The 72,089-nt window shown below is 41.1% G+C and overlaps 3 protein-coding genes and 2 pseudogenes across 3 annotated transcripts; 1 reads left to right on the plus strand and 4 right to left on the minus strand.

Annotated features, from left to right (window-relative positions):
• Positions 1–3,897: 3,897 nt before the first annotated feature.
• On the minus strand, positions 3,898–4,932 carry LOC128116628 (melanoma-associated antigen B4-like). The gene has a single exon (XM_052748059.1). It carries the CDS (start codon positions 4,930–4,932, stop codon positions 3,898–3,900), a length of 1,035 nt encoding a protein of 344 aa, XP_052604019.1.
• Positions 4,933–10,921: 5,989 nt separating this feature from the next.
• Positions 10,922–23,803, plus strand: LOC128116635 (60 kDa heat shock protein, mitochondrial-like; annotated as a pseudogene).
• Positions 23,804–43,964: 20,161 nt separating this feature from the next.
• Positions 43,965–44,543, minus strand: LOC128114855 (GTPase HRas-like; annotated as a pseudogene).
• A 6,723-nt stretch (positions 44,544–51,266) lies between these two features.
• Positions 51,267–52,319, minus strand: LOC128116639 (melanoma-associated antigen B3-like). Its single transcript, XM_052748084.1, has one exon. It carries the CDS (start codon positions 52,317–52,319, stop codon positions 51,267–51,269), a length of 1,053 nt encoding a protein of 350 aa, XP_052604044.1.
• A 16,163-nt stretch (positions 52,320–68,482) lies between these two features.
• Positions 68,483–69,687, minus strand: LOC128116646 (melanoma-associated antigen B3-like). Its single transcript, XM_052748097.1, has 3 exons — positions 69,658–69,687; positions 69,276–69,467; positions 68,483–69,103 (listed from the first exon to the last, which is right to left on the minus strand). Exons 1-3 carry the CDS (start codon positions 69,685–69,687, stop codon positions 68,483–68,485), a joined length of 843 nt encoding a protein of 280 aa, XP_052604057.1.
• Positions 69,688–72,089: the final 2,402 nt, after the last annotated feature.

Consider the following 72,089-nt stretch of genomic DNA (forward strand, 5'->3'; position numbering starts at 1 on the left):
TTTGAGCTCCTTTACAGAAGGCCCTTCCTCCTCAATCACCACCTCCTAGCCCAAACCCCCCCACTGGCCAGGTACCTCCCCTACCTCTCCCTTCTGAGGTCCCTTCTCCATTCACATGCTGACAGCTATCTCCCTGCCCCCACACCAACAAAACCAACAGACCCAACTGAGCCTGCCTCACTCTCCCCAGGGGACAGAGTACTCCTCAAACAGCTAGCTCCTAAGTCTCTTGAGCCCTGATGGACAGGACCTTATACTGTGATCCTCACCAACCCCTCGGCTGCCAAGCTCCTGGGATATCCATGCTGGTACCATCTCTCCAGGCTCAAATGGGCACCTATTCAGGATACATGGTCTGTCCAACAGCTGGACCCCTCCACCCTCTGGTTGTCCAATATGTCCCACTAAAGGGCCTATCTGCTCTTCTGATCTATACATTCATCTTTACAGTACAACTAGGGCAGATGTTAATGATCTATTTTTTTTCCTACAAACTTGCCTTCTTTGCTTCCTCAGGTCTCCAGGATGACTATTAACCAGATGCTCCTCCACTCACACCTCCTGCTGAATGTGAGCTCACCAATTCCGGACTCCTCTTCCCCACATCACCCCATGCCCACAGGAAGTATTCAGACTTGAATGGGTGTTCCTATACCCAAAGAGTCTGGAATGTTTGGATGGGAGCTCCACCTCAACCCCTGGCACCCTGGCACCCTGGCATCCCCATACCCAAAGAGTCTAGAGTAGGAGCTCCACCTCACACAGCTCCTCCCCAAACCCGCCCCTTCAAAGCCACCCAAACACAGCTCCTACCCCAGAGAGGCTCAGGACGACTCCCACAGGGGATATATAAGCTGCATCCCCCAAAACAGACTCGTGGTTCTTCTGGTCTTGTCCCCTTCTCCTGTCTGCGGGGCCAGGGAATCACCTGGGAGCGCTTTAACCCTTAAACCTGGACTTTCCAATTTGGTCTGATCTGTTTTGTTGCAAAGGTGGAGAGGCCTTCAGCAGGCCTAAAACTTATCAAAATAGAGAAAGATAAAAGCCCAGAGGCAAAAGATAGACAGGATAATTTAAGTTAAGAAAAGCTGGCTAGAAATAAGTCAAGCCAAGGCCAGACATTTCCAAGAATGAATAAACCTCTGTGTGTATTTATTTGGGAGCTGGGTGGTGGACCCCCAAAAGAGTCAAAAGAGTAAAAAGAGAAAAAAAACAACAACAGCATACCTTTCTTCACTACCCAAATATGAACCCATCTCTTAGAGTATGACAAGCTATACTCTAAATAACCTAATTAAGATATTCTCTTGGGACCCACACTGAAATATTAGGACAAGCTCAGGGAATCTTGGGGAAGAGAGAGAAGAAGGATTGCAGGAGCCAGAGGGGTCAAGGACATCACATGAATACCCACAGAAAAAGACTAACCTGGCTCATAGAAACTCACAGAAACTGAACCAATGACCAGGGAGCCTTCATGGGACGGAAGCACTCTGCATATATGTGACAGTTGTGTAGCTTGGTACTCTTGTGGGACTCCTAAGAATGGGAGCAGAGACTGTCCCCAATGCTTTTGCTGGCTCTTAGGAAGGAACCTATTTCAATCATACTGGGTTACCTTGCCTAGCCTAAACATAAGAGGAGGTGCTGAGTCTTACTGCAACTTGATATGACATGCTTTGTTGATACCTGTGGGTGGTCTGCCCTTTTCTGAACAGAAACAGAGGAGGAATATATTAGGGGTGGGTTGGGGAAGAGAATGGGAGAATAGGGGGACTGTAAAATAAATAATAAATTAAATAATAAAAAATGATGTCCTCTTGGAGGATGGGAATATGGCCTAGTCAGAAGAACACTTGCTGTACAACTGTGAGAGCCTGAGTTCAAGTATCCACACCCATGTAAAAACTTGGTGCATAGGAAATAGGAGGATCCAAAGTTCCAAACAGCCAGCTCATGCACTAAGGACAGGTCCTGACTCAGCCTGGGCGAAGGGAGGAGGGGACTGGCCCTGCCTCAGTTGAATCTACCAGGCTGAGCTGAATCCCCAGGGGAGTCCTTGCCCTGGAGGAGATGGGAATGGGGGGGGTGAGCTGAGAGGAGGGCAGGGGGGAGGCTGGAGGAGGGAGGACAGGGGAATCCGTGGCTGATATGTAAAATTAAATTCAATTATAAAATAATTTTTTTTTAAAAAGAAAGAAATAGGAGGATCCATTGAAGTCACTGTCTACTAGCCTAGCTCCAGGTTCAGTGAGGGAGCCTGTCTCACGAAATAAAGAGTATGATGGAACAGGACATTCAGTGTTCTTCATTGGTCTCAATGCAAGAATGCACATGTAGCTTGAGTTTTCCTGCCTGGCCCACAGTCAGGGCAAATCTCTCTCACCTGCTAGTCCCACAGCCGCTCAGACCCGACCAAGTAAACACAGAGACTTATATTGGTTTCAAACTGTATGGCCGTGGCAGACTTCTTGCTAACTGTTCTTACAGCTTAAATTAATCCATTTCTATAAATCTATACCTTGCCACGTGGCTCGTGGCTTACCGGCATCTTCACATGCTGTTTCTCATCATGGCGGCTGGCAGTGTCTCTCTCTGACTCAGCCTTCCACTTCCCAGCTTTATTCTCCTCCTTGTCCCACCTATACTTCCTGCCTAGCCAATGGCCAATCAGTGTTTTATTTATTGACTAATCCGCAACACATTTGTCATACAGAACATCCCACAGCATGCACACGTGTGTGTGCATGTACCACATGCTTGCACATTCATATGTGCATACATACAGACACAAAATATGTCCTTTTATTAAAATAGAATATGGGTCTACCAGCCCATACCAAGAAAGACAACTCAGTGGTTTCTTGTTCCTCTTATCAGAATAGTATTACTAATACTTGTTAGAGAATCCTAGGACATCATGTGTGTAGTTTTTGCATGGTATTTACATGCACTAGTGCAATCACTTAGACTGCTTCCATTCTTATCAGAGGTGGCCACTTACTTCTGGTACTTTTAAAGTTCCAAATAAATGCTCAAGAGTTGGTCTCTCTGCTGAAAGATAATGCTACCTGAGGTTTTGGTCTTTGATTACCATCCCCACATTTTTACCTAACCCACTATGCATCACTGGGAGTTTTGTGCACTGAAAATGGAAATTCCTAATGTTCCAAACTAACTTCATCAAATAATTTACATTTGTCTGGTGTTTGAAATCTTTAGTTCTTTATATTATCTTTTTACTTGTCTTCATATCATATCTCACCCTCTTCCTTATTTGTAGCTATGACTAGGCTCTAAATTCCTCTTGAATGCTGACTGAATTGGGTTTTGGGGTCCAAAGAACAGATGCTCTAATAAGCATTGGAGATAATAATGACACAATGAAAGAGTGAATAAGAAGTTTATTATAATTTATTAGTTCATACATTGAGTAAAGTAATCAAATCCAGGTTTGTGTCAATTGATATTACAAACAACAGACAAAACCATACATCCAATTAGGAATTTATCATGGTATCTGTTTCACCAATGTGTGACACTACATTTCCATGGGACTCACTTTTACAATTTCATGTTACCTTATCCAATACAAAAAGAAATTTGTGGAAAATTTTCAGTTGGTTTTTAAAGTAACAAAACTCTTTGGTTGTAAAATTGAAATGCAATAATAAATGTGTCAAGCATAACATCAAGAAACAAAGGCTGTGAAACAAATTAATTTTCCATTAATGGAACATTTGCAACTCACCAAAGCAATTATATATATCATTTACTCATTGTATAACAGAAAAAAAAAGAAAATATATGCTTTATTCCTGTGACCCATAAATCCCCCACTACATAGAAGGCTGACTCCTTTTCAAACAGAAAGTGAAAGCTCAACCTTGGTTGCAGCTATTTGTGAGAGGAGTTACAGGACATGCACCTGGGATGAGCACTGGCCATGACAGCTGTGCAAGCCAAGACTGGAGATCCTGGCTGTGCTCTCTCCATTTGATCTTTAAGAGCTTCTTCATATGGAGTAGGGAAGAAGCTAGGAATGGTGTCATTGATCTTAGCCCAAACTTCCAGGACTTTCATTTTGCTGGTTTCTACATGGGCCCGGGAACCCCACAGGAAATAATATCTAGGGGATTTACCCTCAGACATCTTGCGGATCTCAAGGTAATTTTGCTCAACCAGATCTTTGGTTATGAGCCTTCGGGGCTCCCCAAAGATCAAATGCTTCCTCCCTGCATACACTCCTAACACACTCAGGAATTTCCAGACCTCTTCCTCAGTGGCACGATTGCCTTTTGTGAATATCAGACCCAAGATGGTCATCAGGAGACCCATCTTTGGCAACCCCCTCTTGCCACTTAGAATTTCATCAGTGGAGAGACCTAGCTTGCTGACAATAGCATAGGACTGACTATTGGGATTGATTTTCTTCAACTGCATTGCAAAGATCATTTCCATGCGGGAGGAAGATTTCCTGAGGATGTCAGAAAACTGTGTTTTGTATTTCTTGTTGACAACCTTCAGCATATCAGCATCTGTAAACTGCTCACTCTTCTTAAACTTCTCAAGCAGGAACTCTACCAACATGCTAGCCTTCTTGGTAAGAGCATCTCGGCATATTGGCTGAGTGAAGGCTTCTGCCTGGAATGCACGTGGACTTCCCCCAACAGCACGGACATCATGACCCCCAGCACCTAGATCAGAGCCTGTGCAGGACATAACTGCATCAGGAGAGGCAGAAAATGCAGCTCCCTGAGGAGCACAAGCATTAGAAGAGCTTGGGGAATTAGCTTGGCCAACAGGAGGACATGCTGATTCTCTCCGAACAGCAGGTTGAGCACCCTGGAGACCTTGGCTCTCCTCAGGTGCCTGATTACCATGACGATGTTTGGAACGGGAGTGGCCCTTATTCTTGTGGCTCCTAGGCATGACTGCAGGGGTCAAAGGCAAAGGTCAGGACTGTAGTTGGAGAACTGGCAAGGCAGGAACCTGGAGGGATACAATGACAACATGTGAGCACCATATCATCACAAAATAAAGAATACTTTGCTTTTAGGAAGGTCTCCTTCTCTGTTTTCCTGGAGGGCAACATACTGTGTTCCTGCTCTCTTGTTCAGCTTGGTCAGGACTCCTGTTCTGTAGGTCAGCTTGATTCCCAAGAACCTTGCAAAAGAAATTAGAGTTTGTTAGACTGTTGTATGATAGCCCAGTTGGGGATTCCTAGAGTGAGAAAACAGAGTGTCCCCCCTAAATAAGAGTCAAAATGCTCATGGTTTACATTCCCAACCATATATCCATGGTTGGTAAAGTCTGAATACCCACTTGTCACTGTTACTCTGAAGTTCGTGCTACAAACTTCTATAGTTGCACGCAGGAAAACTCAAAGAGCATTTTACTGCTACCACTTTGTTCAAGAGACCTCAGGACTCCTAGTGCTGGCATGAGAGGAGATATTCTAGAGCCCTTGCTGTTACCAAGAATCTGATGCCCACAATGAACAAAGTCCTTACCAGGCAAGGCCCCTAGCAACAAAGTACCATCTCCCTATCCTATCAGAAACAAATGGAGGTAATATATCATTTTGGGGGGTGAGGGTGGGGCTTCCCTGATCCACTCATGATATCACACAGAGTTCTGGTGTGTGCCCCCTTCCCTACCAGTTATGGAACATGAAATCTCCCTAATCTTAACAATGAACTTGTTTGTAACACAGCAAGTTCCAAGAATTCTCCTTCTGCTGCCTGAATCAACCAGCCTCGCACCTGAGACGTCATTCCCTGAGAGATGCCTTGGTAAAGTTAATGGCCGCTTGTCCTAACTACCGTGTTCCAGAACTCTGGAGACAAGAGTAGGGTAGGACCTGCATGACCTCTTTTCCAGGAAGATGAATTATAGTTTGAGGGGAATCACTGAGGTTTAGGGTTGTCATCATTTTAATTCAGATTATCCCCCAAGGCACATAACAATACTTAGATGACTCTCTTACTTGATCAGAGGCCACACTTCTCAGACGAAAGCCTTGTCCCCGCAGGCTGGGGAAGCGGAAGTCAGAGTCATCTTCTTCCTGCCAACCCCCACATTCTTTTCTAGTTCTTGGAATAGAACCCCGAGGGTGGTCAGTTCCATTGTTCCAAAGAGGAGGGGGAGAGTTCATAGAGGGGAAAAACAGACTTTTTTCCTATTGATTTTTCAAGGGGCTAGGATACCTTTTGAATGAGCTGAGTTGGGAACTAAAGACCTCATTTCCATTAGAGTCCTGAAATGGGAAGGAAGATGAAGGAATTTTGAGCTTAAGATTCATGTCCACCACCTTACCATAAATTATGGATAGGGCCCTAGGAGGTCAATTTTCTTTTGGGGATAGAGCCCTGAGTCATCAAAAAAGTTTTCTCTCCTTTCTTTCTGGGAATGCCTGTATAGCCCAGGCTGGCCTGGAACTCCTGTTCATCCTTCCTGAGCTTCTAGAACCCTGAGTTAACACTAATAATAAAAAAATTATATTTTTATTTTCATTTTGAGGCAGCTTCTAGCTATGTAGTCCAATATAGCGTCAGACTTGCTGTATAACTCAGGACATCTTTTAATATTAGGAATTTATTTTGAAATAGTGTTTCATGGTATATTTTTTAATTTAATTATTTTAGTTTTTTTATAATTTCATATATGTTTTACGTCATTTTCTCCCTTCTTCAGCTCCCTCTAAAATTCACAGCTTCTTTTTCAATTACACATACACATGTACACACATTTTGATAGTATTTTGGGTTAGGACCACAGTTTGAGACTCTTAGTAAAAGTTTTTACTTCTCTGTAGACTCATTTATATTGGTCGTTTAAATTTAATTCATGTACTTAGAGTAATATAATAAATATTTCAATGAAAATATCCTCAAAATTTAAACAATAGTACAGAGGATAGAATAATAAATCCAATTATCTGACCTTTCTCGTCTTGAAGCTATATTCTTATGAGAAGCACTGTGTTCATTTAAAAGTTTCTTATCAGTAGTTGCACTTTATAGGCAATGTTTTATAAATACATTAGGTGTGTTGTCTTTTATGTTGCTATGTTGTCAGACACTACTTTTATTCATTTATATCTTAAGAAATACAGGATATTAATTTTTTTAATTCTAAAATTCCTATCAGTTTAACTGAGACAGTCGATTAGCTTCAACTGTTTGGGAGGCCCCCAGTCTGTGGGACCGGGACATGTCCTTAGTGCATGAGCTGGCTTTTTGGAACCTAGGGCCTACGCTGGGACACTTTGCTCAGCCTGAAAGTGAAAGGAGGAGGGGACTGGACCTGCCTCAACTGAATCTACCAGGCTGAGCTGAATCCCCAGGGGAGTCCTTGCCCTGGAGGAGATGGGAATGGGGGGTGGATTGGGGTGCAGGGGGGACGCGGGAGGAGGGAGGACAGGGGAATCCATGGATGATATGTAAAATTAAATTAAATTATAAAAGAAAAAAATTTCCTATCAATTTATTACTAGAAATTCTTTGGGAAGACTCTTTATTTTCCTTCATTTATCATGTTGTCATATTGATAATATGTAGTTATAACATTCCATTATTGATAGTAAATCCTTTATACAAACAAGATTCTTGTCTTTTTAGTTTACTGATATCATTTTTCTGATTATTTCATTTTTAGTTGGAATATGTATACATTTATTTATATAAATTATTATTTAACAATATTTTTATTCTTTGCAAGTTTAATACATGTATAGAATGCATATTAGTCATATCTAGCCAGCCAGCCTCCCTTCAACTTTCTGTACTGTTCCCCAAACTAACTCCCTCCCAAATTCATGTCCTCTTTTATGTATTGTTATTAATAATACATTTAATTCAGTTAGTGCTGCCCACAGGCATGTGACTATGTGGACATATACTGGGGCATAAGTGACCAACAAGCCACATCCAGAAAGGAGAGTAACTTTCTCTCAACACTCATCAATTGCAAATAGCTCCTTCAATAAGGATGGATCTTCATGGGCCCCTCCCCATCTATGTGGAAATTTTGGCTGGCTTCATCTTGTGCAGGCACTGTGCAGGTATCCAGAAATGGGATGAGTTGATAAGTGCAACATCCATGTCATGTCCAGAACTCATCTCTCCTTCCTGTCTGCCAACTCTTACACTCTTTCTGCCCCTTCTTTCATAAATTTCTCTAGGCCTTAGGTAGAGGAAACTTAATATAGATAAATGGCCCATTCACAACTGAACACTCAGAGTTATTTGTACTCAATAATTTGACCAATTAGGAGTCTCTGTAATAACAACTACCCACTGCAAAATATCGCTAGTGCTATTTTGTAGGCATTCAATTTTGCATGTATCTTCATTATTTTTATCAGCAGTTTCTCTATTAGTGTGATATTGATTCTCTAGTTTCCTGAATTTGAGGATATGTAATTTTTTTTCTTATAAACATATTTTATAGTTTTGTTTCAGTTTGGGTTTTTTTTCTTTTAGATAAAGTCTCTCTACATGGCCTTAGCCACCCAGGGACTTGCTTTTTGTCTCACATTGACTTTCAACTCCAGTCTTTTTGCCTCAGCCTCCTAAGTGCTGGTTGTACATGCGTGATGCAGAGCTATAAATATTTAATGAAACAAATGCTCCTATAGCCACCATAATTGCCATTTATAAAAAGTAATATTAATGAAGTTACTGAGTGGAGCTTAAATATTTGAAAAATTGAATATATTATTAATGTTCTATACTAGAGTTTATAATAGTATTAATATGGAGATATATATTAATATATTTTGAGACTATAATTATGTATACAAACACTAGGAAATGCAGCGGAATTATACAAAAGTTTCATAATAATCCATGTGTTTGTCTACTGTGTTATATTTTGCTTATTAATGATAAGAGAGAAACTTGATGAAATTGAACCACTAGTGACATATGTCTTTTTATTTTGTAGAACTGAAAGTTTCACAAAAACAAATTAAAAAATTATCCTACTGAATGTGTTCATGTATGATCCAGTAAAACAAATTCCACTCTAAATAGATAATTCAGAAGAGATTTATTTTATGCATAGGCTATTTTAGAGAAGTTTCATATTTTAAGAAAATTGGACAAAATGTTCTTTCACCAGAAATTGCCACATCTAATCTGCTTTTGTATCTCTTGATGTTAACATCTTGCATTAGTGAGCTATATGTGTTACTATAAATGACTTAATATTGATGTATATTTATTAAGCAGCATTTACATTATGATTCACTTTAAGTAGTCTATGATCTTATAAAATATTTGTACATCTGCCATTATGGAATCATGTGAATCATATTACTACAGTAAGTCTTTTGTGTTGGACTTAATCATTTATATTTCCTTCTTCTTGAACACCTTAGCTTTTTGTGAAATGATTTATCTTTTAAAAATTATTTATTCTTTGACATTTTCACACACACACACACACACACACACATATATATATATATATAATAAGTTTTTTATCATATTCACACATAATTCCTTCTCTTATCTCCTTTATCTACACCTCTGGTACCCTTGTCCCTAACTTATTGCTCTCTTTTGTCTGTTTTTATAACCCACTTATCTTTTTCTTTTTTTTTTTTTTTTTTGTTTTTCAAGACAGGGTTTCTCTGTGTAGCTTTGCGCCTTTCCTGGATCTCGCTCTCTAGACCAGGCTGGCCTCAGACTCACAAAGATCCACCTGCCTCTGCCTCCCGAGTGCTGGGATTAAAAGTGTGTGCCACCACCGCCCAGCCGTACCCACTTATCTTAATTAGGATTATTTGCATAGACAAAGTTGTGTAATTATTTCTAGTGTCATGGTCAACTTAATAGTGGCTATATTACTGAAGGAAAAATATCTTTCTATACCCCAGCAGCCATTAACTGCCAAAAGCTTCCTGATAGAGATGGGACCTCATGAGCCCCCTCTCTTATCCTTAATATAATGCTGACAGGCCAATCTTGTACAGTTCTTATGAACATGCCCATAGCTTCTAGTAAGTTCATAAGTGAAACAGCTAAGTCAACTCCAGAAGGTATTATTTCAAGATACTCCTCCCCATCCTCTAGCTCTTTCCACAACTACTTCTGTAATGTTCCCTAAGCCTTGTTAGAAAGGTAATGCAGATGTTCCATTTAGTATCGAGTACCCTATAGCCCCTTGTTCTTAGCATTGACTAATTATGAATCTCTTCATTTAAAGCTTTTAAAATGGTTTCCATGATTTTGTCTTTTTTATAACTGTATAACGTTGGAACCACAGCAGGTTATCTTTTTCAGATAGGCTATTTTACTTTGCTGTATTCAAAAGTCTTAATGACTTTTTTGAGATTAGAATATAATTACGTCATTTACTCTTCCCTTTCTTCCCTCCAAACTCTCATATATATATCCCTCCACCTTGCTCTCTTTCAAATGCATGGCTTCCTTTCTGTTGTTGTTACTTATGTGTTTGCATATATTTCTAGATATATAAATATAACTTTCTCAGTTTATATGATGTTGTTTGTATGTATATGTTTTCATGGCTAACCATTTGGTATTGGACAACCAATCAGTGTACTCTTCCCAGGGGAGGACGATTTCTCCTGCTCTCAGCATTCCTTACTTGCCTATAGTTATTTTTCCTCCTTTGGAAACTTGCATAGTTGCTTCTCGCACTATGAAAGTTAGCCATCAGAGAGGAGGCTTTGCCCAATACAGCTTGAATCCTCTGGACTCTGTGCCCCAAAGGGCATGCTATCTTTAGCAATAAGGACTTACCTTCCACCTCTGAGGGGCAACCAAGGAAATAGCCTACAATATTTTAGGACTCTCTTGGACAACTCTGACTAACAACTCAAAAGAAGACTTCTTGTTGGGGTTCAAGTGGTCCATAGTTCACTCCCCAAGCACAAACCCTGACCCAGATGTCGTCCTATGACTTCATAAAACTGTAGGAATGAAATAAAGCCTACAGTGAAGATTCTTCACAGCAAAATGAGACCAAAAGGGCAGGGAAGTAAAAAAAGCAATAACTCAAATAAAGGAGTCGAAGATACTGTTTGCTCAAATTCTGCTTGTAATGCTATCTCCAATAGTTAGGAAAATCACATATGAACAGCAATGAGAATAATAATAATTTCATTCTTGAAGTAAACCCAGTCCTTGGTCTCTGTCTACCCGTACTTAGTTCTTTTTCTGGTTCCCATGATCCCCACAGCTGTGCTGGTTGTGGCAGCTTTTCATGCCTGATGTTGGAGTTATTATTATACAGTGCATAAATGTTGAGAGAAACATTGTCAGCCCAGATGGAAAAATTTCATTTAAACATTTTATGTACATTTATACAACAGCTTACATGTATTATAGGTCTTTTAGTTAAATAATTAATAGTATGTGCTTTGCTGACTAGTTCTTCAGAACCATTTATTTTGTTTTTGAAATTGTAACATAATTCATCATCTCCCCTTTCCTTTTCCTCCCTCCAAACCTTCCCATATACCTCTCCTTGCTCTCTTTCAAATTCATGGCCTCTTTCCATGAAATGTTGTTACATAGATATATGTATGACCTGCTCAGTCTGTATAATGGTACTTGTACATATGTTTCAGAGCTGGCCATTTAGTATTGGATAATCAATTGCTGTGATCTTCCCCAGGGAAACTATTTCTCCCACTCTTGGTATTCCTTAGTTGCCTGTAACTCTTTGTGTGGGATTGAGGTCTCATGAGCTTTCCTCTTCCAACATTTAGTATGTCATTGTTGTTGTTCTTATTCAGCTCATGTTGAATCAGTCTTACTGGTGAGACTCTATAGGGGTGTAGCTTCTGACATTACTAGAAGACACAATCTCACAGAAAACCGGCTGTTATATTTTTTCTGCCCATTTCCAACAATGTTCCCTGATCCTTAGGTGTAGAGTTGTTTTGTTTTTATGACACCCTGATGCAAGCTAGATTCATTTTGGAAGAGAGAGAGCCAATTGAGAAAACGCCCTCACCAGATTGGCCTGTGGGCTCACCAGATTGACCTGTGAGCCTGTGGTACATTTTCATGATTTATAATTGATGTGGGAGCACCCTGCTCACTGTGGGAGGTGCCACCTCTGGGCTTGTGGTCAGAGGTACTATACAAAAGCAGGCTGAGCAAGGCCTGAGGAACAAGCCTATAAGTAGCATTCTTCCATGACATCTGCATCAGTTCCTTCCTTCACATTCCTGTTTTGAGTTTCTGCCCTGATTTTGCTCAGTGATAATCTGAGACATGAAACTGTAAGCTAAAATAAACCCTTTCCTCTTCAAGTTGTTTTTGGTCATGGTGTTTTATCACAGCAATGTAAATCTGAACTAAGAAGGTTTCCTTATGTCTTTTTCAGACTTTCCTAACATTCTTTTTCTCTCCTCCCTCCCGTCCTTTTCTACTTACCTCCCTCCACTCTCCATAATTAGACCCCTACTTCTCCCATTCCTTCCTTCAGATAACTTGGGTACCTTATCACTTTCCTTGTTTCAGTAGACTTTTTAGACTTAGAAGACAGCTCAGTTAGTAAAGTGCTTGCCTTATAAACCTGAGTTCAAATCCAAAAGTCCACATAAAATTTCGCAATACTTTTAATGCCCATACAATCATTATTTATGGCCTATCTTTGTATTTTTATTTTCATAGCTTATAATTTTTCCTTCTTAATGTGACTTGAAGTCTACAACTTTCACCAATCTTATGAAAATGTTAGAATTTGTTTCTATTGGTTTTCTCTATTAAATTTTAGTTTCATTTGTTCATTTTAATTCGTTTAAATTTTCTTTTTATTATAATTACCTATGGTAGAAATTTTGCATGATTATATTAGATACCATTTCTTTTTTAACACATAAATTCACTCCTATGAATTTCCCACTAAGTACTGCTTTCTCTGCCACTCAGATATTTTGATGAATTTGCATTCATTTCATTTATCTCAAAGCACTTTTAAAGTTTTTCTTTAAAAACTCCTTTGATTTGTGTTTTCTTTAGAAGTATGTTCTATAACATCTAAATATTTTAGGGTGTTATGATGATACTGTAGTTAATTTCTACATTAATTTCTTTATGGCCTTACAAAATACATTGTATGGTTTCTGTTCCTTCAAATTTTTCAGTGGGGAAGAACCTGCTCTTTTTGTGTATGTATCCTTTTTAAGCTTATAGATGTATTCTATTATGATCAATATTGTATAAAGAGATTGTAGATTGAGATAAATAAAACGAAAGCAAATTCTTTAAGGTATCTGAGGAGCAGAGAAAGCAGTACGTAGAAGGACTCGTGCCTTTTGGCTTGTCAATGACTCATAAGATAATGTTGAAATATTTAACTACACAAGTGGATTTGTCTTTATACCTATTTTGTTTTCATTAAAATTTTATATGTGTGTGTGTGTGTGTGTGTGTGTGTGTGTGTGTGTGTGTGTGTGTGTCAGCGGCTTCCTTGCATGCATGTCTTCTTACCATATGCATCCCTGATACCTGCAGAGGCTAAAAGAAGGTTTAAATTTCCTGGAACTGGAGTTACAAATGGTTGTAAGCTGTCATGTGGGTGCTGGGAATTAATCCTGGGTGCTGTGGAGGACCATGTAGTGCTCTTAACTGCTAGGCCATCTCTCCAGCCCCTTCAGAACTATTTTTAACACAGGAATATTGAGTCTATACACAACTATGATTGTCATATTTTCTTGGAGAATTAATCCCTTCAGTATTATATTATAGTCCTCTATCTCTGATAATTTTCCTCTATCTAAAATTTTGCTTTTTCTGAAATAGATATGGCTGTTTTGGCATTGTTTTTATTTCTGTTAAAATGTTAGAACTTTCCCCTCAGGTTCACCTTTAATATGGTTTTAATCATTGTATTTAAGACTATTTTTTCTAGACAAGACTTCCTTTTATAACCTACCATGAAACCTTTCAGCTTTTAGATAGTATGTTTAGTTCACTAACTTTTAGCATCTTTATTGTGATAGTTATACTAATATATAGCAAGTGTCCTTTTGTTTTGTATCTTTTGTCATTTTTGGCTTTCTGTTTTGCTTTGATATTTTCTATAGTAACTGAGAAAATTTTATTTTTCTGTTTATTCTCTTAATATAGAAATTATACATTTTCAAATGTTTGTTACTGATTTCCTTAGATTTTGAAATGAATCTTTTCTTTTTTTTTTTTGAGACAGGGTTTCTCTGTGTAGCTTTGCGCCTTTCCTGGAACTCACTTGGTAGCCCAGGCTGGCCTTGAACTCACAGAGATCCGCCTGGCTCTGCCTCCCGAGTGCTGGGATTAAAGGCGTGCGCCACCACTGCCCGGCGAAATGAATCTTTTCAAACAATCAAAGTCCACCTTGAAATTCTATTATAACACTTCATGTTATACACCATAGATGGTGCAAATATCTTCTAACAGACTACTCTCTTTCTCATAACATTTCCCTCATGTTATTTTATTATCATAAGATATAACTGAATACAGTTATTATCATTTCAAGCAAACTTTTATCAGCTAGATCTATTGAGAAAACCTAATAAAATATTTTGTTTTTAATGTTTATTTATTCTACAGCACAGTTATGCTTTCTTATAAATCTGAGTTTCTGACTTACATATTTTTTTCTTTCTGAATGAGTTCTTTTAATATTTCTTGCAAAGCATGTCTATCAGTTGCAGAGCATGTTAGATTTTGCTTATCACAGAGAAACTTTCCATTCTTCATGTTGAAGCAAAATTTGGTGGCTATAGAATTCTAAGTTGGTGGGTTATTAAAAAAACATTTTGCCGGGCGGTGGTGGCGCACGCCTTTAATCCCAGCACTCGGGAGGCAGAGCCAGGCGGATCTCTGTGAGTTCGAGGCCAGCCTGGTCTCCAAAGCGAGTTCCAGGAAAGGCTCAAAGCTACACAGAGAAACCCTGTCTCGAAAAAAACCAAAAAAAAATTTTATATATTCAGCTTGATTCTCTCTCATATTTCTGCTTAAACTACAATTCATGTTCATATGTTATCCATTTTTTCTGTTATAATTCTTAAGATATTAACTATAGGTATTTTAATTACCTGTTCTAATAATTCCTAAATGTATTCCATACTAGAGGCTGATCCTAATACTCATACTATTTTATTACTTCTTGACTTTTTGTCTTTTAGTATGTATGTATTATACTGTCTCATTGAAAGTGAAGTATAATGTCTTAGTTATAAAGAACTAAATTAATTAGGTATGCATTGTGAAATTTTATATTTTTCTAGCTAGGATTCATGTGTTTAGTATATCCATGGGTGTTAGAAGCAGAAACCTCCACTGCTATCCTTAATTTTGTCTCCCTTATTCTTCTGAAATATGTAATTTTATCCTTAATATTCCTGTGTTATTACACAGGATCCTTCTGGATGTGGTGGTACAGTGTAAGGTGAGGAGAATCATTCTCTAACCCTATGATTATGCTTCAATATCTTGGTGAGTCTTTGTCAATTGACTACTTTATGAGGAGTTTTTAAAAGTTTTCCACCCCAGGTAAGGAAGAAAGTGAGGAGTTTATGCTACTTGACATTTTACTTCCATGTCTTAGAAAGCTAGAGTGGTAGGGGCTTGTCTATTCACCTTCCCAATTTGTTTGAACTCTAATAAAATACTAAGTCATTTAGATTCTGTTAAATATTTTTAATTTATTTAATTCATTTTGTTTTCAAAATAGCAAGATCATTTCTTAAAATAAAAGTTCAAAATATAGTTTATTAAAAACTCAGTAAATAAAGAATATTGTTAAAGTTCTTATTTGCCCAAGAAAATGCAATAAAAATGATATTCATTTACAGGAATCTTGATGCCATGTGTTCCCATAACTCTGTATATTGTCCTGGAAATGTTCAATATAGTCTTTGTCTACGTTTGAAGCAGAAGACTCTAGTGAACATTTTCCATATACTTAGTTGGCCATCTGCTATGCCTAGGTGACTGTGATTTTTATTCCAACCTTATTTGAGGTAGTCTATGCCCAATTATGAAAAATTTGCTTTGGCAGTTCATAGGGCTTACCATGATTGCTAACAGGCACGACTACCAAGTTCCCTAGTGAATACACAGTTGTGGCTCATTATTGAAGTATGGGACACATATGTTCCACCTTGTTTTCCAAAAGACTGAAAATCATTCTTGGTAAATCCATTATTTCCAAAAAGTTTCAAAACATAGCTCTCTCTTTTCCCAGGCTAGTTTTCCAGGATTCATCATTTGTTCCCTGTCTCTTCATCCATTTTGCCTTTTATTGCAATTTTCCTTATTATTTTTTTTCACAGAATATATTTTGATTATGTTTCCCTTCCCCCAATTCCTCCCAGATCTCCTCCACCTCCCTACCTACCCAACTTCATGTTTTGTTTGTCTCTCTAAAACAACAAACATAAAAAACAAAAATATAAAAATAAAAACAAAAACAAGACAAAAATGCCAAAACAAAATGAAACAAAAAACACACCAAAACAAAACGGACCATGGAGTTCATTTTGTTGTTGTTTTTGTTAGCCAACTACTCCACTTTTTACAAATTAGACATACTCTTCTTTTTACCTGAATAATACTTGCCTAATAATATGATGTGCCCGTGATAGATAATCTTGGTTATCTACTTGACATACCTTGTGTTGTGTGGCATTTTCATTCAAACTGAAACAGTCCCTCTGAAATGAAACATTTTTCTACAGGAGGGAGAACAAGACCCATGAGACTCAGAGGGAAAATTTTTAAAATGTTACAAGTTTAGGAGAAGAAAAACTTAGAAATTTCTTGAGGGCCTCTCCCCAGCATTATATAATGGAAGGCTGGTGGAGGAGATTCTGACTAGCCAATCTGCAAAGAGAACAGATATTCAGACTGTCAAGTAGCCTATGAGCTTTGCAGGGAACTTCAGTGTTGCAGCATTTCTGAATCTTCACCCATGTGTAGGTGGACTTTTTTATGGTGAGATAGCTGCTTTTAAGTCATCCCTGCTTCTTGTAAGTAACACCTCTCCCATACTTCTGTTAGACTCAGTAAAAATTCACTGATTCACTAAACTGTATATTACTGAAATTGTTGCTTTAGTATATCATGGGTTCCTTTTGTGAACAGACATGGGGTTGTTTGCTTTGATGTGTGTGTGTGTGTGTGTGTGTGTGTGTGTGTGTGTGTGTGTGTGTGTGTGTCTATGTGTGTGTATGTGTGTGTGTGTCTATGTGTGTGTGTGTGTGTGTGTGTGTGTGTGTGTGTGTGTGTGTGTGTGTGTGTGTGTTTTCTGTATCTAAGAAATTTTTATCACACAACACCTGACAGTGAGGAGCCTTGGTTAGGGAATTGCCCCTATTGGATTGGCCTGAGGAGGCATTTTCTTGATTGCAAATTGATGAAGGAAGGCCCAAACATCCATTGTGGTCAGTTCCATCCACAGGTAGGTGGACCTGAGATGTATAACACAGGCATCTAAACATGAGTGAGGAAGCATGACAGTAAACAGTATTTCTTCATGGTCTCTGCTTGAGTTCCTGCCTCCAGGTTCCTGCTTGAGATCTTTTTCTAGCTTCTGCTAGCTTCCTTCCCAAGTTGCTTTTGATTATGATGTTTTTCACTCAACATCAAACTAAGACAATTTCACATAGTCATTATCCATTCATCACTTGATGGACATATTGGCTGTTTCAATTTCCTGGTTATTGTAAACAGAGCAGCAAGTATGGATAAGCAAGAATCTCTGTAGTAGGATATAGAGTCCTTTGGGAACATGTCCAGGAGTGATAGAGCTATTTCTAGCTTTTTGATGAAACTTCACACTGATTTCCATAATAGCTGAACCAGTTTGCATTGAACTAACAGTTAATTTGTTTACCTTTCCTTATATCCATGCCAGCACTTGTTTTTTGTTTTGTTTGTTTTGTTGTTATTGTTGTTTTATCTTAGCCATACTGACTAGGGTAAGATGTAATCTCAAAGTAGTTTTAATTTGTTTCCCTGATGGCCAAGGATGTTGAACATAAAAATACTTTTATCAGTTTTTTGATTGTGTTCCTTTTAATGATAACTCTGTTTATATCTGTGCCTAAAACTTAATCAGGTTGCTTATTTTCTTGGTGTTCAGCTTTTTTAATTCTTTATATATCCTAGACACAAGCCTTCTGTCAAAAATGTAGTTGTAAGGATTTTTCCTATTCTCTGGGCTGCCATTTCATTCAAATGATGGTGCCCTTTGCTGTACAGAATATGCATGAATGCAGTTCTCAAACAATAAAATAATAAATTTTTTTTTATTCTGCTCTAGAGAAAGTTACATGAGTTGTTGAGAAAAAATATATTTTCAGTAGCTTTACAATGGAATTTGTTGAATCTGGTTGATCTCTAGCACAGCTAAATTTTGATGTTTCTTTTCTGAGTGTATTTCTGGATGGCCTATCTGTTGATGAAAATTACATGTTGACATGAGCCTCAAGTTTTGTATTGGGACCTATATGCCCCTTTATGAAGAATAGTGCTACTTTTATAAAATTGAATAGACCAACATTCAGTCCTGATATACTTAAAACCAATGTGTCTTTTTGGTAAATTGTCACCTTTATTTGTAAACACCTTTATTTATTCCGACTACATTTTTTAACTAAATTTGATTTGGAATTCTGCTTTTACCAGGTAAGAATATAGATAGTTTGGCTCTCTTTCTGATTCCATTGGTTTGAATATACTTTTTTTTCCATTTCCCATTCTTGATCTTTATACAACTTTGTAGATAAGGTACATTTCTTGAAGAAAAAAAAACTATGGTTTTCTTGCTAGTCGGTCACTATGTGTCCTTGGATGGGAGAATTAACACTACTGACCCTCAGGATTATTTCAAATAATCTGCTAATTTTTGTTTTCTCCAACTGTGTTTTCTTTTTCTTTTATTTATTTTGTATTTGTAGTGAAAATTAATGAGGCAATTCCACGTAGTTTATCTGTTAGTAAAAAGAGGTTTATCTTGGATAAACTTACAGCAAGCAAAGGGGTGGGTTGTGGGATCCAGGAGAGGTGAGGTACAGTCCAATGCGGTTCTCAGGAGAACTCCGACTTGGTCTGCAGACCAGCATCCAGCATTCAGGATCATGAGGTAGCCAAGAGAGAGCTAGCACGTAAGCACCTGAGGTCTTAAGAGATCCCCCTCCTGCCCACACTCCAGGCAGGGGCAGGTACCAAGCAGTTATCTGCTGCCTACTAGGGGTGGTACTTCAGGGATGAAGCACAGACAACTATCCCGACATGTATTTATTTATTTATGTATTAATCTATTTATTTATTTTATATCCTGGTCATAGTTTCCCTCCCTCCTTTCCTCTTACTCCCCACACCTCTGTTACCACCCCCAATCCACTCCTCCATTTCTGTTCAGGAAAAGACAGGCCTGCCATGGATATCAACAAAACAAGGCATATCAAGTTGCAGTAAGACTAAGCACCTCCCCATATATTAAGACTGGGCAAGGGGACTCAATATTAGGCATAGGGTCCCAAAAGCCAGGGAAAGAGTCAAAGACAACCCCTGCTCCCATAGGATTCCCACACAAAGACCAAGTTACACAATTGTAACATATAAGCAAAGTGCCTTGGTCAGTCCAATCCAAGCTCCCTGGTTGTCGGTTCAGTCTCTGTGAGTCCCTATGAACCCAGATTAGTTAATTCTGTGGATTTTCTTGTGGTATCTTTGACCCCTCTGGCTTCTACAATAATTTCTTCTCCTTTTCTGAAGGATTCTCTGAACTCCACTTAATGTTTGGCTGTGGGTCTTTGCATCTGTTTCCATCAGTTGCTGAGTGAAACCTCTCTGATGACAATTGGGCTAGACACTAATCTGGTTACAGGAGATGGCTAGTTCAGACTACTAGGGATCTAAGCTAGAGTCTTCCTTGGAGATTACTGAGAGATTCCCTTGCACCAGGTTTTTACCTGACAATGAAATGCCCCCCACTTCCAGTAGTCGTTTTTAGTAATCTCCCCCTCCTTCTCCCTCCACCACTTCAAGCTGATTGCTCATGTTCCTATCTCCACCCACCCTCAGTTCACTCATGAAATCTCTTTTATTTCCCCTTCACAATGAGATCCATGCATTCCTTCTTGAGCCTTCCTTGTTACTTAGCTTCTTCTCTGGGTCTGTGGATTGTAGCATGGTTATCTTTTACTTTATAGCTAATGTCCACTTATAAGTGAGTGTATACCATGTTTGTCTTTCTGAGTCTGGGTTACCTCATTCAGGTTGATTTTTTTTCTAGTTCCATCCATTTGGCTTCAAATTTCATGATGTCATTGTTTGTAACAACCGAGTAATACCCCATTGTGTAAATGTACCACATTTTCTTTATCCATTACTCGATTAAGAGACACCTAGATTGTTTCCATGTTCTGGCTACTACAAATAAAGCTGCTATGAACACAGTTGAGCAAGTGACTTTTGGTAAGGATTATACAGCCTTTGAGTATATTCCCAAGAGTGGTATGCTGGGTCTTATGGAAAACTGAGTCCCAGTTTTCTAGGAAACTGCCTTATTGATTTCAAATATACAGTATTCTGTCATTATTATTAGAAATTTGATAGTTATTAAATAGTGATTGAATGTTCCTTAATTCACCTTCTCTATCTAATCTTCAAATAAGGTTTGTGTTTTCTTGAGCTTTCATGATTGTGTGTTTTGTTCTTTCTCATTGGTCTGTGCATAAGTTTCCTCTAGTATCTTCTGTAATGTTGGTCTAGTGGTTGTGCATTGCCTTAGCTTATGCTTATCTTGGAAGATTATTATTTTTCATTTGATTTTTGAGTACTAAATTTTCAGGAAATAATAAACCAGGCTGGCAGTTATATTCTTTTAGTACCTAGAAACACCACTCCAAAATTTCCCAAGGTTTTATAGTTTCTGCCTGGAAATCAAAAGTTATCATGGTTTCCTTTCATAGCTGAATTGACATGTCACTCTGACAGCTATCAGCAATCTGTTTTCCTCAATCTTGGCAGTTTAAATTCTTTCTGGTTTTGTCTATTTGGCATTCTAAATGGTTTCAGTACCTTGATGTTCATAACTTTCTCAGAATTTGATTTTTTTCCAATTATTTGTCTTAATAGGTTTTCTATACTTTCAGTATAATCCATGTGCACCTCCAACTAACTACTTTGTTCTTAAGATTGATCTCTTAATGTTATGTCAAATGTCATCCTTGTTCTAGGCATAATTCACCTTTATTTTCAGATTTACTGTCAGGAGATAATTCATCAACATTATATTTAATCCTGGTAGTCTTCCTTCTGTTCCATTTACAATTCTGTTGAGGTTTGCAGCTGAATTTTTTCCTTGAATTATTAAAGTTTTAATTCTAAGAAATATTGTTTGTAATCTGAGAAGATCAAAAACAGAGACAGGTAAATTGTGAATAGAAGCCAACCTGGGTTATATAACAAACAGCATGTGAAAGAGAAAAAATAAATAAAAATGAACAAAAAATTTTAAACAAGAAAAAAAATGTCAGTCAGGCATAGTGGCACACACTGTTAATCCCAGCACTGGGTAGGCAGAAGCAGGCAGATCTTTGTGAGCTTGAAGCCAGACTGATCCACAGAGTAAGTTCCAAGACAGCCAAAGATACACAGAGAAATCCTGCCTAGAAAAACCAAAGAAGAGGAGGAAAGAGAGAGAGAGAAAGAGAGAAATTATCATCAGAATATAAGTCTGTTTTTTAAATTTTTTTTTACAATCTCTTTGTTTTGTTTATTTCTTTCTACTGCAGTACTGCAGACCTAAAATGGAAGCAGGGTAATTGTGAATTAGAGGTCAACCTGGATTATACAGCAAACACTGTATCAAAAGGAAACAAATGACCCCCCTCACTAACAGGTCATGGCCTGCCTCTCTGAGTTTACATGCCCACCACCCACCCACAACTCTCAAAATACTTCAATTACCAAACAGTGTTTTGCTATATAAGACCAGTGCCCTGGGCCCTGAATCCTCATCTCACTCCTGCCTATGCCAAAGATGTTAAATTTGACGTGGATACCTGAGCCTTAGTACTTCAAGGTGTAGACAGATGTTGTAGCTGTTAGAATGGGACCAAAGAGAAGAACAGTGATTATTGAACAGAGTTGGTGAAGCCCCAAAGTAATGAAAGATGAGGTGACTTGAAAAAAAAAAACAACAACTGCTGAGCGGTGGTGGCACACACCTTTAATCTCAGCACTTGGGAAGCAGAGGCAGGTGGATCTCTGTGAGTTCGAGGCCAGCTTGGTTTAGAGAGTGAGTTCCAGGAAAGGTGCAAAGCTACACAGAGAAACCCTGTCTCAAAAAACCAAAACCAAAACAAAACAAAACAACTGATTTAAAAGATAATATCGGAATTAGAGAATTAAACTGGTTAAAGATGTCTCCAGTAAGTAAAAGGAAGAGGCCTTTCATGGCCCCACCTCTGCTACTGTTCCATCATGTTCTATTGCCAGGGATGGCTTTGAGTAGATCAGCAAAGGTGCTAGCCTGGTGGGAATGGGAGAAGTGTGATGCTGGCTGTGGTTACTGTAATTGCTGAAATTCTAAAACAGTCTGAACCCATGACAACCCCTGAAGAAATTGCTCAGTGTGATAAGAGTTCTGTAAGTGGACACAAAGACATTGCATTTCTGATTCAGTAAAAAAGGTTGGAAGAAAGGGTATCTATCACCACAGTGAAGTATGGGAAATCCCTGATCAATGAATTATAAATGATTGAAGGAATGAAGTTTGATAAAGGATATATTTCTGCATATCTCATTAACACATCAAAAAGTCAAAAATGTGATGCCTATGTTCTGTAGAGTGAAAAGAAAAATTCTAGTGTTCAGTCCATTGTACCTACTTTCAAAATTGCCAGACCTCACTGGAAGCCCTTGGACATAATCACTGAAGCTGTTAATGGAGAGTCTAAGTTCACTGGTTTTGAACAGGCTAAAAGTTGGTCTTCAAGTTATATCAGTCAAAGCTCCAGGGCTTGGGGACAATAAAAAGCAGCAGAAAGATATGGCTGTTGCTATTGATGGTGCTGTAGTTGGAGAAGAGGGGTTCAAGCTCATGACTTAGCAAAAGTTTGAGAGATCATCATCATCAGCAAAGATAACACCATGCTTTTGAAAGGAAATTGAAGTTGAAAACATATTCAAGCAATCACTGACCAGGTATACATGACAACTAGTGAATATGAAAATGAAAAGCTGCATGAGAAACTGCCTAAACCTTCCAATGGAGCAGCTGTGCTTAAGGTTGGAGGGACAAGTGATGTTGAAGTGAAAGAGAATACAGAGTTACAAATTTCCTAATTCTACAAGAGCAGCTCTGGAAGAAGGCATTGTTCTAGGAGGGGATTGTCTACTTTGGTGAATCCCCAGCCTTGTATTCATTAAAGCCTGCCAATGAAGATCAGAAAGTAGGTACAGAAATTATTCAAAGGGCACTCAAATTTCTTGCAGTGACTATTGCCAAGAATGCAAGATCTTTGATAGCTCAGAAAATTCTGCGGAATACCTCAGAAGTTGGTTATGATGCTGCACTCAGGTATTTTGTACACATGGTGGAAGGGGAAATCATCAATCCCACAATGATTGGAAGAACTGCATTACTAGATGCTGCTGGGGCAGCCTAATTGATAAGTACAGTGGAAGCTATAGTGACAGGAAATCTTACAGAAGAGACAGTCCCTGGTACGGAAGCAATGTGTGGAGTGGGAAGGGGTATGGGGGTGGCATGTTCTGATACCAAGAATAGTGTTTTGCCCTTATCATTTAATTGAGACAGGAAGCTCATGCCAGATTCCTCACCAGTGACTTCAGAGAAGTCACCTGAAGAAAATGACTAAAGAAAAGGATGACTAGTCACTGTAACCATCAATTAGTGGTTTCAATTGACAATATACAACTGTTTACTGCTGACAATGTCCATGACTAAAAATAGTTTTGTGTTTTTGAATAAAGATATTTCTTAAATTCCTGAAAAAAAGAGAAATAAATGAAACAAAAACTAAATACAGAAAATGTAGATTATAAAACAGAAAAAAAGGAAGGAAGAAGAATGATAAGGATTAAGTGACAAAATTTTGCTTCCTAGTGTTTTTGAATTTAGAAATTTTTTTCCAGGTTCTACTGGTGTGAAACAATGAAAGATAATGGAACATCAGATGAGTCTAATATAATTTCTGTATGTTCCCACTAAACAAGTATGCAGGCAAAGACCCAGGCCCAACCAAATAGTTATGTTCGTGACAAAGTAGCATTCATTCAGAATACTTAACTTCCCTGACCAATAGTAACTACTGCTGGTGCCAATGAGCTTTGAACTTTTGAGTTAGACATTGTTGAACAAACTTCAGAGACTCCCAGTCTGTGCACACCTTGGCATACTAAATGTCATCATCAAGACTTATTCTTACATGTGTTGGAGAGTTAGGAGAGTAAAAGAATCTCTTTGTTTTACTCTTCCATGTGAGAATTTTAGTGAAATAAATAAATAGTTAAGTAAATAAATCAAAACAAACAAACAAACCTATCTGTTGAACTTTGGCTCTAGGCTATCAAGCCTTACCCCAACGAAATCTGAGGGTGGGAAGGCTCTTTACCACAGATGATATAGGCCAGCAACAGCAATATACTTTACAACAAAAATGCCCTGCTGCATAACCCCTTAAGTGGGTTTATACCAGAGACTTCCCATCTCAATGCATTAATTTATGTCAGCCTTCCACACAAACATCTTGACAAGAGTGTTCTCAGGTTCTCTGACTAGTAATTTTTGTGATTATTCCATATATATCCAGATAACCAGAGTGGCTTCTAGTCAAACATTAAAGCTCCCTTACAAGATTTCCATTAGTTATAGCACTCTCCAGGTATGGGAAATGTCCAGGTGATATTTTCCAATGTAAGCCTTCAATGCAAGAGTAAGTTACCAGCACACTAATTGCATGTGCTGAATTTAAAGCCTGGAAGAGCCATGGGTTTATTCTGTGGCTATGTCCACCAATCTTTTGTCACTAGGTTTTTCGGACCCCTGTGGGTTTTCATACACAAGATCTTGTAGTCCCCTTCTTCACGGGGAGCTTGCATTCTAATTATGGCCTGCTTTCTGCTTCTCTCTTGCCTGCCTTTCTGCTTTTCCATGTTTTTGAGATTTCCTGTCTCCTCTGCTTTGGTTCCTGAAGCTATTTATGTTTATCATTATTTATAATATAATTTCTTGAGCCAGGCAGTGGTGGTGCATGCCTTTAATCCCAGCACTCGGGAAGCAGAGCCAGATGGATTTCTGTGAGTTCGAGGCCAGCCTGGTTTACAGAGCGAGATCCAGGACAGGCACCAAAATTCCACAGAGAAACCCTGTCTCGAAAACAACAACATATATATATATATATATATATATATATATTTGTTTCTTTGACTGTCCTCACTGGCAGACTCAAATGGAAAAATCATTTAATTTTCTATCTTACCCAGGATTCCAAGGACTGATGATTTAATGAAGAAACCCTGTGAGCTCTGATCATCTCTTACAATCATCGCAATGAAGTCAAAAGTGGCTGATACTTAACATCCTTTGAAAGTATCTGGACCAAGAGATTGTATTTTCTGATCTGAACTAAATGAGCTACTTAAGGCTATGGGAGTAGATAAGCCTTAATTTCTTAAAGTTGCCTTCATCCTCACTGGGAAATCTACCTGCTTTTTTGCATACAATGTAGTTAAATCATTTGTGTGCATACAAGTCATCTATTACTGATCCTCCTTCCCCAAGCCTTTGGGTCCCTTTAAATGAAAAGTCTTAAAAAGAGTATGTAAATTTTCATGGATATATAAACATTTTCCCTGCCAGCATTTCAAAAATTGGACTTCTTAGAAATGTGTATCATTTCACCCTTAAATACAGATCTTTATTCCAATGCTTTTATTTAATGTAACAGAAAATTCTGTCCTGTGAGAGTTTATAGTTTAATCTTATATGGACATGCTGTGCAGAATTATTTGCACTGCCAGAAAAATGCCAGGAAACCAAAAACTTTATGATATTTGGTATGTTGTGTGTTTGGTTTTAGATTCTGAGACAAGATAGATGTGGACATTTTCCAGTGGGAAAAGATTAGTCATATGATTCCTTTCCATAACAAGCTGATATCAAGTGAAACAAAATTAAAAAAAAAATTTCTCCCTTGGTTTTTCAGCTATTCTCTCACAGTAAGGAGAAAAATTTACTAATAAAATGTGGATGTCGTCATGGACATGGGCCCTTTTTCATTCATGCTAATTTCACCAGTTTCTTGAAACTTGTAGACATTCATACAATGGACGATCATTGGTGGGCACCTACCAGTACACCAGGGATTTCTGCGCTCCAAATGTATATTGGCAAGTTCTGACTCTTCATATATGAAGTCCTTGTCCCAGCAGATATGTATATGTTTACTTTTATTTAATGTGTGTGCGTGCATGTACATACCACAGTGCATATGTAGAAGTCAGAAGACAAGTTCCAGTAGTCTTTCTCTCCTTATACCATGGGGGTCTCAGGGATTAAACCCACACACCTCAGGCTTTACAGCAAAAATCTTTACCCATTGAGCTCTCTCACCAGCATACATGCCCAGATCTTTGTTTGTTAGTTTCTATGTAGGGTCTCTTTTAGTTTAGTTTTGTTTTTTGAAACAAGTTCTTAGTATTTACCTGAAACTCATTCTGTAGACCAGGCTATCCATGAACACATAGAAATACACCTGCCACTGACTCCTAGATGCTAGGATGAAAGATGTGCACCACCACACCTAGATTCATATACTCATATTTTATTCCATAATGCTACTTATGTAACAAACCTTTTCACTTCAGAAATCTCAAGCAGGAATTACATTAACATTCTCATGTATCTTTTTAGAGAGTCTCTACATGAGCAATGAGTGGAAGATGCTGGCTGTGAGGCCCTTGATCTTTCCCCATTTTGAGTCTAGTCTATTTAATCAAAGTGTACTTCTGAAATGCCTGCCAAGTAATATTGATGGCCAGATCACAGAGAGACCCTCTCAGCAGTAGAGAATCTCTGGGAAATATCTCTACAAAAACAAGGAAATGAACTTGGATATTCTTGACCTCTGGTAGTAGCATGAATATCCTAAAGTCCATGTGGTATTTCTCACAGACACATAATTCACTCTTTTTCTATGAGGCATATCTTGAGTGAGAGATAACAGGCTTGAGTTGGTTATGTAATTCAGATGCATGTCATAAGCAGAATGAGATGATATTAGCAGCAAGTCTACTCTGACTTTTGCTTAGACTGCAAATACAGATTTATTTGATATCACTGTCCTAGGAACGTAAATGGTGACTTACTAAGCATAACCTCTGTGTGGGAAATAGAAGTAACTTAAAGCTACATCCTGCCACCCTTGTCTGAGGCATACTCAGGAGACTGCATGACATCCCCATTAGGTTCCTTATGTTTGGGAGTAGGAGGTCTGCCCAGTTTAAATTCAGGATCATAGTGTCAAGCTGTAGCAGCACTCAAAAGTTTCCAACAAGATAACTTGAAACCTCAAGAAGTAAATGATAGGAGCCTCATTACATCACCCCCACCAGAGCTGATGTAATTCTAAGTAATGACAATTCTAGGAAACCCATTCTGTCCTGGGATAATTTATCCATAGTCCTTTGTCAGAGTTCTAATCTTTATCTATGGTAGTTGATAAAATGCAGACTGGGTTTTGTTGTTGTTGTTGTTGTTGTTGCTGCTGTCATTTGTTTTTTTTTAATTACTGATCCTTTTTTGCCTTTTACTAAAAATAGACATTTTCTCACAGAATATATCCTAATCATACTTTCCCCTCCCTCTACTCCTCCTAATTCTTCCTCACCTCCCCTACAATCCGTATCCACTCACTTTCTCTTTCTCATTAGAAAACAAATGGACTTCTAAGTTACAAAAATAAATTATAATTAGGTAAAACAAAACATAACACACTGGAATTGGACAAAAAATAAACAAAAAGAAGGAAAAGAGCCCCCCAAAAGGCACATGAATCAAAGACCCACTTGTTATCACTCTCAGGAATCCCATCAAATCAACAAACTGGAAATATATATGCAGAAGACTTAGTGCAGGCCCTGTGCATACTGCCTCACTCTCTGTAAGTTCATATGAGCTTTGATCATGTTAGGTTAGAGGGCCTTGTTTTCTTGGTGTCCCTCCATCTCCTCTGGCTCTTATAGTCTTTCCAAATCCTCTTCCAAAGGGTTCCCTGAGTGCTGAGGAAAGATTTGATAGGGACATCCCATTTAGGACTGAGTGGTTCAAAGTCTCTCATTCTCAGCAAATATGTCTGGCTGTGGGTCTCTGTATTTGTTTCCAACAGGACAAAGCTTCTCTGATGATGCTTGAGCAGTGCTCTGATCTATGAATGAAATAGGATGTCATTAGGTGTCATATTGTTTCTATTTTTTTTTTTTTGGATAGTAGTATTTAGTTTTGCTCTAGGTCTATGAGCTATCTAGTCTCAGGTTCTTGGTCAACCAAGTAGTATTGGGAATGGGTTCTTTCTTTTGGAGTGGGTCTTAAGTCAAATCAGACACTGGTTGACTATTCCCACAAGCTGTATGTGTCCATTTCCCTCATATATCTTGCAGGCATGACACCATTTTAGATGAAAGGCTTTGTGTCTCTTTTTGTGTTTATGTATCTTTTGGTAGCCTGCAGGATACCTTCCCATACCCAAAACACTAGAAAGGAAGAGTGAAGACTCTATGTAGACACCTGCATGACTTCTTCATGTTCAATGGGTTATATAAGTGTTGTCTTCAGCAGTGGGTCCTTGCTGTCAGTTTGTGGAGAACAACTTAAATCTTGGCAACAGTCTGCATCATTTGGGAATTCCTACTGGACCCTTTGGCCAACAACTCAATTGGATGTAAACCAATCCCAGTACTGGATGCTTCATTTGGTGAAAAGAGATGACCAACTGGGACTCTGTCTCCTCCATTATTTGGTAAATTCCTTTAGTTCATCTTCATATATGTATATATTTTATGAGCTTCTACTGTATTTACTTTCCATACTTATCCTCAAATGGCCCTTACTTTTATCTATCTGTATATTCCCTCCCTTGTCCCCTCTCTCCTTCCCCACCTCCACCCCATGTGATCCTAACATTCCAGCACCCCTATTCATATATAACTATCTATTCTATTTCTCTTTCCTAGGGAAAGTATCTGCCCCTCTTCCTCAAGTCCCTTACTCTACACCTAACCTCTGTGGTTCCACTCATTGTAGCTTGTTTTCATTGACTTAAGAGCTAACATCCACATGTGAGCAAATTCATGCCATATATGGCTTTCTGAGTCTGGATTACCTCACTTGGGATGTTTTGTTCCAGTTCATCCATTTAACTGCAAATTTCAAGATTTTTTTTTTTAGTCCTGGGGAATATTACTCATTGTGTAAATGTAGCACATTTTCTTTATGCATTCATCTGTTGAGGATGACATCTAGCTTTTCCTGGCTATTAGGAATATGGTTGAAAAAGTGTTTCCATGGTAGGATGAAGCATCTTTTAGATATATGCCCAAGAGTGGTATAGCTGAATCTTGAGATAGATTGATTCCCATCTTTTTGAGGAACTGCCACACTGATTTCCACAGTGGCTGTAGAAGTTTGAACTCCCACCAGCAATGGATGAGAGTACCCCTTACTCCACATCCTCACCAGCATGACCTGTCACTTGTTGAATTGATCTTAGCCAGTCTGTCAGGTATAAGATGAAATCTCAAGGTAGTTTTGATTTACATTTCCCTGCTGACTAGCGATGTTGAACATTTCTTTTTTTTAATTTATTTTATTTTATAATTTAATTTAATTTTACATATCAGCCATGGATTCCCTTGTTCTCCCCACTCCCGCCGATCCCCCCCCCCCCCCCCCCCGCCTTCCTCCCAGCCCACCCCCCATTCCCATCTCCTCCAGGGCAAAGACTCCCCTGAGGTAGATTCAGTCCCGACAGGTAAGTGTTTCTCAGCCATTTGAGGTTCCTCTTTTTGAGAATTCTTTGTTAAGATCTGCACTCCATTTTAATTTGGTTATTTGTTTTCTTAATGACTAACTTTTCAGTTATTTTTATGTTTTAGATATTAGTCTTCTGTTGGATATGTTATTGGCAAAAATGTTTTCATATTCTGTAGGCTGCCACTTTGTCCAAATGACAATGCCCTTTGCTGTGCAGAAGGTTTTCAGTTTCATGATGTCTCATTTAATGATTGATGATCTCAGTCTCTGTGCTATCTGTTTAGGAAGCTGTCTTCTGTGCCAATGAGTTTAAGGCTATTCCATACTTTCTCTTCCATCAGGTTCAATGTATCTGGTTTTAGGTTGAAGTCTTTGATCCTTTGGACATGAGTTTTTGTGCAGGATGATAAGTATAGATCTTTTTGGATTCTTCTATTTGCAAACATTCAGTTTCACCAGCACCATTTATTGAAGATGCTGTCTTTTCCAGTGTGTATTTCTGACATCTTTATCAAAGATCAGGCTTACATAGGTGTATATATTTATGTCTGGGTCTTCAGATCAATTCTGTGGATCAACATGTCTGTTTTGTGCCATTTCAATGCTGTTTTTATTACTATAGTTCAGTAATACAACTTGAGATTGGGAATAGTGATAGTTCCTGCAGTACTGTTATTATTCAGATTGCTTTAGTTTCCTGGCTTTGGGGGGGCTGTCTGTCTGTCTGACTGTCTGTGTTTTCTTATGAAGGTGAAAATTGTCTTTTCATGATCTGTGAAGAACTGTGATGCAATTTTGATGGCAATTGTGTTGAATCTGTAGATTTTTTTTGCTAGGATAGCAATGTTTACTATATTAATCCCACTGTTCTATTAGCATGAACAATCTTTATATCTTATGATAAATTTTTCACTTTATTTTCTCGATGTCTTGAAATTTTTATCATAAATCTTTTACTTGTTTGTTTAGAGTTACCCCAAGACATTTTATATTATTTGAGGCTATTGTGAAAGTTGCTGTTCTGAATTTTGTGAGTTAATTTTGTATCCAGCTATTTTGCTCAAAGTGTTTGTCAGCTGTAGTGGTTTCCCAGTGGAACTATTAGGGTCAGTTATGTATACAATCATATTATCAGCAAATAAAGCTAGTTTGATTTCTTCCTTTCCAGTTTGTATCTCCTTGATCTCTTTCAATTGTCTTATTACTCTAACTAAAAAATCAAGTACTATGCTGAATAGATAAGGAGAGAGTGGAAAACTTTGCTTGTTCCTTATTTTAGTGGAATTGCTTTGAGTTTCTCTCAAAGTTTAATTGCTTTTGGGTAGAGGTTTGTTGTATATTGCCTTTATTATATTTAGGTATGTCCCTTGTATCCTTGATCTCTCCAAGACTTTTATCATGAATGGGGCCTGGATTTTGTCAAAGGCTTTTTCAACATCTAGTGAGATGATCATGTATTTTTTCTTTAAGATTGTGGATACTATAGATTACATTTATCACTTTATAAATATTGAAATATCTCTGCATCTCTGGGATGAAGTTTATTTGATCATGGTGGATGATCTTATTGATTTGTTCGTGGATTCAATTTTCAAGTATTTAATAGAGAATTTTTGTGTCTGTATTAATTAAGGGAAACTGGTATGTAATTCTATTTCGTTGATCGCTATTTATTTGATTTTTGGTATCAGGATAACCGTAGCCTCATAAAACAAAATGGATAAATATTTCTTCTTTTTCTATCTTGTGAAATAATTTGAGGAGTATTCACATTAAGTCTTTGTCTTAGCTAGGGCTTTTTATTGCTGTGAAGAGACACCATGACCACACAGCTCTAGTAAAGGAAGCATTTAATTGAGGTGGCTCACTTACAGTTTCAGAGGTTCACTTCATTATCATAGTGGTAAAGATCATTGCTGCATATAGGCACACATGGTACTGTAGGAATAGCTGAGAGTCCTACATCTTGAAGGCAACAGGATGTTGACTGACAGTCATGCTGAGGGAAGCTTGAGCAAAAGAGGCCTCAAAGCCCCACTCCACAGTGACTCACTTCCTCCAACAAGGCTATACCCACTCCAACAATGTCACACGTCCTAATAGTGCCATTCCCTATGAGATTAGGGAAGCCAATTACATTCAAACTACCTACCACAGTCTTCTTTGAAAGTCTGGTAGAATTCTGCTTTAAAACCATCTAGCCCTGAGCTTTACTTTATTTTTTAAAGGCTTTTACTGACTTTCTATTTCACTAGGGGTTAAATGCCTGTTTACATTGTTTATCTCATTTTAATTTAACTTTGGAAAGTAGTATGTATCAAGAAAATTATGCATTTCTCTTAGATTTTCCAATGGTGTAGTACAAATTTTAAAAATATGTCCTTATGATTTTCTGGATTTCCTTGGTGTTTGTTGTGTCCCCCTGTTCCTTTCTAATTTTTTTAATTTGGATATTATCTCTCAGCATTTTAATTAATTTGGATAAGAATTTCTCAATCTTATTATTTTCAAATAACCAACTTTATTTCATTAATCTTTATATTGTCTTTTTTGCTTCTATGTTTCAATTTTATTGATTTCAGCCCTCAGTTTTATTATTTCTTGCCATCTGTTCCTTTTGGATGCAATTTCTTCTTTTTGTTCTAGAGCTTTTAGGTGTGCTGTTAAGTTGTTAGTATGAGATCTCTCTAATATTTTTATGTAGACACTTGGTGTTATGAATTTACCTCTTAGAACTGCCTTCATTGTGCTCTACAGTTTTGAGTATGTTATTCATTCATTTCTTGAAAATGTTTAAGAAAGTGTTTTCTTTCCTAACTTCTGTCTTGACCCAGTAGTCATTCAGAAGAGTGTTGTTCAGTATCCATGAGTTTGTAAGCTTTCTGCTGCTTCTGTGATTGTTGATATTCAGCTAATTTAATCTGTGGTGGTCAGATAGATTGCAGGGTGTTATTTTAATTTTCTTGTAACTGTTGAGACTTGCTTTATGCCCAAGTATTTGGTCAGTTTTAGAGAAAGTTTCATGAGGTGCTTTTGTGTTTGTTCTTTTGTGTTTGAGTGAAATGTTCTGTAAATATCTGTTAGGTCCATGTGGTTTATAATGTCAGTTAGCTCCTGCATTTCTCTAGTTTTTGTCTGGATGAACTGTCCATTGGTGTGAGTCAGATATTAAAGTCTCTGGCTATCAGTGTGTGAGGGCCAATATGTGATTTATGCTGTAGTAGTGTTTCTTTTACTAACTTGGGTGCACTTGTGTTTGGGGCATAGTTGTTAAGAATTCCAATGTCTTTTCCATGGATTTTTTGTTTGATGAATCAGAAGTACCTTTCCTATCTCTTCTGATTAGCTTTGGTTTGAAGTCTATTTTGTTAGATATTAAAATGACTGTAACAGCTTGCATCTTAGATCCATTTGCTTGGAATATTATTTTCCAACCCTTCATCCTGAGGTAATGACTATCTTTGATGTTAAGGTGTGTTTCTTGGATGCAGCAGCAGTTTAATCCTGTTTTCTCATCCATTCTGTTAGTCTCTGTCTTTTTACTGAGGAATTGAGACCATTGTCTTCAGGGATATCAATGATCAATGTGCAGTGGGGTTTTTTTAATTCCTGTTATTTTCTTGTTGTTGTTGTTGTTGTTGTTGTTGTTGGTGGTGGTGGTGGTGGTGGTGGTGGTGGTGGTAGTGGTGGTGGTGACGTTGGTGGCAGTGGTGTGTGTGTGTGTGTGTGTGTGTGTGTGTGTGTGTGTGTGTGTATGTGTTTCCCCTCCTCTGGGATTATTTATTACCTGTTTCTTCTTGGTATAATTAACCTCCTTAAGTTGGAGTTTTCTTTCAAGTGCCTTGGGTAAGGATGGAGTTTAGATAGATATTTCTTAAATATTGTTTTATTATGTAATATCTCCATCTGCTGTGATTGAAATCTTTCTGGATATAGTAGTCTGGGCTGGCATCTGGTCTCTTAGAGTCTTTAGCACACATGTCCAAGCCCTTCTGGCTTTTAGAGTCTTCATTGAGAAGGCAGGTGTAATTCAAATAAGTCTATCTTTATATGTTACTTGATCTTTTTCTCTTTCAGCTTTCAATGTTCTTTCTTTGTTCTGTACATTCAGTGTTATAATTATTATATGCCCCAAGGACTTTCTTTTCTGGTCCAATTTTGGTGTTCTGTGTGATTCTTGTATTTTGTTAGTCTTCTTCTTTAGGCTAGGAAATTTTTCTTCAATGATTTTGTTGAAAATATTGTCTATGCCTTTGACCTGAGATTCTTCTCCTTCCTCCATTCTTACTAGTCTTAGATTTGGTCTTTTCATAGTGTCCCAAGTTTTCTAAATGTTTTGTGTAAGGAGATTTTTGGATTTAACATTTTCTTTGACTGTGATATCTATTTGTTTTATCATTTTTTTAAATACCTGAAATTCTCTCTTCCATCTCTTGTATTCTGTTAGTTAGGCTTGCCTCTGAGGTTCCTGTCTGAATTCCTAAATTTTTCATTTTCAGATTTATAGTGATATATTGTGTTCCCCAATATACAGATTCTCTCAATAAAATTTGCCTGGAGATCAGAGAAAAAAGCCAGCCACTATATAGAAGTCAGACAATAGTAGCCTATGCCTTTAACCCTATCACTTAGGAGGCAGGGATCTGTTTGGATCTATGTGAGTTCAAGGCCATACTGGGAACAGAGCCAGATGTGGTGGCACATGCCTTAAATTCCAGCATTAGTTAACCATGGAGGTCTGGAGGTCTGTACAGACAGACAGGAAGTGACAGAGCTGGGCAGGAAGAGGAAGTGATATAGCTGAACAGAGACAGAAAATCAGATGACAGAACAGCAAGGCATACAGGCATAGGTAGACAGGAAGTAGCTCGCATTTGGAAGCTGCGGAGTTGGTGAGATAAGGCTAGCTGTGGCTTTCCCTGTTTCCCTAATTTCTCAAGTTTTCACCCCTATATCTGGCTCTGTGTTTTTTATTTAATAAGAGTGTTTAGAAATTCATCTACATAAATTTCCCTCTTTTTATTGATTTTATTTACACTTTCAGGTCTTGAGCTGTTTTATTCTTTTCTTTTGACTCTTTGTGTTTTCATAGATTTCTTTAAGGTACTTCTTCATTTTGTCTTTAAGGTCCTCTTAAATTCACAAAACCTACTTTAAGGTCTTTTTTATGTGATTTAGCTTTGTTGCAATTCTCAGGGCTTACTGTAGTAGGCTTGCTAGGCTCTAGTGGAGACATATTGTCCTAGATGTTATTGGTTGTGTTTTCACACTGGTAGCTAGGTATCTGGGAATGGGAAGAGTGTAATCCTAGGTGCTGATATCTGGTCTTGTCTTTGTTGGGTGGGTGTTTTGTTCCTTGTTTTTTGTTGCCCTCTCTGGTTTTTAGGAGCTTGTGGTGCTTGTGTGTTGCCTGTTAGGAAAGTCTTCTGGGATGCTAATAGGTGTGGCCACTGGGAGTTTCAGGTAAAATCTGTCTAGGCATTGAGAGCTGACATCTGATTCATCCCCTGGGGATGAGAGTTGAGAACAAGAAGAGGCCACAGCAAAGGAGTTGGGGATGAGACTAGGGGATTGAATTTGGAATAGAAAAATGGAGAATAAAGATCTACAGTTAGCCTACTTGTTTCCTTGGTAAGAGTAGCCTCTGTGTTCCCAGAAAATGCCTGCTGGAGTTGGGGCCTGGGATAATGCAATGTGCAGGAGGACAGAGTTTAGCAGGGGATGATCTGTGTGGTCCACTGGAAATGGGAATGGGGTGGTGGCTTCAGCTGGTGGTCTTCTGAAGTGAAGGGCATGAGACTGGGAGATTGGATTTAGAGGAGCTGAAGGAGATATGAAGATCTGCTGTTAGCCTACCTTCTTCCCTGGCCAGAGTGAGGATCCAGCCTTCTATTTTTATTGGTTTCACTTTTAGTCTGAAAAATGACATACATTAGGCTGGAGCATTCAAGCTAACAGGGAGGCTCTGTTATCAAGCCCTCTCTTGGTTTTTAGCTGATGGTATCATGGATAGAGCCAAATTTTGGCTTTTATCTCTATTGAAGTAGATGATGTAGTGCTGCCTTATCATGTTTTCTATTGTTATAATAGAATACGACATTTGGGGTAATTTATATAGATGGAGAATTTGTCAGCATAAAGCTCTGGAGACTGAGACACTGATAGACCACATCTGATGAAGGCTACCTTTCATTTTTTTTATTTCATTGAGAATTTCATCCAATGAGTTTTGACCATATTCACCCCTTTCCCAACTTTTTCCAGACCTACCTCACACTGTTTTCTAAACACTCAATTTTGTGTTCTCTTTATCTTTTATCCATTCATTTGAATTTGTGCTTCCTCTACATTCATGTATATTTGGCCTTCTACTGGAGCATTGCCAATCTACCAGTGGCCTTTCTGGTGGGAACCACCTATAGAGTCCTCATGTGAACTGGAGTATCTCACTGAGAAATAGAATGTGTTCAGGATACAAATATATTCTAAATTCACCAGAGATATACTGTTAAGATATACATAAATTAATTAATTGTCTATGAACAAGTATATGCTTAATCACTACTTCAAGGTTTGCTAGTCACACTGATAAATCAGATGAGAATTAAATTTCAACATGAATTTTAACAATGATATAAGTATACCATAGTAAGTGTGGTCCCATCAATCCTCACTCACTGTTCTTACTTTGACTTCTTGTGGGGAATCCAACTCATCTCCCTTAACTGAGAATATCTTCTTATAATAAAATTCTGACCTCTCTCAGATCTATTTTAGAGAACAGACTCTTGTCTTGGTTGGCCATAGCTATATGGAGTTTGCTAACACAGAGATCTGTGGCAGGCAAATTTTGTACTCAACATGGTTGCTTTCAAAGATCTTCTTATAGTTTTCCATCTTTACATACATTCCTTGCAACCATAACAAAATGTAACCCTCAGTTGAAGTTTTCCAAATCACAATCAAAAGAAACTCCTCTTAGATACCCTTCTAATGCAATTGAATCCGATTTTTCCAGGGCAAGGCAAAAAATCCAATGTAGTAACTTCTCTACATCTAATCTTAAACAAAGGTCATTCTTCCTATTTCTCAGAAAAGTTTTGGGAACAATATGCACAGACCACCTGCTATGCAAACAGTGTACCCTAACAGTGAAGATAGAATACATGGCACCTCCCATTCCTGTCAAAGTAGAGAGTTCCCCATGTATACACTATCTTAAAGTTACTTATGAAAGTAGTTTGCCACTATGAATTGAAAGTATGTGATCTTTAAATTACCATGGAAAGGTATTATTATGAAATGTGGTGGGAGGTGTTGAACAGATGGCTCAGTGGTTGAGAGAACTGGCTGCTCTTCCAGAGGATCTGGGTTCAGTTCCAACATGGCAGATCACAATTGTCTGCAACTCTAGTTCCACGGAATCTGACATCTTCACACAGACTTACATGCAGGCAAAACACCAATGCACATAAAATAAAAATAAATAATAAAAAATAACTGGATTATGGCAGTGCAAGCCTTTAATCCCAGCACTTGGGAGGCAGAGGCAGGTGGAGCTCTGTGAGTTTGAGGCTATCCTAATCCACAGAGCTAGTTCCAGGACAGCCAAGGCTGCCAAAGAAACCCTGTCTCAAAAAAAAAAATCTGGTGGCATTATAATGATGGACTTCTGTAGCTAAAGTTTTCCTGTGTCCTGCCTGGTCTACAGCTGCTCAGATCCAAGTAAACACACAGAGGCTTTTATTAATTAAAACTGCTTGGCCATTAGCTCAGGCTTCCTACTGACTAGCTCTTACACTTAAACTCAGCCCATTTCTTTTTTGCCAATTTTTTTATTTTATTTTATAATTTAATTTAATTTTACATATCAGCCATGAATTCCCTTGTTCTCCCTCCTCCCACCCACCCCCCACCTTCCCCCCAGCCCACCCCCCATTCCCATCTCCTCCAGGGCAAAGACTCCCCTGAGGATTGAGTTCAACCTGGTAAATTCAGTCCAGGCAGGTCCAGTCCCCTCCTCCCAGGCTGAGCCAAGTGTCCTTGTATAAGCCCCAGGTTTCAAACAGCTAACTCATGCACTGAGTACAGGACACAGTCCCACTGCCTGGATGCCTCCCAAACAGATCAAGCTAATCAACTGTCTGTTAATCTATATGTTGCCACGTGTTCTGTGGCTTTACATGTGTGCCATTACATCCTGCTTCCTAGATGGCAGGCTGGTGTCTCCTGACTTAGCCTTCCTCTTCTCAGAATTATCCTTGTCTGCTTACCCTGCCTGTACTTCCTGCCTGGATACTGGCCAATCAGCATTTTATTAAACCTGTGTACAAAAGCATTATCCCACAGCATTTCCCCTTTTCTGTTTAATTAAAAAGGAAAGTTTTAACTTTAATATAGTAAAATTACATATAACAAAACAGTTGCCAAGCAAGAGTTACAGTTATAATATCTAGTCTACTTGTAGACTTCAGAAGTAATTATGATTTAATGATGTTAAGAAGGTGAAGCCCTCATTTGGTGATTCATGGCCCTATCAACAGCCTCAGAGTCTAGCTCTGTAAGGCTACCTCCAGAATTCAGGTCAGAAGGTGCAGCATAGCAAAAGGAACTTAGAATATTTTTGACTTGAGGGGCTACAAAATAACTCACATGCATGCTTTTCCAGACATAGCATTGTTCTGCCCCTCATTTCAAATGTTTCCAGTTTATATACATATACAACAGCAATTCTTTGGAAATAGAAAGGTTACAATGCTTCTTTCCCAGGGTCATAAAACAGATAAGAGTCATACAAAGCAATAACTTGTTCACTTTTTTTATGGTTGCTGGCAGATGTGGCTGTAAAAAGTTCCAGCTATCTCTTAAAGGGTAAGGGGTCATGAAGGGGAGAAACTAAGCCAATAGAGAAATCTAAAAAGGGAAAAGAGAATATGTGTACTATTCTACATTACCTAAGTGTGACTAAATATATAAGCTAAAAGTTTGTGATCAATTTATCTCAAAAAAGGCGAAACATAGCAGACACTGATTCTCTCCTGGCATGCCAGGAATGCAACTGAACCAAGGAAGCCAGAGTAAACCATAGGGGAAGCCTGAAGCATTTGATATGCATCAGCATATTCATCAAACATTAACTGGCAATAAAGAACCTTTCAGATCTAAAAAATACACCTTTACCCTAAGTGGTTAGAACAAAGAGGTGATCTGTAACTATTTTGTACAAAATCTGGGTCCTTGCATCTCCCAGCCACTCTGGCCACTTGTGGCATTCATTCCCATGACTGTGTGAGAAAATTATCTCTCTCCAGAGCTGGTCAATAGGTTAACAAACTCTTTCTGTTAATCATACAGATCTCAGGGCTAAAACATAAAAAGTTAGTCTCCTAAGCTAAAATCTTGCATCAATAAACCAAGGTGAAAGTATACACAAAGTGTTAATAGCCTTCTGAAGTCAAAGAAAGGATTGCTGAGTTGCACTCCCCATTATTATCAGGCAAGATGATTTCAAGGCATTCTGTTCTTCTCTGAGACGTTTTGATTCAACAAATCCAGAGATGATGCAATTCTGCATTGAGTCTATCTGTGAAAGTCCCATTTGTAAATTTTTTACATAGACACCTTGTCTGACCAAATTGCTCTGTCATAAAGATAATTATAGAAAACAGACTCCTAAGTTTTTATTGAAATGTGGAACAAATATGTGACTATGGGACTTATTTTTCTCATGAGAATTACACAGTATGTGGAAGAAGTCGTCCTTCTATCAATATATAGGAATAACTGTACCTAACAAATGAGGAATATATTGCTAAGGTTGTGGAACAAGTCCCAAAGCTGTTATGGGTGAGGGGAAGCAATGACATTACATAAGAGATTTACAGTAAGAAGCAGTCATCTATTCAAAAGGCAATAATCCTCATCATCCTGCATATGAGTTTGTCCTCCATCAGATATGTACATTTCTGGTGGGTTGGCTTTCTAAATATTAGCTGTAATCTACTTCATAATCTTGTCGACTCGATCATGGCCCTATAACAAAAGAGCAGAATTTCTCTTTCTTTCTCCATCCCTCTCCATATTTCTATTTCTCTCTTTTCTCCTTCTCCTTCTCTCCCTCCTTTTCCCTGTATCCTCCCCTAGTTTTCCCAGTCTCTCTCCTCTACCCTCATCTCCTTCCATCCTCCCCTCCTCATTCTCCTGTAGTTGACATACTGTGCACCCCAATAAACTTATCTGGGGGTCAGAGAGCAGAACAGCCACTATATTAAACATGGAGGTTAGGCAGTGGTAGCACAAACCTTTAATCCTAGCATTCTGGTGGCAGAGATCCATCTGGATCTCTGTGAGTTCAAGGCCACACTGGAAACAGCCAGGCATGGTGACACATATCTTTAATCTCAGCACTTGAGATCTCATGTCTTGCTTGGTAAAGACACACACCTTTAATCCCAGGAAGTGATGGCAGGAAGCAGAAAGGTATATAAGGCATAAGGACCAGGAACTAGAAGCTTTTTAAGCTTTTAGGCTTTTAGCAGCAGTCAGCTGAGATCCATTTGGATGAGGACTCAGAGGCATCCAGTTTGAGGAAACAAGATCAGCTGAGAAGTTGGCAAGGTGAGGCTGGCTGTGGCTTATTCTGTTTCTTTGAACATTCAGCATTCACCCCAATATCTGGCTCTGGGTTTGTTTTTTATTAATAAGACCTTTTAAGATTCATGCTACATTCTCCTTCTCCCTTTCCCCTTCCTCCATCCTCTTCCCTCTCTTTCTTTCAACCCCTGTCTCTTTCCTCCTTCTTTTCTTCCCTCCATTCTTCTCTATAGGTCAGGAAGTACACTGTCCTCAGGAACTGGACAGTAGACACCCTGAACTTGTACTTCCTAGCCTCTGAGATATAGAAAATTAAGTATCAGTTAAGAAATCATATCTCCCACCCATTGTATATTTTGTTTTGGAAACCAACACAGACTTAAAAGATTAGGCCCCTTGACTCTGAAGCATATCATCTGAGGTTATGTATGTACTGACATTTCTTTGAGTCCAATTAGCCCACCACCTACCTACATGACCAATGAAAATTATATATCCTGTTATGTGGGGCTTTACCCCACCAGAAACTTAGATCACCTCTGAGGAGGTAGTCTAGAACCAAGGAAAGGTAAGTGTACCACTCACCCATTTCCCAGCCTTCCTCTTACCCAGAGACAATCAGATGCAGCGGGGAGTCATGTCAAGCAGGAACTCATTTATTATTAGGCAGTAAGCATCGTTTATAGCAGAAAAACCTCAGAACCCTAGGAGGGGGTGAAAGGAACCAACCAATCGTTTTAAAGATCACCCTATATTCGTTCCTTTATCTATGAGCTGTTTATGTACTGATATCATCCTATCTGAGTTTTGTATCTAATCTCAGCATAAACAACTTGGGCTCCATTTGTCCAACTTCCTCTTGGCACCATCTTTGCAGCCCATGTATTCCTCATAGATTTTCCCTTTTTGTTTTTAAGCAAGCCCATCTTATTTTAAGGTTCAGGCTCAGGGCACCTCTTTATGAAGATTACTCCAGCTGTAGCAGGGACATGTGTCATTTGTGTCCTGTGGTGACCACTCCAAACACTGAGGGTGTGTCACATCTGTTTAAGTGTGTTGTCATTGGCAGATCAGCCCTATTGCCCCTGGGGGATTTAGTTATGAAGCAAACACAGTGTAAGTTCCTAGTCCCAACACTAGTTAAAAATTTTAGGGGATTTTTGAGTATCTCAATAAAGTAGAGCACACACCCAAACAGACTTTTACTCTAGTATTGTGTGCCCTGTGTAACTACAGGAAAGTAAATCTTGAGAATTAGTGAGAGGTGTGGGTCAATTTATATTTAACTTTGTCTTGCAATCTAGCCCTGTGATGGCTGCTGGCAAGCTCAGCCCTTCTAGGAAATCAGCCTTGTGCTATGAGCATGCCTACATTGAGATTTGGTTCAAGGAATGTGAGCTAAAGGTTTGGACAGGAGGCTCGTGGGTGGGAGAAAAGGATTTTATCATCTGAAGTACTTACATGAACATCTACACAGAGAAGAGTCAAGAAACCCATTAAAGGTACAAAGAGAGAGCTATCCTTTCCAACACCTGTCACCAAAGATGGCTGATGATTTCCAAAAGGAGGCTGCTCAAGTCACATTTAGGAATTACTAGGATTAATCCATCTTTGAGGACAATCCCATGGAGAATTGTCAGTCCCACATCTGGCTCTGTACATGCAAGACAGTGCAATGGTGACAATTGCCCCGTGTGGGAACAGGTGAGAGAGATGGCCTTGTCTCTTGGTTTCTTATCTAATACAATTAAAGAAAAGTGAGCAGTGTTGGTTGGAGTTTCGTGTGGTGACCATGGAACCCGTAGCATTTCAAGGCTCCAGTGCCTGGGCCCCCACACATCCCACTGGTGCCAGTGCTTCTGACAGAGCTGAGGAGCCCCCCCCAAAAAAAACTACGAGTCCAGCCCCAGGAACTCTTGTCTCCTGGCTGTGGATGCTGCAGCTGAGACTGTGCCAAGGACCCCTGTTCATCCCTCACATTAATAGTGGTATAGTTGAGGCCGTTCTAGAAACCCACAGAGGTCTCTCCATGCATGGGAAAACCACTGCCTCCGGGACAGCCAATCAAAGCTCCAGGCTGACCTGGGTTCCACAGCCTAGCCTGTGGCGCTGGTGGCACAGCCAGAGGGCAGTGTCTGTCCTGGGGAATTGGTTGGCTCATCACTTCCTCCCAGGAGGTCACTGCCTTCACTGCTTTTCCTGAGAGAGACATTTTCCACAGAGGCCAAACTGTGGCGCTTGGAGTTGTGGGCGAAGGACGGGGACACCGGGGTGATGGTGGTGGTAGAGGAGAAGGTCTCTGAACTGTGGCAATATCGCCCCACCGTGGGTCTGCACAGATGACCTTGGCACCCTGGTGGGGACCAAGGGACTGGCTGACTTGAAGAAAGGCCCCTACTCCAGACATCTGATCCATGAGACTTAGGTGCTTCAAGCCCGATGTCATTTGGGCTCCTTCTGGCTTTGGGGGTGCTGCAATAGGTTGTGGCAAGGTAGTGGCCACCCCTAAGTCCATCTCAGTATAGTTACCATTGTCCCCAGGCTCTGAGGATGTTGAGGAGCCAGAGGTGGAGCCCTTGGAAGTGGCAGTAGATGCTGGAGGCAGGCCAGGCGTTAAAGCTCTCCTGAAGTGTGTGGCAGAGGCTGCTGCAGGAAAGAAGGGGAGGCCGAAGAGTCAGAGAGAGGGAGCACCGGCTGCTGGCTGTCACTGCTGGTGCCTGGGGTACCTGAGCCCATAGACGAAGCAGGTGATGCCAGCAGTGGGGGGGGGGGAGAGCAGGTGGGGACAGATGGATACCCATCTCACCGAAGTCAATGTCCGACAGCACTGACTCAGGAAGCCCTCAAGGCAGCCACTGCTGCCACTTGGCCTCATGGGGGAAGGCACTGCTGAGTGATGAGGCTAGGTGAGGCCACCCCCAGCTTCCCCAAAGGTGTCAGCCAACTAGGAGGTCCCTGGGGTGGCCTGGGGTTTTAGCCTCTCATCTTCCAAGATTCCCCCCACCATATTTGGAAACGTCTATGGTAGTTTGATTACTTATAGGACATACATAAAAGTCAGTGTCCTGCAGGGCTACTCTTTTCATAATGTGAAAGCACCCCAGGCTCCTGGGGTCAGGGGTATGAGGCAGAGTGCACCTGTCCTTCCAGTCCCCAACATCCCAGGAGCCCCTTGCCAGGTCACAAAGATCGAAGAACAGTTCAGGCCACCAGGTTCCAGGTACAGTCTCACGAGTGGTGCTATTGAGGATCTCTCCATTTCCAGCACTGATCACCACCCAGGTCACCCACTGAGGTTGGTGTGGGTCCCTCTGGGCTGCAATCTGGCATCAGGACAGCACACACTTGCGTCTCATGCAGCAAGGGCCACTCTCATCAGAAGGGTTTAACTTTCACAGTTTGTGTTGCCAAACTTACTATCTCACTTACTAGCACATAGAAGGCATCCTCCAAACCCTGTCAGGGCTTGGCTGATGTTTCAATGTAGGGGATACCATAGCCGCGGGCAAGGTCCTGGACTTGTCAAGATTCAACAGTATGAACTGCCAGATCACATTTGTTCCCCACCAGCACCATTGGCACATCGTCTGAGTCCTTCTCCCACTTGATCTGCTCCCTATACTGATGGATATCTTCAAAGGACTTGGTGTTGTTGATGGCAAACCCTCCCCTGTGCACATGTACTGGTCCCGCAGGGCACTATAATCCTCTTGACCTGCTGTGTCTAAGATGTCCAGCAGACATGTCTCCCCATCAATGACCACCTGTTTCCGATAGGAGTCCTCTATGGTAAGGTCATTCTCATCCACAAAATGGTTCTAGATCAGCTGGGTGGTCAGGGCACTCTTTCCCATGCCCCCAGCACCCACCACCACAAGCTTATATTCTGTCATTGCTTCTATAGGGACTGTCACTCCAGGAGCTCCTGCCCCACAAGAGGCACGAAGGAGTGACTGGGAAGCAGAAGGCCCTGATTAGGGCCTGACATGGGTGTCCTTGTAGCCCCAAGGCCAGAGCATGATAGCCGCAGGGTTCAGAGTAACTGAATATGGGGCCTAATTCCCCCTTTTGTTCTATTGAAACAAAATATATTTAAGTTTGCTAAAGGATGTAAAAAATGGGTAACATCTGTTTGTCAGAGGATATTTGGCTCTAGGCCTCTGAGGTTAACTCCCTGTGTTTGTAAAAAGGGGTACCTTTAGGAAGGGATGACATGCCTTGTAAACCTATGTTGTTCTCTCCATGTTAGTCAGCCTTGCCTTGGGCATCTTTCTGTTGGGGTGGGGGGGGTGGGAAGAAATTTTAGATTTCTGGCTAGGAGCCAGATCGGGGCTGTCTCTCCAAACGGGAAAACACAACCCTACCCTCTCCCCGCAGTAAGCAGGGGATGTGGTCCTCTCCACTGAAGTGTTAGAGGATCCTTCCATCGTACTTGAATTTGAGGTTTGGGGTTTAATTGACCCCAATGTTTTTGAAATCTGGTTTTATTGGCTCCTTTGGACAAATTCAAAATAATAGTAAATAAGACCTGATGTTGTTATGCCCAGATTGGGACCCCAAAGATAACCACCACAGACCTTAGGTTCAGAATGCAATAGCATGGTTTATTTCTTTTTGTTTACAAGCCGCGGGCAGGAAAGCTTGATCCAAAGCACTCACTCATAGTAACTGTGAGGCCAGGAGGAACTTGCTTTTTCTTTGTGTGGCTAGCTTTTTTTTTTTTTTTTTTTTTCTTTTCTTTTTTTTTTATTAATTTATTTTGCAATACAATTCAGTTCTACATATCAGCCACGGATTCCCTTGTTCTCCCCCCTCCCGTCCCCCTCACCTTCCCCCCAACCCCCCCCCCATTCCCATCTCCTCCAGGGCAAAGCCTTCCCCACAGACTGAGGTCAACCTGGTAGACTCAGTCCAGGTAGGTCTAGTCCCCTCCTCCCAGGCCGAGCCAAACAATCCTGCATAGGCCCCAGGTTTCAAACAGCCAACTCATGCAATGAGCACAAGATCTGGTCCCACTGCCTGGATGCCTCCCAAACAGATCAGTGGCTAGCTTTTTAAAGGCAAAATCCACAAGCCCTTCAGGGGGGTTGGAGGAGTTTTGCACGGGTGCAACTCGGGTTGGTTTATTTTTATCTCTGTTCTCTTTTAATTGGGTGAGGGTATGTAACCTTTGAATTTACTGGTTGGTGGTTACAATTTATTACTTTGGGGGCAGTCCAGCACAAGTCCCAGGCTTTGTCCTTGAGCCACCATGGGGGCTGGCTGGCCAAGCATGTACTGCACATAACTCTAAGTTGGTGAGGGGCCCCAGAGAGTAAACATCTGGCTGAACTTTGAGCAGTCAGAGTACGTGCAAAAAGGGAGCTACTGCAAGGACCATGTCTTTTGTTTATGGCCCTCCCAGAAACTGCTTGCTCAAGTCTCAGGAAACTGAAATTGAGGCCTGATCTCTGAGAGAAGACTGAGCAGCCTGTTATGGCATCTGCTTGGTCCTTTCAATGTATTTGAATATGGGGGCTTACTCCTCCTTTTTGTTTTAAAAGCTGTTCTTTGAAACATTGAATGTTTCTTTCAACGATTGCCTGTCCCTGAGGGTTGTGGGGAATTCCCATAGTATGTTTTATGTGCCATTGTTCAAAGAATTCTGTCATGGTTTTACTGACGAAACAAGGCCCATTGTCTGCCTTAATCTGTGCTGGCAAGCCCAAGGTAGCAAAGCATTAAAGAAAGTGAGAGTGTGCATGTTTGACCCTCTTGCTGGTATGGGCTGAAGCCCAGAAGGCCCCTGAGAAGGTATCTATTGAGACAAAGATATATTTAAACTTGCCAAAGGGTGCAAAATGAGTGACATCAGTTTGCCAGAGGATGTTTGGTCTCAGGACCTAGGATTGACTCCTGGTGGTTTTTTTTGTTTTGTTTTGTTTTGTTTTGTTTTGTTTTGTTTTGTTTTTTTGTGTGTGTGTGGGGGGGGTACTCTTAGAAAGAGCTGGCTGGCCTTGCAGGTATGAACTATCTTTTAAAGGTTCCTTATAGGAATATGAGGAAATCTATGTTGTAGACCTCTCCAGTTAAGATGAGTCAGATCATGTAGGCAAGTGGCCTCTTGTAATGTTGATATTTGGGCACCCAAGGCCAGAGTATCCACCCAGTCATTTCCCATAGCCAGAAATCCCGGGAGCTTAGAAGGTCCCCTCATATGTTGAATATAGATAGGATAGTTTCTTCCCTCCAGTAACCCTCTAAGGGTCACCATTAGCAGGGAAATGGGATTAGTGTCCAGGTGAATATAGGCCTGGGATAAATGAGGTAATAGATTTACTACATATAGGCTATCAGAATACAAATTGAAAGGTTCCTGAATACTCTGGAGGGCCATAATAACTGCAATCATTTCCTTATATTGTGCTTATCCCTGACAGGGTCAGAATTCCTGTAGGCTCAGAGAGTCCTGATTGTCCCTGAAAGCAGCATAAGCCGAGCTGTTTGGGCCCCATCTGTAAACACATGAAGAGCATCTAGAATAGGCTCAGGTAAAATCAATAGGGGCAGCCTCAACGGGAGCCTCCAAAGCATAACTGTCCATGGGGAGGGTCCATAGTGACAATCAAGACGTCCCAGGAATCCTTCAAGGGAGAGGGCAAGACGAGCATTGGCTCTAAAAAGCCATTCAACATCCACCATCCAGAAGGGGAAGATGATAGACTGAGAATCCATTCCAAAATGTCTCTGGGCTTGCGACTGACCTCTGATTACAGCATCAGCAAGCTGGTCAGCCTGGGAGTATACCCTTGGGGTATCTCCCAGGGAGGTATGGGTCCATTCTATTGGCTCTCCTTTTTGCACCAGCACTTCAGAGATGAACGTAGTGCTTGTGAACAGCCAGAGGGAAATGGGAAGGTCAGCAGAATGCCTCTTCAGGGAAACTTTATCAAGAGCATTCTGAAATTGTAAAAGCATGGCCCAATGTTCTGAGGTAAGAGCAATAACATCCTGAGGTTACTCATTTTTTAATAGGGAGAATAAGGGTACAAGACTGTCTTTGGAGATGGGAAACCAAGGTAGTATCCAATTGATCTCTCCCAGAGTCAAAGACACAGGAATGTCTAGCTTAGGCTTAAGTGGGCAGGCTTGGGTCAGGGTAAATTCGGTGTCAAGAATCTTAAAGGGGGGTACCCTCTGGACTTTGTTAGGAGCCACTGTGAACCCTCCTCTCTGAAGCCATGCAAGCACCTGCTCCAACAAGTCCTGCAGACAAGAGGGGTACTTATGTCCCAAAATAATATCATCCATATAAACATAGGTAAGTGTCTTATCCGTCTTTAGCAAGGATCCTAACAGGATAGCCAGGTATTGTTGGCCGAAGGTCAGGCTATTAGCCACTCCCTGGGGTAATATAGTCCATTCAAATCTCTGATCAAGTTGGGAGAAATTGAGGGAGGGCATAGAGAAGGCAAACTTGGCACAATCATCCAGATGGAGGAGGATAGAAAAGAAACAGTCCTTAACATCAATCACCACCAGGGTATATTCTGAGAGTATTGCTGGCACCCAAGGCAGACACCTCAAGGGAGTGCCTACCAGCTCCATCCTCTCATTTACTTTCCATAGACCCTGTAACATGTGCCAGGCTCCTGAGGCTTTTTTAATAACAAAGACAGGTATGTTCCAGGGACTTATGGAAGGGTGCACATGTCCAAGGAAGGTCTGATTGTTCCTTAACCAGAGCATGGAGTGCCTCTAATTTAGGTTTAGCAAGTGGCCACTGTTCCACCCATACTGGGTCACCTGGCCTCCACCAAAAAGTGGGTTCCAGTGGGGCAGTGGCCTCTAGGGTTGGGGGTAAAACCAAGTGGATTTTTTGAAGTCATTTCTATAGTGGGTGAAGAAGTATTCTCCTTTTATCTCCTCTTCTCCCCATCCCCTTCCATGGGCCTCTTCTTCCTCCATAATATCATCATAGAAAACTCTGGTCGGTGGTGAGTACTGCATCCATTTGGGACAACATATCCTGCCCCAATAAGTTGGCAGTAATATTCTCAGCCACCAGGGGGCATATCTTGCTCTGTTCCCCGTCTGGGCTGGTCTATTTAAAGAGAGCGACTGTTTCAAGAGATTGAGCATTACCCCCTACTCCCAATATGTGGGGTCCCGCAGTCAGGTCCCAGTCAGGGGGCACCTCCTCTCGGTGGAGCACAATCCTGTCTGCCCCTGTATCCACCAGGAAGTGGAATCTTCTCCTACCTATGATAATACTCATCTTGGAGTGGTGTCCCAGGACCAAAGGAACGGTCCAGTTGGCATGGGCCACTCTGGGGGGCCATGCCTCCCCCCTAGGGGAGTTCCTCCTTTGGCTAATGGGACTGGAGGGCACCCCCTTATCTAGTTTAAAGATTTCCCATCTACGTTGGATTTTGACCTGCAGTCCTTTTTCCTTTCTGTACCTAGGGCAGGGATTGGAAGGGGTCTTTATTTCTCCTGGCTGACTTAAAACCTTTTGTTGGATGGCAAGAGGCTGTTGCAGAGGACACTCTCGCTTAAAATGTCCCTCCTGCCCACATCTAAAGCAGGCCCCCAGGTTGCAGGCTTTGCAGTCCCCTGACTCTGAGTTGCCAGGACCCTTGAGAAAGCCTCAATCAGGGCAGCCATCTGGAATTGAAATGCTAAGGCTAGCATCTGAGTCTGGTGATGTTGGGTGCCCAGATCCTGGGTGGCAACTACCCATCAGCCCATGGGAGCCTCTTTCAGCCCTGGATAGGCAGCATGGTGTTCTGAATTCATTCCATCCCAGACCAGAATCTTTATAAATTAGTCCCAGAGGTGTCCAGTTGGTAGTTTGCAACTAATGCTCTGTTGGACCTGGTCTATAAACTCTGGTAGGGTCTCATTGGACATCTGCCTGACTCTGGCTATGGGGGATTCTGTAGGTCCCTCATCTAGCTTACCCCAGGCCACTAGCACCACTTGTCACACTTGGTCTCAGTATGGCGCCAGGACCATGGTCTGCTCGACCCCAGTAGAGCACACTTCAGCAGTTTCCTCCAACATGCTATAAATAATTGGGATCATGGGCTGAGCAGCTTGATTGGCCTCTGCTTGGACTCTGTATTCCTCCTTTCAATTGGCACACTATTTGATACATTGACTGCTTGAAAGGGCAGCCTCAGCCAGGTCCAGCCAATCCTTGGGGACACAGGGATTATATGCAATATTCCGCAGTAGGGTCTGGGACCAAGGGGCATTCGAACCATCCTCTGCCATTGCCTTGTGGAGTTCCTTAAGGTCTTTGGACTCCCAAAGGTACCATTCTTATGGTATATTAGGGGAAGGGGCCAGATTAACAGTAAATGCCTGGGGGGTCTGCTCTTGGGGCCCTGTGCCTTGCCTCCCTTGGGGCCCTATCTGGGTAATACAGGCCTCTGCATAAGTCAGTTCATTGGCTCCCTGATCCCCAGCTAATGGCAGGTCATCAGTACCCCAGTCACGTAGGTCCCTTCTAAGGGTAGTATATGGTGAAGAACATTCCTGTTTCAGGGATGTAAGGCAGGGGGGCCTGCTCCTTTGGGCGCATGGCTCACGGGGCATGGAGGGGGTGACTTTCACTTTCATGTCAAACTTGGTCTCTTCACCCTCCTGTTCCTCTTTGCCTTCTTTAGCCTCCCTTGGCTCTTGGGGATCTTTTGGAAAAATTGCATTTCCCATACTGAGGGTTTCACTTACCCTGGAAGACAGCATGGCCTTAGCCGAATGTACTTTCAAGCCCCACATTGGAGTGCCAGCTATGGGGCTTTACCTATCCCGAATTTAGATCACTTCTGAGGAGGTGGTCTAGAACCAAGGAAAGGTAAGTGCACCACTCGCCCATTTCCCAGCCTTCCTCTTACCCAGAGACAATCAGATGCAGCGGGGAGTCATGTCAAGCAGGAACTCATTTATTATTAGGCAGTAAGCATCGTTTATAGCAGAAAAACTCAGAACCCTAGGAGGGGGTGAAAGGAACCAACCAATCGTTTTAAAGGTCACCCTATATTCATTCCTTTATCTATGAGCTGTTTATGTACTGATATCATCCTATCTGAGTTTTGTATCTAATCTCAGCATAAACAACTTGGGCTCCATATGTCCAACTTCCTCTTGGCACCATCTTTGCAGCCCATGTATCCCCCACACTGTTACATTATTTCATCTTCCCCTAATACCCCATGTTCTTTATTCACTATATTTCCAATTAATAGCTTTCATAAAAAAACCCTCATATTTTCGATCTACCTTAACTAATAAAAGTAATTAAATATAGTGATTGAGCTGCAGTTCTTAGATGTAAAAATTCTAAAAGTAGAAGCAAATGATTTAACTTAGCATCCCAGTTTGACCAGTGTGCTAAAGGAAGTTTTGGTGAACAGCAGGTAAGAACAAATTTTGAGTCATAAAAATTTAATTACTTCAACTTTATTTCATAAGCAAAGAATAACATTTAATTGCATGTAACCTTACCAAACCACATAGCAAAAAAGAAAGAAAGAAAGCTAGATTTGAACATCTTTTAATCCTTCTAACTGTAAAATTATTTCATATTTTCAAGAAAACCTTTTTTTTTTCATGCTTTATGTCCTTATCTCAATGACAGGAAAACTTTAGGGGTCAACAGGGACGGTGGAATTAGCTGGTAATTTTACTGAAGAATCTTCACTAGTTTCGTCAGTGGCATCAGAGTCATCTTCATCTCTGGCCTCTGTTTGTCCTTGGTCACCTTTCAAAACCTCTTCATAAAGGGCAGAGATGGCACTAGGTGTTGTTTGGTTTGTCTTGGCCAAATATTCCAGGACTTTTATCTTGCTTGTTTCAGCATAGGCTTTGGGACCCCACAGGAACTCATAGCGTGGAGGATCACTGCCAGCCACCTGCCTGTACTCCAGGTACTTCAGCTTCACCAAATAATGGGTCATGAGCTTCCGGGGCTCACCAAAGATGCAGTGCTTCTTTCCTGGATAGATTCGCTTCGTCTTCAGGATTTGCCAGATCTCTTCTTCACTGGCACAATTGCCCCTAACAAGGATGACACCTAGGACACACATCACAAAAGCAGTCTTGGGTAAGCCTTTGCCAGCACGAATCCTCCCATTGTTGGGGAGCTTCAGCTTGCTGATGAGGTTGTATGAGGGCTCACTGGAGTTGACTTCCCTCACTTCCACTGCAAAGGCATCTTCGAGCTTCTGAGAGGCTTTCCTGAAGATCTCAGGGAAGTCGTCTTCATACTTCTTGGTGATAAGCTTCAGCATGTCTTCCTTAGTAGTAAGCTGCTTCCGATTGAAGTTGTGGAGCAGCTGCTGTAAGAGCACCATTACCTTTCTTGCTACCATATCTTGGTGAGGACAGATGGTGCAGGGCTTGTCCTCAACAGAGGATTCCTTTTCCTGGAATTCATCACTTTCCTCAAAGGAACTCTCACGTGATTCAGTGGAAGAAATACTCAGAGTGCTTGAGGCAGATGCTGTTGCTTTCTGAGGAGCCTCAGGAGTGCTGGAGGCCTCAGCCCCAGGCTGGCTCTGGGAAGCAGCAGAGGACTTTTCTGCTGCCTCTGTTGTTTCCTCTACTGTTTCCTGAACACCTCTACAAGCCCGAGCCTCACCTCGGGTCTGGTGGCGTTTCTTCCGGGCATGGCGCTTACTCTTATGACCACGAGGCATGATGACTCTGTCTAGTGACAACAGCAAGATGTGTGGGCAGGATGCTGGTGATGCAGACACCTGCCAAGGGGAGAATGAAATTATGTGAGCACTTTTATCCAGAGGAATCCACCCTTTGTTAATCTAAGTTAGCCTCTGCATGTTTCCATGAGAGCACCAATTTTAGGAACCTACTGTCCTTCTGTTCTCAACTGCCTGTTCCCTAAGGAAGAAACAGAGTAAGTCTGGGGTTACAGCCTATCATTCCTGCCTCTGCTGGGCTTAGCTGAATGCAGCAGGCTGGCACTCATGCCTTCTAGCTCCTTAGAGTTGTTGGGGCCCTCTCAGTTTCCAGTGAGAATCATTAAGCAAGTTCTTGGGAATCCTGAACCTCTCTCCTCTACCTCTTGCCAATTGTCTCCTTGTGATATACTCTGTTGTACGTGTTCTCCTCAAATGTGACTTAAACTTCCTTGTAGAAATATTTAGGCCATGTCCTCTAACCAAAATCCTTACCACTATTTCAGCTACAGCCTCATAGCATGGGAGTAAATGGGGGCCTGACCCATTACTACTGCACAGAAAATCTAGGCTCTTAGCAGGGGAGAAGTACCATGATTCCTCCCATGGAGTCCTTATCTGATTTCTGACCATACTTAGATGACTTATCTGACTAAAGAACCCTCCATTCACTCTAAGAATCTCATTATTCTTAAGACTCTTCTGATAGTAATTATCATAATAGCCCTACATGTACCTCCAAGGATTGATGGCAGGGGTAGGCTGTTAACCTCCTGAGTGTATTGGGATGGGGACTTCCCTCAGGACACACTCTAGGTTCTTCTCTTAATTCCCTACAAAAACCAGTGTTGCTTCTTTGGCCAACATGAGGATCTTTTCCCCTCATGTCAAGAGCCTCAGTTCTCTAATTCTGTAGGAACAGAGGTCGTATGTCTGTGAGACACCCATGCTTGGCCTTTGTGAGTATCTCCACCTATGTTTTTCTGCATTTTATATTGTCAGTGTAGGCTTCTTTCCTCTACTGAAATGTGGCCCACATTTTTATTGACTGTGCCATTTTTGAAGCCATAAATGCATAAACAAGCATGTATTTCAATTGCCCCATTCTTCTCAGGGCTTCTCTAAATTGTTAGAGGTACTTTTTTCTTCTGGGGTGTTCCACTACTGCAAACATGGACCAGCTTCCCGAGGGCCAATGTGAGTCCTTCTCTGAAAGTAAGAGAGACTGAGAACAAGGGTGTGTGTGGCAGGGGAGCAACAGCTAATTATAAAAACTGCACAGAGACAGATTAAAATGGTGGTCACAGACTGTAGTTCTTGTCTCGGGTTGAAGCCTCCTTTCAGGAGGCCGTGGGGGTATACAGTGAATGACAACTATTATTTAACAGGTCGAACCACCAGCCCTACCTGATGGGGAGCCTCATCTGGCAATGTCATGGATTCCTTGACTGTTAATGACTGGTTGTTTCTATCTGTAGTTTTTCTCATGTGCCACTTCATTTCTTCCCTAATAACAGCTATGGGTATTTTCCCTACTGCTTAAGTGTTTATCTCATAAAAAATTCCATCTTTGGGAACACTTATAGGTCAGAAAGATGATTTCTGTTAAAGCTGTATAATTCTGATGAATAAAAATTGTACTAGAATATTTTTCATGACCAACACATGATAGCAACTATATTCTCACTCACAAAAGACAGCTAATTTTAGATTTCAGAACAAATTCAAAACAGACTATCTGCCCTTGCAGAGAACACACAGACATTAATTCCATTTGTTAATTGCTAAATGAAGGTCAGAACTGAAGCAACATTGGTAGACATAACCCCCTGCAATAATTCTCTTTCTGCTTGTACTCCAACCACTCAAGGTTTAGTCAACTACTGTTATTGTTAAGTCCTGAATTTCAATGTCATTCTATGTCTGGGAACACTAACCACTCAGGCTACATGCTTGGTCAAGTGTTACCCACTGGCCAGTCAGTGTGACCTTCCTAGCCTGAGAAAAACTATGTGACTTGTCATGTGTTATGAGAATGGGTCAGACCCTGAAAATGTAACATATAATTTTGCAGAGTTTGGCCATGAGGGGAAGAAGGAGGAATGAGAGAATGTGTGAACATATATGTGGGTATGCAGAAGGAACTGAACAAAGAGAAGGAATAACTAGGCAGGAGAGTGAGAACAAGAGAGACTTTCAGAAAGAGAATTGAGATGTGTGTGTGTGTGTGTGTGTGTGTGTGTGTGTGTGTGTGTGTTGTGTGTGTGTGTGTGTGTGTGTCTGTGTGTGTGTGTGTGTATGCATGCTCAGGAAAATAAGCAGTCTTTAAGAGAGCCAGCTCCATGACTGCATCCAGGGTATGCAAAAAATCCATGAATTTGATGAGAGAGAGAGAGAGACAGAGACAGAGACAGAGACAGAGAGACAGACAGAGAGAGAGAGACAGAGAGAGAGAGAGAGAGAGAGAGAGAGAGAGAGAGAGAGAGAGAGAGAGTGAGAGAGAGAGAGAACAAACTATATGGAGTCAGATTTTCCATTTTTGTATAGTTTTATTAAGAAAAAAATTGTATTCATTTTATACACCAATCAATGATCCCTCTCGTCCCTCCTCCCACCCCTCCAGTCATCACCTCCCAATCCACAACCCATTCCTTCCTACAAGAATGTAAAGCCTCCCATGGGGAGGTACATTCAGTTGAGGCATGTCCAAGCACTTCCCCCTGCCTCAAGGCTGTACAAAGTGTCCCACCCTAGGTAGTTGGCTTCAAAAAGCCAGCTCATGCACCAGGGATAGATTCTGATCCCATTGCCATCCCCCTTATGCAGTTCAAGCTACACACCTGGGAGACAGATTTTCAGAGAAAGAGATTTTTTAAGATGAAATGAAAGAGAAAGTTACCATCAGAAAGCATGTATATTTCCTTATTTTCCCCCTCAGATAGAGAAAATCTAACCCTCAGGTGGATAAGAATTTTTCCTAAGCCCTCACCAAATTCAAGGATTTTTTTTTATATCCTGGATGCAGTCATGGAGCTGGCTCTCTTAAATATTGCTTTAACTCCTGAGCTTGCCTCCTCCCACATGAACATGCCGACTGGTGTCCTCCCTGTCCCCGTCTTGTCTGGACTCCAGTCACCCTGAAAACATGTATGCATGTAACACTATATGGATTGACCAGGAAGTATTTTGTATTTAGTAATACTCACAAACCACTACCACCAACAACACTGCCACCTACACCACCACCACAACCACCACCAACAATTAAAGAAAAAGAGACCAGGAATTTAAAAGTGAGCAAGGCAGATACATGGATGTATTTGGAAAGAGGAAAGGGAAGTGGGGGAAATGATGGAATCAATGATATTACAATCACAAAAAATAAAATTATTTTTAAAATATCAACATAAAAAATGGTGGTTACTGAGGTAAAGGTAGATGTCTTCTGCAGTGGATAAAATAGAGAACAAGCTCTATTATTTAAGATGGAGGTGCTACTCTGAGTTGGGCCAAAGCTGTTAAAAAGAGAACAGTTTCCTATGGGACTGGGATGCTTCTTTATGGTTAGGAGAGAATGTCACTCAGGACATACTTTATGGGCCTTGGCTATTTTTTGAGATGGAATAAGACTGAAATAAAGGGATTCCAGTAGGGTGAGAATGGTGTTGTTCTCTTTGGTTAGTATAGAGACGAAGAACAATGATATTGGTTTTGAGGGTTTGTTTGTTTTTGTTTTTGTGTTTTTGTTTTTGTTTTTTCCGTTTTTTGAGTAAGGGTTTCTGTGTGTAGCTTTGGAGCTTTTCCTGGAACTCACTCTCTAGATCAGGCTGGCCTCAAACTGATGGAGGTTTGCCGGGCTCTGCCTCCTGAGTGCTAGGATTAAATCCCCCTCCCAGCCGGGCGGTGGTGGCGCACGCCTTTAGTCCCAGCACTCGGGAGGCAGAGCCAGGTGGATCTCTGTGAGTTCGAGGCCACCCTGGTCTCCAAAGCGAGTTCCAGGAAAGGCGCAAAACTACACAGAGAAACCCTATCTCGAAAAACCAAAGAAAAAAAATCCCCCCTCCCCCCACCCCCGCCTCTGCCTCCCGAATGCAGGGATTAAATCCTTCAGGATCTGCCTCCCTAGTGCTGGAATTAAATCCTCCAGCTTCTTCCTCCAGGTGCTGAGATTAAATCCCCCTACATCTGCCTCCCAATGCTGGAATTCAATTCTTCAGCCTCTGGCTCTGTCTCCAAATGCTGAGATTAAATTCCCCACTTCTGCCTCCCAGTGCTGGGATTAAATCCCCCTGCCTTTGAACCCAACTGATAGGATTAAATGCCCCTGCATCTGCCTCTGAGTGCTGGGATTGAATCCCCCTACCTCTGCCTCCCAGTGCTGGAATTAAATCTCCCTGCCTCTAGCTCCCAGTGGTAGGATTAAATGCCCCTGCCCCCACCTCTGCCTCCCAATGCTGAGATCGAATCCCCCTGCTATGGCCCCCAAGTGATGGGATTAAATGCCCCTGCCTCTGCCTCCCAGTGTTGAGATTAAATCCCCCTGCCTCTGCCTCCTAATGTTGGAATTAAAACCCCTTGCATCTAGCTCCCAGTGGTGAGGCTAACTCCCCCTGCCTCTGCCTCCCAGTGCTGAGATTAAATCCCCCTGCTTCTGCCTCCCAGTGCTGGTATTAAATCACCCTGCCTCTGACCCCACCTGACGGGATTAAATGCCCTGCCTCTGCCCTCAAGTGATGGTATTAAATCCCCCTGCCTCTGCCTCCCAGTGCTGGGATTAAATCCCCCAGCATCAGGCTCCCAAGTGCTTGAATTAAATCCCCCAGCTTCTGTCTCCCAGTGCTGGGATTAAATCCCCCTGCCTTTGCCCCAAGTAATGGGATTAAATCCCCTGCATCAGCCTCCAGAGTGTTGGAATTAAAACCCACTGCCTCTAGCTCCCAGTGGTGAGGTTAAATCCCCCTGCCTCTGCCGCCCAGTGCTGGGATTAAATCCCCCTGCTTCTGCCCCCGAATGAAGGGATTAAATCACCCTGCCTCCACCTCTCTCCCAGTGCTGGGATAAAATCCCCCTGCATCAGCCTTCCAAGTGCTGAAATTAAATCCTCCGGGTTCTGCCTCTGAGTGCTGGAATTAAATCCCGCAGCTTCTGCCTCCCAGTGTTGGGATTAAATGCCCCTGCCCCTGCCCCTGCCTCCAAGTGCTGGGGTTAAATCCCCCTACCTCTGCCCCCACCTGATGGGATTAAATCCCCTGCCTCCGAGTGCTGGGATTAAACAAAATCCCCTGCATCAGCCTCCCAAGTGCTGAAATTAAACCCTCCGGCTTCTGCCTCTGAGTGCTGGAATTAAATCCCTGAGCTTCTGCCTCCCAGTGCTGACATTAAATTCTCCTGCCTCTGCCTCTGAGTGCTGCATTTAAATCCCTCTGGCTCTCCCTCCCAGTGCCAGGATTAAATCCCCCTGCATTAGCCTCCCGAGTGCTAGAATTAAATGCCCCTTCTTCTCCCTCCCAGTGCTGGGATTAAATTCCCTTGCCTCTGCCCCCCAGTGCTGGGATTAAATCCCTCTGCCTCTGCCCCCAATTGATGGGATTAAATCCCCCTGTATCAGCCTCCCTGTGCTGGAATTAAATCCTCCTTCTTCTTCATCACATCGCTGGGATTAAATTCCCCTGCCTCTGCCACCCAGTGCTGGGATTAAATTCCCTTGTCTCTGCCACCCAGTGCTGGGATTAAATCCCCCTGCCTCTGCCCCAGAGTGACAGGATTAAATCCCCCTGCATCTGGCTTCCAAGTGTTAGGATTAAATCCCCCTGCCTTTTCCTCCCAGTACTGCGATTTAATACCCCTGCCTCTGCCTGCAAGTGCTGAGATTAATCCCCCTGCATCTGCCCCAGAGTGACCGGATTAAATCACCCTGCCTCTGTCTCCCAAGTGCTGAAATTAAATTCCCCTGCCTCTGCCTCACAAGTGACAGGATTAAATCCCCCTGCCTCTGCCTCCAAGTGATTGGATGTAATTCCCCTGCCTCTGCGTTCTAGTTCTGGGATTAAATCTCCCTGCATCTGCCCCCAAGTGCTGGGATTAAATCCCCCTGCCTCAGCCTCCCAGTGCTGGGATTTAATCCCCCTGCCTCTGCCCCCGAGTGACAGGATTAAATCCCCCGGCCTCTGCCTCGGAGTACTGAGATTAAATCCCTCTGGCTCTCCCTCCCAGTACTGGGATTAAATCCCCCTGTATCAGCCTCCCGAGTGCTAGAACTAAATTCCCCTTCTTCTCCCTGTCAGCGCTGGGATTTAATCCCCCTGCCTCTGCTTTCCAGTGCTGGGATTAAATCCCCCTGCCTCAGCCTCCCAGTGCTGACATTAAATCCCCCTGCCTCAGCCTCCCAGTGCTGGGATTTAATCCCCCTGCCTCTGCCCCCGAGTGACAGGATTAAATCCCCCGGCCTCTGCCTCGGAGTACTGAGATTAAATCCCTCTGGCTCTCCCTCCCAGTACTGGGATTAAATCCCTCTGCATCAGCCTCCCGAGTGCTAGAACTAAATGCCCCTTCTTCTCCCTCCCAGTGCTGGGATTAAATCCCTCTGCCTCTGCCCCCAATTGATGGGATTAAATCCCCCTATATCAGCCTCCCTGTGCTGGAATTAAATCCTCCTTCTTCTCCATCACAGCACTGGGATTAAATTCCCCTGCCTCTGCCACCCAGTGATGGGATTTAATCCCCCTGCCTCTGCCCCCGAGTGACAGGATTAAATCCCCCGGCCTCTGCCTCCCAGTGATGGGAGTAGAGGCCTGCACCACGGCCACCGCCACGGCCACGGCCAGGCTCATGGTGTCTTTCGAAATGGCGGCGACCGGTAGAAAAGCCGAGAAGTGGGGGGGGGGGGGCAGCTGGAAGGCGGGAGGAGGTGGCGGTGAGAGGGAGGGAAGCTGTGCGGATGGAGGTGAGGAGGTTTATTCTGAGATGGACCACCTCTGGCAACAAGGGGCCCATGGGCCGGGCGGGGAGACGGTCCTCGGCTTCGACGGGGGGCTTTACTTAAACAAGGGGGCTGTTGGTGCCAGGCGAGGTCTAAAGGACAGAAACCGAGACCGAAGGCACGGGTTCAAGAGCAGGGGAAACTCGACTCTGAGATGGCTGCTTCTCAACCTCCTCACCTTGAACGTCACAGCCTGGGGCTTGTTTCCTGGTCCTGTTGAGTCGGACAGCGCTCCTCGCGCCGCCGGGTCTCGAACTGTGGAGAAGGAAATCACGCCCTCGCTGGGGGAAGAACCCGGAGAGACGCTGCTGGAGCCTCGGCTCTCTGGCGCCCCCTCTGGCGTGGGGGTGGGGGGACTTTCTCAGTCTCATAGACGAGTGGCCATGGAATACTCAAGCGCTTTGACTAGATTGCTTCTGCAACTCCACCTTCCTGGGCCTCTGCCTCTGAAATCCTCCTTCCAGAAGTCACCCGCTCTGAGCTAACTCTCTTTAAACCTCTGGTTTAAGCACCGAGAAAGGAAGTTTCTGCACAATTTGTTTTTCATATGTCTGTAATTATCCCGGCCTCTGCCATGGCTCCCGTCTCTTTTAAATTTCACGGCAGATGTCAATCTGTAAATATTCACGAGTAGTAGTACCCCCTTCAAACACCGGGAAAAGCAGGCAGGCGTGTGTCTTCGCAGTGTTGGGAGAAGGTAAAGTTGAACATCAGGAAGAGGACTTAGAATAGGAGGAAGTAACTTGAAGAGAAAATATGTATTCCTTCTCGTTATTATGCAGACTCAAGTTTTCAAGGTATTTGATTAGTACAGGAAAGAGACAGAGCCATGTGAGTTTGTAGATCCCAATCTGTTGAAGTTACACTTTACATAGAGATATTTATATTCTTACCAGTTTCCCCCTTTATTAATCAAACCCTTCATTTATGTTCATATTCTTTTTACTCTGGCAGTGGATTCAATCCAGTGTTTTGAGCATAAAATCTCTTTTCAAATCATCTGGGATACAATTTTGTGTTATTAAAGGGAGGGAGTGTATTTCATGTGTTTTTTTTAATTTTTTTTAAATTCTACTTTTTGGTTTGTTTTCTAAAGAGAGACAGAAAGAGACAGAGGAAGAGAGAGAGAGAGAGAGAGAGAGAGAGAGAGAGAGAGAGAGAGAGAGAGAGAGAGAGAGAGGATAGGAGAGGAGAGGAGCTGGGTAGGGTTGGTGAGTAGATGGGGAAGATCTGAGAAGATCTTTTCATGGGAAGGGAAACCATGATCAGAATTTATTGTATGAAAAAGTATTTCAATAGAAAAGAATATATGGAAAAGGCCAATGGAATGTATAGTGTACTCTTTGCGTTTACAAAAATGTCTCCATTTTATGGATACTAGGCTGAGGAAATAGCTATAGTTTGCATTTCATTTATGTATGTAGTTACAAAACTTCCACATAGCAGATCTATCCCACCACCTTGAGATTATCTCCATGAACTTCTACAACCAATGGAATGATTTAAAAATACAAGAAAGTCGACAGGCAGCTGTGGCGCATGCCTTTAATCCCAGCACTCAGGAGGCAGAGCCAGGCAGATCTCTGTGAGTTCAAGGCTAGCCTGGTCTACAGAGTGAGATCCAGTGTAAGCACCCAAACTACACAGAGAAACCCTGTCTCAAAAAAGAAATAGATGATTGTTAATAAAAAGATATCAAGTTCAAAAAAAAGTAGTGAAGAAAAAAAAATAATACATAAAACCCCAAAAGGTCAGCTTTACTGGGGGAAGAGTAGAATAGCACATGCTAGATGGATCGACAGTCTGTCCTTGCGCCAATGTTTAATACCTTAAGAATCTTGAGAATATTTAAATTTATTTGTATATATATATGTATATATTTATGTATCTATATTTATTCATATATATGTATATATATATGTAGTGTGTGTGTGTGTGTGTGTGTGTGTGTGTGTGTGTGTGTGTGTGTGTTTGTGCATGCTTGTATGTATACATCTTCACCACCTCTGTATGTGTGGTGCTGCTAGGGGTATCTGATCTCCTGGAACTGGAGTTACAGAAGGTTGTGAACTACCTTGTGGGTGTTAAAAATTGAATCCAGGTCTTCTGGAAAAAACAGTCACTGTTTTCTTTTAATCTTTTATTTTTTTATAATTTGATTTAATATTACATATCAGCCATGCATTCCCCTGTCCTCCCTCCTCCCCCCTTCCCTCCAGCCCACCCCCTGATTCCCATCTCCTCCAGGGCAAGGACTCTCCTGGGGATTCAGGTCAACCTGGTAGATTCAGTCCAGGCAGGTCCAGTCCCCTCCTCCCAGGCTGAGCCCTGCATAAGCCCCAGGTTCCAAAAAGCCAGCTCATGCACTAAGGACAGGTCCCGGTCCCACTGCCTGGATGCCTCCCAAACAGATCAAGCTAATCAACTGTCTCACCCATTCAGAGGGCCTGATCCAGTTCGGGGCCCCTCAGCCATTGGTTCATAGTTCATGTGTTTCCACTAGTTTGGCTATTTGTCCCTGTGCTTTATCCAACCTTGGTCTCAACAATTCTTGCTCATACAGTGCTCTTAACTGCTGACCCATCTCTCCAGTTCTGAACCTTGAGAATTGTGTTGGTTATTTATCGTACAATTGAGACTTAAACTTTGTTATGGACTCAGTATTTATGTTTTTTTTCCAAACTTCATATGTGGTACTTTATTTTTTCTTTTGTGTGTATGTGTGTGAGAGAGAGATACAGGGGTATAATGTAGCTGAAGTTTTCTCTCCAGGTCCTGCCAAGCCCTGGCAGTCCAACAGCACTCTTATAAATAAACACACAGATGCTGATATTATTTACAAACTGTATGGCCATGGCAGGCTTCTTGCTAACTGTTCTTATATCTTAAATTAACCCATTTCTATAACTCTATACCTTGCCACGTGGCTCGTGGCTTACCGGCATCTTCACATGCGGCTTGTCATGGCAGCGGCTGGCAGTGTCTCCTTCCTCCACCTTCCACTTCCTAGAATTCTCCTCTCTTCTTGTCCTGCCTATACTTCCTGCCTGGCCACTGGCCAATCAGTGTTTTATTTATACAGAACGATATATATAATATCCAAGAACATGTGAAAAACAGGAAAACACAATATCACTGAGTAACTTCCCTAGCATTTTGCTTTAATTTTTTATTTTTAGATAGTGTCAGGTTAAATTGCTCAGATTGAGAGTTGATAGTGAACTCATTTTGTAACTTAGATAGGCCTTGAACTTGAATTCCTCCAGCCTTATCTTCACATACAGCTTAAATTACAGAGCACCACACACAGCTCATTAGTTGAAAAATAACTGCAAATGTAACAGTAGAAGTGACCAGGGCCTTAGGAAGCTGATTTTGTTTGTTTGTTCATTTATTTACTTTTGAAGCAGGGTCTCACTGTATATCCTTGGATGGCCTGTAACTTACCATATAGACCAGGCTGGCCATGAACTCAAAGAAATCCACCTGCCTTTGCCTTCTGAGTGTTAGAATTAAAGATATGTGACACCACTCTTGGCAATAATTATATTTAGATTGAATAATGATTATAGAAACTTTATACTAGATTACGACCCTCATGTGAAAATACCAGAAATATTGTGTCCCAATCTACACCATATGAGGATGAAGCAAGAAAGAAAGTATGTGAAGGGGTGAGGGGCACACCAGGTACCCAACTGGCCAGCTATTTTATCTTAGACATTCTGTCCTCCAGGATATAAATTAGTAAATATTTTGTTGTTGTTGTTAAAGCTACCTAGTCTATGCTATTCTGTTATTGAAACCCAACTAAATGAAACCAGTTTTATATAATAATTGAATATGTGTCATGTATAAAATACCTGTCAAGGTAACTGCCAAATATTTAGTAGTTAATGAATGGCAGGTATAGTAATTTTGTATTGTAGAATACCACCATCTTCTATGAGTTATATGAGAGAAAAGGAAATGCTTTCAAATAACAGCTAAAATTTTGCTTTAGCAAGTAGAATTAGATTCTTCCCAATGGTAACCCATATTATTTAATTTGGATATTGGGTTTGTTCTTCATCTAGCTACACTTCAAAGCTACTAGAGTTTTGTTAAGCATCAAATCCTTCAGTGCTTCTCAACTAGCCTTCCATCTACATTCTTTTCTCATTCATTTCATCCCACAAAAATCTTCCCTTAAGTTTAATCAAAATACATTTAAAATACTCTAACAGGTAAGCACTTCAGTACAGTTCTGGGCTAACCATATTAACACAATGGCGTCTGCACCTCTCACCTTAGGGGGATATTACTCTTACTCTTCAGTAACTATCCAGCAATACACAAAGAATGTCTATTTGAGCATTGTATTCTAGTAAATAGGGGAAGCAAAATATTTATTCTTCTTGTCCATTATAATTTTTCTTTTTTTTTAATTTATTTTTCTTTCATACAATATGTTCTGACCACAGCCTTCCTTCCCTCCACTCATCCCAGTCACACACACCCCACCTCCCTACTTCCCCAGATGCCTCCCCCCCTTTTTCCCTTCAGAAAGAGCAGGCCTCCAGTGATTTCACCTGAACATGGCATAACAAGATGCAATAAGACAAGGCACAAACACTCATATCAAGGCAGGAGGAGGCAACCCAGTAGAAGGAAAATGTTACCAAGAACATGCAAAAGACTCAGGGACACCCCTATTTCCATTCTTAGGAGTCGCACAAAAACCCCAAGATAAACAATCACAACATAAATGCAGAGGACATAACTTAGATCCATGAAGGCTGTGATTACCACTTTGGTCTCTGTGATACCCTATGAGCCCAGCTTAGGTGATTCTCTGGGCCATGATTTCCTGATGTCCTTGACCCCTCTGGCTCCTGAGATCCTTCCTCCACCTCTTCTGCAGGGTTTCCTGAGCTCCATCTAATGTTTGGCTGTGGGCCTCTGCATCTTCACCCATCAGCTGCTGGAGGAAGCCTCTCTGATGACAATTGGGCTAGGGACTGATAAATAGCAGAATATCATTAGGAATCATTTCATTGTTTTTTGTCAGTTGTGTTTTTTTCTACCCTAGGTTTGTGAGCCATCTAGGAATTTTCCGCTGCACTAGGGTTCCACATTGTGCCCTATATGCCCCCAATTCCAGATACCCCTCCCCTACTCTCTCCTACTCCCATCCCCACCCACTTCCAAGCCACCCACAAAATCTACTCTATTTGCCCTTCCCAGAAAGATCCATGTACCGCCCCCCAGAACCCTCCTTGTTACTTAACGTTTCTGAGCGAGACAAACCAGACCCAGTAAGATAAACATGATATGTACTGACTTATAATTGTATCTTAGCTGTTAAGTAAAGGATAATCATGCTACAATCCACAGGCCCATTATAATTTTATTGAATTTCCACTGTTCACATGCAGAGAGACTGCCCTGTGAATAGACAGCAAGAAGATGTCACTTAAGTTGATGACAGAAGTCTCACAGGAAATCAAATCTGCTGACATCTGAATATTGGACTTCTGGCTTCCAGAATTGTGAGAAAATAAGTATATTTATCTTATTTAAGTCAATGTGGTACTTTCATAGTATCCATACAAGTTTACAGATTTCCTGCATACTATTATTTCTGGATTGTCTCTGACCACAACATTCTTCATAATCATGTTTTAACGACCCATTTAATCCATGTGTGGGTTAAAGAGGAATTTCCCTAATAAGATTATGTGATATTTGAGCATACAACACTAGATAGTATACAGATGGAAATTTACTAACCATTCACATGTTTATTATACTCATAGTCATGAGAGTCTTGTATTACTTGAAATACAAGGCCACACAGGGTTGGTCATACATGATAAATAAGAAGGTCACTAGAAGTCAGGTTATAATAATCAAGGAAGAACATCATACCTTCTGCAATGCCAGTACATATGAGGTTGTATTCTGAAACAGAGTAAACAAATGCTGAGATAATTTGAGGTTGTGCTGGTTCCACCAAATATCAAGTCAGTGTATCATATTAAAGCCTAATTTTACACCTCCTTTACAAAGTAGTTTTACATTCAGTAATCTTTCTTCAATATTCTGATATATCATATGGAGACCTGCATAGTGTTCATCTGTATCATAGGTTCATATAACCGACCATGAAGCTTACTTTAAAATATATTACATCATATTGACTTGAAATTTTCAAAATCTCAATTGCCTTGCCTCAGGAACTTTACTCTCACTTTTATCTATTCTTACTTTGCTGTAATTCCCATAGGGCATTGTACTATTTTCCTCGTAAGATTTTATTTTCTTGTTTCTAAATTCTATGGGATGAAGTTCGATCTTTTTCTGAGCATCACCAGTACTAGCACAGAAGTTCCCAAAGAGCAGATACTCAGTTGATATATGTGAATATGAGAGATAAGAACTAACTTCCTAAAAATCAATGTCCTCTCCCTATACACAGCACTCACTCAGTCTACTTCATTCCAGAGAATCTCGGCAGGCCCAGACTTTCCTTTCTCACATTATTCAAATGTATTTTAACTGATAAAACCACAAAATATTATTCTTAGTAAATTTTAGAGAGCTCAGGAGGTAGCTCAACAGGTAAGGATACTTGCTGTGTATGCCTAAGAACTTGGGTTTGGGTGTCCATGTACAAATTTATACATGGTCACACATGGGCCAATTCCCCTGGTTCTATAAAGACAGATACAGGAGGATCCTTAAAGCTTGCTGGCCATCATCTTGGCTCCAACCTCAGTGATAGACTCCTATCAAGGTAATAAACCATAAAATGATAAAACGGGGTAGCCAGTGCCCTCCTCTGGATTCCTCATGTGTGCACAGGCACATATCTGCACATACTGGTGGGCATATACCACATATATATACCATACACACACACACACTCTTGTCCCCCCCTTCTTCATGTTTTTGTCTTGGTCTTCATAGCTTACATACTATCTCACCTTCTTTACATGTACTTGCTGTCAGGCTGTCAGTTTTTTTTGAGTGACTGGTAGATAATTTTTCTTGTACCATCTCTAGTGCTATTAAGGGAGACTGCTATTTAGAGCAGTTGCTTAATTAATGTTCACGTACAAAGTATTAAAAAGAGTTAAAATTTTGAATTATTACAAATCAATTTCTGTTATACACAAGGAGGAAACTTAATTCCAAATTCAGCTAACACAATAAGCAGAAGATAAAATGTACATCAAACTATATTATGAACAAACTATGATATGGTCAGGCTCCAGAAGAGGAAGGAGTGTATACTGGGAAGATCCTGGGGAAGGGTGCTGTAATTTGCAAAGACCCGCAGGTATATCATACCAGGAATATCAGCTCCTGTATCATGTTGCCTTTCAGGAAACAAAAGCCTAGTGCCACTATCTAAAGATTATTCACTTCCCTTTTATCGACTTGTTTTCACTACTTTGACTACTAGTATCATTTCTTTTTTGTCTGAGAGCCAGTTTAGAACAGTGAGAGAAAAAATACTGAATTGGAGGCAGAACATCGTCAAGTAGGAGGAGTGGAAGAGTGCACCAGACAAATGTATATCAGGATTTAGTCTTACTATTCTATCTACCAGCCTTAAAAAGAAAACCACAAGCTCAACATCAACCAAGTGAGTCTTATGTAGGTACTATCTGGTTGGAGTACACAGCTGGAAAATAATGCTCAGTCTTTGAAAAGTTACTGTTATTATATTGGTCACAGGTGATACATCTACTTATACATCTTGTTCTCATATCTTGAAAGTATTAGAGCATATAGAATAGTGTCGTAAAAATTATAGTACACAGGGCAAAAGTAATGAGTACAACTATGTTAAATTTCAACATGACAGCTCTAATTTGAGTGTGGGGTGGCTTGTCCCAGATAACTACAATTAAAGGTCTTAGAATTTGTGATACGGTCAAATTCCACTGCCCCCATGATGTCCTTCTGTCCAGCTGCCTCATTTTAGTCATTATTGACTTAACAAAATGTAGCCCTTGATAAATGTTTGTGAAATGAAAATTAACATAACTTAACATGAAATGCTCTTCTTATCAGTTAGGATCTACTTTTTAGTGCAAGTCAAATGGTGATGATGTAGTGGTTTCTATGGATCTAATCTTACTTGAGGGATCTCTCAAAATGTTGACAGAATGTGCACCAATCACCTGGTTTTCAAACTGACTTACCTGCACTGGGAAGAGAATCTAGGACATATTTCCTTCCTGCCCAAATGGAGATTTGTGTTCCATTTGCCCACCAACCCAATCACTTACACCTTTTCCTGTCTTCACTTTGCCTTTCCTTTACCTTTGTCCATCCCTTACTCCCTTGTTCTTTTCCTCTCTCAAAGTTTTAAATAAGAATACCATTATTTAGAACTGGGTCAGCTGTAACCTTGATCTTACAATTTTCAGCATCCAGAACTCTAAAAATTAAACCACAATTAATTAAACACAATTAATTAAAAATTAAACCACAACCAACCCCAACCTCCAGTGTGTATTTTCTCTGTGTTGTTAGCATAGACTTACAGGATTTTCCACAAAAATCTGTAAGGCATACCATCTAAGGGGATGTCATTTATTCATTACTTTTAAAGTCCAGTCAGCCCAATACATTCATGACCAATGAATGAAAATTGCATCTGCTTACCAAGTTTTGGGAATTTGACTTTTCCACATGCCTTGCTCAATGAATTTCAACTTGATTGCCCTCATAAGAAACACCATTTTCCTTAATCCTTTTTTGCTTTAACTTAAGTCAAAAAGAGGAAATCCAATCTTACTGGTTAAACTGCAAATATTGGCTCAGAATTTCTAAAATTGGAGGCTGGAATATTATATTACCGTTCTAATACTTTCACATGGACTTCTAAAGATAATACATTTGATATAGATTTGTTCAATATCAGTAAATAAACACAAAGTCTAATTCATAAACATTTGACTTTTATTGACTTTTGTTTTACAAGCCAGGGGAAGTATTTAATTACATTTATTGCATTTAACTTTACCAAACCACATAATGAATGCAATTAAAGGAAACTAGACTTAACTGTGTTCTAATCCCCTGCTATTCCCAGTGTACTGACCTACTAACTCTAAGATTATTTCATATTTTCAAGAAAACCCTTTTTTCCCATGCTTTATGTCCTTATCTCAATGACAGGAAAACTTTAGGGGTCAACAGGGACAGTGGAATTCGCTGGTAATTTTACTGAAGAATCTTCACTAGTTTCGTCAGTGGCATCAGAGTCATCTTCATCTCTGGCTTCTGTTTGTCCTTGGTCATCTTTCAAAGCCTCTTCATAAAGGGCAGAGATGGCACTAGGTGTTGTTTGGTTTGTCTTGGCCAAATATTCCAGGACTTTTATCTTGCTTGTTTCAGCATAGGCTTTGGGACCCCACAGGAACTCATAGCGTGGAGGATCACTGCCAGCCACCTGCCTGTACTCCAGGTACTTCAGCTTCACCAAATAATGGGTCATGAGCTTCCGGGGCTCACCAAAGATGCAGTGCTTCTTTCCTGGATAGATTCGCTTCGTCTTCAGGATTTGCCAGATCTCTTCTTCACTGGCACAATTGCCCCTAACAAGGATGATACCTAGGACACACATCACAAAAGCAGTCTTGGGTAAGCCTTTGCCAGCACGAATCCTCCCATTGTTGAGGAGCTTCAGCTTGCTGATGAGATTGTATGAGGGCTCACTGGAGTTGACTTCCCTCACTTCCATTGCAAAGGCATCTTCGAGCTTCTGAGAGGCTTTCCTGAAGATCTCAGGGAAGTCGTCTTCATACTTCTTTTTTTTTTTTTTTTTTTTTTTTTTGGTTTTTCGAGACAGGGTTTCTCTGTGTAGCTTTGCGCCTTTCCTGGAACTCGCTTTGGAGACCAGGCTGGCCTCGAACTCACAGAGATCCGCCTGGCTCTGCCTCCCGAGTGCTGGGATTAAAGGCGTGCGCCACCACCGCCTGGCTGTCTTCATACTTCTTGGTGATAAGCTTCAGCATGTTTTCCTTGGTAGTAAGCTGCTTCAGATTGTACTTGTGAAGCAAGTACTGTAAGAGCACCATTACCTTTCTTGCTACCATATCTTGGTGAGGACAGATGGTGCAGGGCTTGTCCTCAACAGAGGATTCCTTTTCCTGGAATTCATCACTTTCCTCAAAGGAAATCTCACGTGATTCAGTGGAAGAAATACTCAGAGTGCTTGAGGCAGATGATGTTGCTTTCTGAGGAGCCTCGGGAGTGCTGGAAGACTCAGCCCCAGGCTGGCTCTGGGAAGCAGCAGAGGACTTTTCTGCTGCCTCTGTTGTTTCCTCTACTGTTTCCTTCTACAAGCCCGAGCCTCACCTCGGGTCTGGTGGTGTTTCTCCCAGACATGGCTTTTACTCTTTTGATCTCGAGGCATGATGACTCTGGCTAGGGACAAGAACAGAATATATTGGAAGGGTGCTGGTGCTGAAAACACCTGTAAGAAAAAGAATATGAACAGTTTAATCAGAGAGAGAAAACCTTGTTTGTAAGGAAGGCTGCCTCTTCAGGTTTCCATGAGTGCAGTGCTTTTGGAATCCAAGTGCTACTCTTATAAAGAGCTTAATCCCTGAGTAAGAATAGAGAAGCTTTTTTTCAGCATACCTCTTCTCTATCTTGCCTGTTGTACTGGGCTAATGAGCAGGGGTGGCAGTGAATGATTTCTGTTTGATATTCCAGAAACCTCTCAGTTTCTCTCAGTTCACATCACCAGCTGAAAAGCTTTGGGCCTGTCTCCTTTTCTACTCTAAAGCTGCCATTTCTGTGAAATTCTAATCTCTGTTTAGACAATATTCTTCATTTTAGCTCCCCCAAATATCCAGAATTCCTTTTAGTGTGGATTTAATCCATCTCTTTCACCAAAAAAAATCTGTCACTACTATTATTTTAATCACCTCTTGAAACTGGAGTAAACCAGTGTCTCTTCCATCACAACTACTTGTCAATGCAGCATGTGATTAATAGAGGACTTATATAGGTCCTCCTGCACCCTTACCTTGATTTCTGGCCATATTTAAGATTCTTTTCTATGCTGATTTGAGGATCCTCTACTCACACTGAGTTCTTCATATCCCCGTGTGGAAACAGCCCAATAGATTTTCATGGAGACTCTCAGGGTTGATGGCAGAGATATGCCTCAAGCCTCCTGCCTCATGTAGGATGGTTAATTCCTTCAGAAATCACTCAGTGTTCTGTCTTTTAATTTCCTAAAGAGCACACTTCTCTTTTTGCTTAATGACAGCAGATTTACTTTGAGGCTAAGCTCTGTTCTCAACACACGTATTTGACAGTCTCAGTTACCCATATGTGATCTTTACTGGTATTTCCACCTCAGTAAGTTTCTTTGCATTTTCTGTTAACATAGGCTTTTCCTACCTCTGCTGCCTAGGTTTCTTCAGTGTCTCATTCCAGAGACTTTAGAAGCCAAATGAGTGAGGAGCTCTACTGGCCCACTCTCCTCAGGACTTTTCAAGACTGAGGACAATGGAGCTGGAAAGATGGTTCAGTGGTTAAGAACCCATACTGATTTTACAGAAAACCTGAGTTGCATTCTCAGCATCCAAGAAGGATGGCTCTCAATCACCAGTAACTCCGCACCAGGGTACCCAGCACCCTCTTGTGGCTTCTGCTGGCAAGTGCACTCACATGCATATACCCACACAAAGACATGGTTAATTAAAAATGAAATAAATCTTAAGAAAAAAAAAGACTGAGGACAAGGGTGCAATTAACGATAATGGCTATTTTATGAGGAATCCTGCAGCCAAGCATGAACAGTGAGTTTTCTGGAATGGGAGCTTAACCTTTCTACATTGATAAAGACAGCAAAAACCACCACTTACCTGCCCACCCCCGACCCCCACTTTGGTTTGTGGGTGGAGGGCTATCTTCTAAGCTGGCAGAAATGGAAAAAGTCACTCAGAACAAGGAAATAGCTTGTGGGCTTGAAGGATATGGACTAAGGGACACTGTTTTCTGAGACTGGCCATGAATGAAACAGGAGCACTGGTGGGCAGAAGGAGAGGTGCAGTGCAGTGCATAGAGTCTTTTGAGGGAAAACTATGAAAATAGGAGTTGCCACTTGCTTGTGGAGAACTTGAGGCTCTTTTTTGGTGGGCAGAGATCGAGAGTTAATTCCAGGAGAGTATGTCTGTGGTAGAGTGGTAGCAGTGTTCTCATCTAAGGTCATCTAAACCTAACACCGATGCTACCGCTGGCTCCTGTAAGGACTCAGGAAACAGAGAATGCTGCTTGTTCTCTAGTGGAAATGTTGGGAACCAAGCAGCACTGGGGAGGGTGGCTCTCTTCAGGTGACTGAGAAAAAAAACGCGGCTTTAGGGGGTCTTTAACTCCTGACCTTGACTCTGGCTGAAACTTGGGCCTGTTTCTTGCTTCTTCTGAAGTAGAGGTTTGCTTTGTACAGAGCTTCAGATTGCCTCTCTTCTGGCTTCACAATGGCTTTTGAAGCTCCAAGGAGGAAGTGACCACTGTCACCAAGGACAGCAACTTGAAGGAAGAGAGGCTCATTGCATATGCTGCTCTTCTGGCGCTTCCTCTGGCGTGGAGTGAGTGGGCTCCCTCTGTCCCACAAAATTCTGAATATGTGATACTTTGTGCTTTAGGTTGACTCTGCTGCCACTCTTGCTAGTAAGACTTCAGTACTTTTAATTCTGAAATCCTTACTGGGGAAGTCCACACGAAGTAAGAAACTTGGGGCCTCTATGTCTAAGCACAGGTAATGGAAAGTCCCT

The sequence above is a fragment of the Peromyscus californicus genome, unplaced genomic scaffold (genome assembly GCF_007827085.1).
Source record: "Peromyscus californicus insignis strain IS unplaced genomic scaffold, ASM782708v3 Scaffold_10__1_contigs__length_136768540, whole genome shotgun sequence".
NCBI lineage: Eukaryota > Metazoa > Chordata > Mammalia > Rodentia > Cricetidae > Peromyscus > Peromyscus californicus.

Coding starts and splice junctions, on each gene's coding strand:
- LOC128116646 (XM_052748097.1), bottom strand. CDS start 69,687: ATGTCTGGGAGAAACACCACCAGACCCGAG. Junction 69,468..69,657: donor GAAACACCACCAGACCCGAG/GTGAGGCTCGGG, acceptor ATTTCCTTTGAG/GAAAGTGATGAATTCCAGGA. Junction 69,104..69,275: donor AGAAGTATGAAGACAGCCAG/GCGGTGGTGGCG, acceptor AAAAAAAAGAAG/TATGAAGACGACTTCCCTGA.
- LOC128116628 (XM_052748059.1), bottom strand. CDS start 4,932: ATGCCTAGGAGCCACAAGAATAAGGGCCACTCCCGTTCCAAACATCGT.
- LOC128116639 (XM_052748084.1), bottom strand. CDS start 52,319: ATGCCTCGTGGTCATAAGAGTAAGCGCCATGCCCGGAAGAAACGCCAC.